Below are 55,260 nucleotides of genomic sequence, written 5' to 3'. Positions count from 1 at the left end.
ATGTGATCTGGTCGGTTTGATATACATACCAACGTACTGTACATACCTAAGATCAACCAAAAACATGCAAACTGCTCACATTTATCTGGCCACTTCTTTTTTTAGCATTTTAATGCTATTGATTCTGCAGCAGTCACAAAGTCTGCAGCCAATCATGGCTAGCCAGTCAGGTCTCATGGCTACAACAAATGAATACACAGTCACATGAAACTCGTATAATTACTAGCAAGCACTATTGAAATAACACTATAGACTAAAATACGTTTTATCGACAGGTATCGCACTGGACAGATGTTAGCACAGTCATGTTTATTAATTATGCTTGAAGAGGCGAAAATTGAATTATTGGGTTAACAAATGTACTCCAGCCGTTTTACCACGTTCTGTTTGGCCTCATACGTGAACATGCGGGTGAGGCTTGATCAAGAGTGTTTCAAGGAGGTGTCATGGCGACATTTAGAAATGCATTTGGTTAAGTGTCAGATGGTCACGTGATTTTCATGGCTGTGCATCGTGTACATGGAACCTGGGTCTGGTGTAAACGGAAAGATAGTCCCTCGAATCATTCTTCACAAAATCCTGTGTCCGCGTGGTTGTACTTGTAGTATTTTACAGAGTTTGCAGATGAGTTAGCAGATGAGTTTAGTGGTGGTGTTTGTGTCAGTGGTGAAGTAGATGATCCCATCAAAAATAATTTATTTCTAAAGCACAAAGAATCCTCTTTCATGTAATATTCTCTGTTACTACAAATACTATTGTCAGCTTGCTATTTTTGACCCAATCCATAATACTGTTGTGTATTGAATGTTTTTGGGTCACCCTGTGCAGAACCCGCCTTTCGGTGACCCGGAGAATTTGGTTCTCCGAAGGATGATGGGGAGAACAACCACACTGCCCGTCTGTGTAACTTCGTGTAGCAAATAAAGCGATCTAAAAAGAGAATAATACGTGTTCCATTTCACGAACCAGGAGGTTACAACGACAATAGGGACGTTTTGCAAATGCTCGAAAGGCCAACGCGAGCGTCTATCCCATCGTTCGAGCACATGCACATGCACATGTATATATAAGCACACGATTACTACACTGTCTGAAACTACATGTACTTGTTACGAATGAAAACTATTTATACTATGTATTTAAATTATCGCACGACCATAATAGTTACATTATTTTCAAAACGATATCGCTGGTAACTCGCTTAATTGAAAGCATTTCCGTCCAATCTGCTTTAAAGCAGGATTTTTTTAAATACCCCTACCTAACCATTTACTTTTGGGAGAATTATGCTTTACCGTAGTCAAAATATAATTTGGACGGGTTTAGCATGGCTGGCGTTTGTAAATACTACGTGTTCCCTTATCTTGACAAATGAGTCGCCCTAATCCGGATAGCAATTTGTTTTCCGTCACCAAGTAGAATATTTATTTTCATAAGAGGGGTTTAACTTATTGTCGGAAAACTTTAGGTATTTGGAAAGGTAATATGAGTGCGTGTATAATATTACTCTGTACCTATTAATGACCCTGACATGATTTGAAGTATATTCGTTCCGGAACTTTAAGGAAAACTAGGATAAGTACTTAATTCGAAGGTTCCTGCGCATGAATTCGGGATAATATTCCGACCTTCCTGAAATTTCGAGCAGGTTTTTTTAACTGCCTGCCACGCGTAATAATTCCAGGAAAGACAACCATATCTGAGTGGAAAGGACGAGCAAGGTGCGATTAGGACCCAGTGGATTAAAAAGTTTACGAGTGGAATTGACTGACTGTTGAGAACTTCATGATACTAAATATTCTTAGTGTCAACCATCGTCTGGATCTAATTCCACTCCGTGGTATGAATAGTACATTTAGAGATGACTAGTATATTGTCATCCCAATGTTTGGAGAACTGAATGGAACTCGAACAATAAGTTTTTGAATGGCAGATATACGGCCTGATGTGCAACCGAGGTTCTCCTTGATCAGTCCCCCCCCCCCCCTACTAACTAAGAGAATATCATACATCACCTGAGAAGGACAAGCAGAGGCATGATGAACATTGACGACATGATGGCGATGAGGGTAGAAAATGTGTCTCCTATGACAACCATAGCAGAGCAGGTAAGATTTTACAGTCGCAGAATATATGGAATAATGAATGCTCCCTATTCCGCCATAGGGTATGTAGTGCACACAGGTAGATTATAATCAAAACGCCATCCCAACTGACAAAACTCATCAAATGATAGACGGTGTCCACTTCAAGACATGCCGAGTGGGTCTACAATCTTTGTAGACCCATTGCTGAATAGCATTCCGCGAAGATGACGTCACTGCAGCTGCTGCCCTCTATTTCCCCATCGCTGAATTACAGGCAATGTCGGACAAACATGCGGTTTCGTAATGGATTCAGGCTTTCTAACTAGGGCAATTAGATTCAATCTGGCACATGTCCGAGTGTTGGAAATACTACATAATTGTTCTGAATATTTCTCTCTGTGACTCTATGGTATCATTCATACTAAAAACAATTCAGGCTCAAAGATAATTGACTTTGAAATAAGCTCAAATGCGTAGAAATAATTGTCGATGTCCGACTGTCACGTGACTAAAACGTCATCAATATCTTATGCAAATGACCTTGTGAGCTATAAATAGTAACTTCGCGGAATGCTATTATTCCCAAAAAGTTTTTATTACTTCAAAACTTCGATGAGTTGCAAAGGCTCAATCCTACCCCAACCCTTACAGTTTTAGTTCGGTGGGTTTTTTACACTTAAGTTATGAGAAGGTTGCATTGACGAGCGATTTTAACGGAGCTAAGATCCAGCGGTCAAAGCAAAGTATCAATGTACACCTATCACTGGTGTGACTTGTCTGTGTTGCATCGTTCTCTCATGGATGTAGTTCTGATATCTATGTCACGTACTATGATTTTGTCGCGTGAAATGACGGACAGTTGTCGTAAATGCATACACACTAAAGCGCAGTGCCAACGAGCGATTTGATTGCAGCTCCCTGCAATTTTACAACCGGTGACGTAATGTAACCTTATCTGGCTATTGTACCTAAATTGCTACTGCCTACATTCACATGCGTTTCCAAACTGGCTCTAAACAAACCAACAAACCGTGAGCAAACCTTTCCAAAAAATTTCACGTTAAGTTTTGGACAGAAAGGCTTGAATAATTGCCGGGGAAAACCATTTACTTTTTCACCTCACTAATGTCTAGTGCACGTCGAAATCCTGATATCCCACAAAGTATCATAATTAGATTTTTGTACAATTTGTAAAAGGTAATTGTAACACTTGTTTAAATAAACTTAACGTGCTGTCAAAAGGTGCCCGCCTCGAAGACATTTGTCAATGACTTATTGACCCCTGTCAATGATCTTACAGTATATCATAAACATCTTTGTCACCAGATGCGATTCCTCTTCAAAAGCCATTTAAAAAGCTTTCAAAGATTAAACCAATAAATCATATAAATTTGTGTGTCCGGCATACAAATACACTGCGCATAAAGCAAAGGATCTTCTCAGCTTTGTTTGACTTTCACTTGGTCCGAAAAGTGAACAGTTACTATTCAAAAGAATGTGAGACGTACTACTGTATTGAAAGAAAATGTTTGGGGTGGACTCTTGGCATATGTGGCACGTTCAAATGTCGAAGCTAATGATTTATTGCAATGATCTGACTGTGGGCCATTAATATTTCGAGTGGTTTCCACTGTCCGTCTAGCAATCCGTACTGGTCGCAAGGTATATGCCATCGGTGATAATCATGGGGGACCAGCGGCCCGAACCTAGCATGCCTAAAGGAATACTGAAGAAACCCAAGTCTCCGAGACAGGCTGAATCCATTTCTGTCGGAGTACTGAAGAAACCGAGGTCAGAGTCACCAGAACAGCCCGTGTCAATTTCTAGGCCATGCACTGGAGAGAAGGTAGGCTTTTGAGCAAACTATTCACTAAAACATCATCATGGTGAACGCAGGATGCATCCAGGACGAAATCTGTCTAAATCGTTTTCATTTTGTTGGTACATTTGGATAGTGTGCGCGTGTCTTGGCGGGGGGGGGGGGGGGGGCATTGATCTGTTTCACTGATAGTGTCCATCTAACAAATTGACTAGCAATTATCAAGCGAATATAAAAAAGGATTTTACGTTTGAAAAAGTGTTTTTAGGTTTTCGCATGTTTTCTCCTTCAAAGGCGACTATCACGCTTTCGAAGTAGGGGCAGCGAAAAGGCCAGCATGTTCCAAGAGGTGGTTGTGGCTTTTAGAAGAAACTCTAACACCGTGCATCACGAATTGTACGTTGATGTTTGTGGTGTCTATCCTGTCTATCCGATCTCATTAACACTATCACTGTATAATATCGATCATGCAATGCATTTGCCCACGAATGAAACACTGTAGACTCATTTTTTAAAAAAGCACAGCGTTGGATAATTGGCCAGCACTGAAAAGGTTAATCAAGTAACTGATGGCATAAGTCATACCATTACAACCACGCTGTCCGCTGTCCGCTGTCCGCTGCCCAGTCGCCTTCTTACGTTATAGTAAATTGGTAGTTCTCATCATTCAATAGCATTCCGCGAAGATGACGTCACTGCAGCTGCTGCCCTCTATTTCCCCATCGCTGCATTACAGGCAATAGCCCGTTCTACACGAGGACAGTTGGAACCGGCTTCGAGCCAGCTCGAGGCGGGTCAGGATAATTTTTACCGTGTAGAACCGTCTCCAAGTGACCTGACCCGAGGCGCGTTAGCACTGCAGTCTCGAGTCACTTGAGGCGGGTTGGAGTCACTTCAAGACGCTTAATCTCTCGTGTAGAACCGATCTGGCCTCGAGTCACTTTGCGCATGGTACTAAAATCGAGTAGTGCGGTATATAGCAGTTCATGAAAACACGCGCCACCATGCGACGGGTTAGTGGTTTAAGTGGCCTGAACTGACCTGGGGCCGGCGATTTGATCCGTCTCCGTGTAGACAGCGCAAAGCCAGTTACAGGTGATCCGGCTTCAAGTGGCTCGAGGTGAGGAGGGCTAAAACCGTCCTCGTGTAAAAGCAATGAATGTCAGACAAACATGCGGTTTCGTAATGGATTCAGGCTTTCTAACTAGGGCAGTTAGATTCAATCTGGCACATGTCCGAGTGTTGGAAATACTACATAATTGTTCTGAATATTTCTCTCTCTGACTCTATGGTATCATTCATGCTAAAAACAATGCAGGGTCAAAGATAATTGACTTTGAAATGAGCTCAATAGCCTAGAAGTAAGTGTCGATGTCCGACTGTCACGTGACTAAAACGTCATCAATATCTTATGCAAATGACCTTGTGAGCTATAAAGAGTAACTTCGCGGAATGCTATTGTAAAACAATGGAAAGTTCGAAAACCATCATGTTACCACTAAGTCATGATGGCTTTAGAACTGTCCGAGGAAATTTTTCATTGAAATTATTTGACGACATTATCTGGATTGAGAACCCACCAATGGATATGTAGATATGAAGACGTGTTCCAAGCCTTGTTCCTGGCTCTTTATGAAGTCGTTTTAAAAGTCCTGGTCGGCTAGTAAAAAGCCGAACAAGGCTTGGAAAACGACTTTGTAAAAGGCCCGCCAGTGCATTATGGTCAATTTGTCTTTTAGAATTTCATATCGACGGATACGTATTGCTCATCATACCACTCTGGCGCCACTTTGAGGAGTTCAAGTCGTTCTCGAGTCGTAGCAAAGTCCGTTTATTTTCCTTCCGAAATTTACATGCATCGTTTACTTTAAGATGAAGAATATTACAGTTTCGGAGTTCACAAGTTTCTGGGTTGTAATCACAGAGAATAGTGCAATATATTGAAAAGAATAGAAATGTTGTCCTAAATCTGCTTGGACTGTGCTTGGTATTCATCTGATCTTGAGAGAAATGTTTCAATTATGGAGCTGCTTATCACGAGCAGATGGTGTCTCCTTGTAATTAGTACAAAGGTTGCAAGCGATAGCGTGGCAAAAGCAATTGTGAATGCAGAAATTACTGAAACCTATTAAACACCCGGGATACACATAAAAACTAATTTAATTGATGAAATCGATACTGGATTAAATTTCTATTGAGTGATATTTACCATTCCATTACCTGTGGACAAAACGTCTTGATTGTCTAGACCTGTTGTGTTCCACGTCACAACGTCGTTATATTGCAGTCGTGGAGAGTGATGAACCCCAGGCTACACCATGAATCCAAGGTAACAGCTTTTCCTTATGCTGATTGGACGAAGAAAAACACACTTTGGCTGACAATTTTAATTGTCATAAGCAAGACAGCGAAAATCTTCGCCGAAGCAATCTTTCATTTATATATCACAAATATCAGTTAGGGAAAATGAACGAAAATGGCATATTGTTCTTTTCAACGTTGATTACGTAACTTGCATGAAAACTACAATGTTTGTTACATGGCTAATTTTGGGGAATTCTAACAATAAAACATCGTTCCCCACAACTCCTCCGTAACCGCTTTGCGCACTCTCCCGGTCTTCGGTCCTAAGTCTCATTTTATACACACCCGCTGAAATTCGCCAATTTAGTCCGTCTGTCACTGTTTGATCATTCACACGCTGATCCAGTGTGTTTAGTGCGCTGCTTGTAACATGAATAGACTAGCCTTCTTGTTATGTTTCGATAAAAAAAACATTTGAAGGATGTCGTGATAGTTTTTTTCGTAATACTGTGAAGTGTACTTGTGTCAAACAGATGCGTAATAAAGATATAGATGAATGGCACAGCGATCACGGGCGCTCAGTGTTGAGCTGTGATCTGCGATCAGGTGACAGCACGACTGATCACGATCACGCACGCAGAGGCGCCATTACGCCACACTTCGAACTACTACTTTCGGGGTCGGATTTGTGAATTTATGCAGGTTTCTCGCATGAATCACTTTTCTCAGGCATGCGAACTTCCTCAGCATCGCTCAGGCAAAGGAAAACCTCTTTTGTTTCGTTTTGTTTTTATTTTTATGAATGGATCGTATTCTGGCAAAATTGGACGAAAAAAAGCTGTTTCACGCTGAATTGATCCCTTGTCCACCATTTTGAAAAACCATAACGTGCAACGATATTGCGCGCATGCGTATCCAACCTTAGATACGTCCCATTATGACCCCTGTTGGTCGTCGATTGTTCCCATTGTTAAAAGAACTGCGGAGGATCAGTTAACCGAGTAAGGTTCCTTGGCAACGATGGTTACCATTGACGACGCTTGGAGAATGCACTTGGCGGAGAGCACTTCATCTTTCAGGAACGATAGCCGAAATGTTAAAGTTGTGTATGTCGGTTTGATTTTATTGAGTTGTGTATACTAATTTGCATAATAATGAGCTCCATTTTTTTCCTTATTAGCTCGCACCTCACTCGGTATTCATGTGATCATAACGCAATTTACAGGGAAGGTGGATAAAATGTATGGTAGCAACTTTCATTTTTGGCAAAATTTTCGTTCACGAGACAATGAGCTCTATTATCCGATGTTATCATAAATGACAAAAAAAATCGTTTCCGGACACCGTCCCCGTAACCGCTGGGGGAGGGCATTGCAACTTTCAGGGGTGATAGATGATATGTTGGGTTGAGCATGCGGCTTAGATTTTTTCCATTGAATTGCGTGACCTATTTGCATAATAATGAGCTCTATTGTTTTTTACCTCGTTAGCTCGGAGCCCATTACTGTTGCTGTCGTCATTCATTTTAAGGGAAGGTGGATCGGATGTTTTGCTACAACTTTCATACCAGGCAATCTTTTAATATTTTGCTTCGTTCATTAGATAATGAGCTCGTTTGTGTACTTTTAGTTCATTATTTATGTATATTATATCGTACGTAACCACTTGGCAGCGAGCACTGCAACTGTCAGGAATGAACTAATTTCATACTAATAAGCTCAAATTTTTACCTCGTTAGCTCGTCGCTCATTTATTATCAATGCTATCGTCATGCCATTTACAGGAAAGATGATTATAGTCCGTTCGTAAAAGTTATGTCCGCATCGTTTGGGACTCTGAAGGGCGAACCACAGGTCGGATTTCTTTGAAGTTCGGTTTTTAATGGTTTTTGCCTCAAAAGCAAACAGGATTTTAGGGGTTCAGCATTTTGAATGCAGAAATAAAAACATTTCTTCAGTTGAAGTCCAATGGTCGTTTTGAGGGTGCCCTGGATAGGCCATTATTTTATTTCAGGACATTTCTCATTCATTCTTGGCAAATGAGTAGACTGACACAAAAAATAACTTGAACATTTCATACAGATTGGTCGAGAAATAAACCGTACAGAGCAGAAAATGTCCGAATTCAATGCACTACGTCAATGTACACTAATGCATTGATATTTTCCTCCGTTCAGGAGATACTGAGCTGTATTGTTTTAGGTAACCAAATATCGTTTCCCGGCAACTGTTCAATAACCGCTAGGTGGAGGGCATGCACTACTACTTTCAGGGATGGTTGTGCATGTGGGGTTTTTTTTAGTTACGTTTCTAGTTAACATGATAAATCAATGCGGGGAAGCCTTCGAATTTACATCGCGAACTCCGGAAGCCTCTAGTTTTAGTTTTGAGTGCATTTTCTGTCGTGAGATTGTTGTTTCTTTCTCAGTTTTGGTTCGAGTTTGTTGTTGAGGATTACCCTTAGATCTATGTTTTCCGCTTTGATATGCTACATCGGTAGTAGTGTTATCCACTCTGCCTCTTACCTTCTTTATGAGAAGCCGCGGAGTGTGATCGTACGTATATTAGGTGAGAACTTGGGTGGAAGGTCTTTGCATGTGAACTCAGTAATTACATTTGATCTGGTTGACTTCGTCTCACTCAGGTTTAAGATTATTTCATATTTTGGATTAATACACTGAATGTAAGGTAGATTTGGCTATAAGCCGGTGTTTAGACTTTTTGTCTAACTTACATGTAGGTCTACTTTGTGATAGAAGAGCGATATCCATAGCACAGCGCAGATGGATGGTAAGTAGAGTTTACCCGCAAACTATAAATCAAACGCTGTAACTTGTTTTATCAAATTATCCATGTCGTCACCCTGCAAAGTTGCATGTAATTGCCCAAATCACATCCACATTCGCAATCCGTCGCAAAGGAGAGGGGGAGCAGCGACCTTGCACTCTTGGAAATAAAACGACTTTGAGCTTTTAAAGAACATTGAAGGTTTTTCGGCCAACACAAAAATGTACCGCAGGGGTTTTTTCAGTGAACTGACCAAAATCATTAAATGAGATTTTTTTTCAGAATCTCAGTCGCATATTTGTGTTCGCCGAAAACCTTTAAAGCTTCTATATAAAAGTGTGATTGCTGCCAAATGCTCCTCCCTCAAATATCTGCCTTAGATATGTATGACAGTAACATACAGCAGTTACAATAAAAAATATCGGACCAACTTATGTATTTCAGTGAAGGGCAAAGATAATGCAAGAAAAACAAGACGGTTTATTTTAAAGACCTTCATGTACTGTTATCATGATAATGATTGCTGCATTCAACAACTCAGCCCAGGTGATTTTCCAGAGTTAATTGTGAGGTTTAAAATCCGGCAGTCTGCATGACCATCATTTGTTAGCCACGCGATTCATGTCAAATATCACGCTATAACCCGATAAATAACATCCAACACCTATTACTTGTCATCTTGTCAACAGACCATCCCATCAAAACAAATTAAAAACCAATAAAACTACAAATACAAACACTGGAGACAGCTGTTAGAAATAGAGCCACCTAATCATAGGAAATAACACGAGGTAAATAGGCTCTAGTTTATGATTGGATTGCTGTTCGTACTTTATTTCGTCCGATCTGTAACCTAGGGAACTCGATTTAGTTTGTGCATGTTTGCTACCATGTTCTATCGCACCTGACATGCCTTGATGAGGAGTCGAAACAAAATGTGCTATGTGTTATGGCTGCCATTCAATGATTTACTGGCGTTATTATCCGTAATGGGAACGTTGTTTCGCCCGGATTATGCGAACTTCTTGGTTTTCGTAAGTAACCGCATGTTTTCAAACCTTTTTCCCTTATTTCACAGCGGGTAAGCTACGGAACTATTCTTTATAACGGTGCCAGTTACACCCCGGCCGTCACATCAACGACAGAAAACACTGAATCGCAAGCAATTCAGTTTGCGGTTCGTGGTCTCGACGAGTGATGCCCTTAGTGTTCCCCTATTTACAGTAGGCGACAACTAGCCAAACAGCTATTCAAGGCGTGACCTATTGTAGGCAGCAAACACTGTCACATAGAAACAGTAACACAGACAGTTATCACACCTAGTCATTTCTATCTAGCCTATTTCTATAAAAATCGACGACCGATTCAGATTGCAGCCTGCAGCTATTGTAAGTGCGCTCCTGCAACAGATATCTGGATTAGGCTGGCGAATTAATGTAAAGCTATTTGAAACAGTACTTGTTGAATATAAAGCACTATATGAACTTTCATGATGGCATACTAGCCTATATACTAGTCATTTCAAGCAATATGCATTTGCTACGGTCCAACAAAGTAATCAAGATAATGCACAGACTGGAGTTGTGAGTGCGGGCAAGGTATTTTTGCGCAAGAAATGCGGCCTGCATGCTGTTGTTTTCTGATGAACGATTTCTGCAGACATTCCTTCACAGTACAGAATACGGTTTGTCCAAGCAAATGCAATAGTAAAGTATTCATAATCATAAAAATAGAGGTTAGGTATCGACTTAGCCTTTATTTTGACAGCTCCATTGGTGGTGAACAAAGGCTTAAGTCTCACCAGCCAGTGCGGTGGACCCCTCCGGGCGTGACGTCAGACGTGCCCCTGCAACAGGACGCATGGCATGTCCTGGATTGACCCCGAGACCAAATTGTTGGCATTACATACAATAGCCTACACATTCTATGGCACATTCGAGGCAACTTATTGGTTTTTCTACCAACAAGGAAGCCACCTTTGACACCACCTAGATCCAACAAACGCGGCTTGGACGTATACATCATCGCGTATGATGCCCAACAGAGGGTGGTGACTTGGTCCCAAACTCACAGAAGATGGCCTCAAAAAATCACCAAAGCATCACCTGTACATGGAAACTAAGATCATGACGTTAACGTAAATAGTATTTGGAATAGGACTGGCCGATTCATTTCCATGAAAACAGCATGCGTCTGATCAACTATTTTTTTGGAGGACAAATCGGACCTATATATATATATAGTACCCACTTGCTGATGAGACCTACACAGAAGATGCTTTTGGGATTTTTCGACAAGGCGAAGCCGACTTGACACACATCAGGCCTATTTAGGACCAATTTAACACCATTTCTAGGACCCGTGTGGTACATGAGGTGGCGACACCTATAGATCGTTGCACTTCATTCGGGATAACGTTTACGAAGACGTTGCGTCACGTCACGTTAGAGTAATGTAAAACCGTCAGAGCTGCAATGCATCGCGACGTGACGACGGCCAACACTAAATGTGCGTTCACACTGAATGCGAATTCAATGCGAATTCAGGAGACCGTTCCCCGGAATACTTGACTTGCCAAACTCAGAAATGCAGCGCCACTCGCGGACAAAGATAGAACAACTCGACATTTTTTCCACCGGTTTTCGCTGCGCATGCGTACCAGCCGTCATCTTTCGCGGCGACGGACGAGAAAAACAACTGTTCTTCACGCAGTGAAAGCAAATTCACACAGGTAAACTGGTTATAACTGTGGTACGTCTGTTTCTTAACACGTAATAGTTATCAGATTGCTTAATTATCTTAAATCATGAGCCTTAAAGAACTTTTTGAACTCTCAAAAACTTACACAAAACAAGTTCAGATTGCCGCCATTATTAGTTTCCGGATGGCTGGTACGCATGCGCAGCGAAAACCGGTGAAAAAAATGTCGAGTTGTTCTGTCTTTGTCCGCGAGTGGCGCTGCATTTCTGAGTTTGGCAAGTCAAGTATTCGGATCGGGTTATTCAGGATCAAAAGCGGTGGGCTCACACTACAGGTAATTCTACGAAAGCACAGAAGGCTCATTCCAAATTCCAAATTCCAAATGCGAAATTCCAAATTCAAAATGCGAAATTCCAAATTCTAAATTTCAAATTCAGTCTTACTCTCATCAGATAGCCAATGTGCATCCCCTCAATGTAAAAAACAAATCTTAATTTAGATGAAATGTAATTTTACACATCTTATCAGTGCTAATTACCTATCTATCTGATGCCTGGGCTGGATAAACACTCATTCCAAATTCGAAATGCGAAATTCCAAATTCCAAATTCCAAATGCGAAATTCCGAATTCCAAATTCGACATAATCATGTGACCTCAGCCTGGTACCGCTGGTTACCGACTGAGGCGCTGTGGTATGGACGGACGGAGGCCAGGTTACACCCAATCTAGCGTGTCTCTGCCCCCCTAAAATCCGTTAATTTCTAACCGTTCTTATAGCTTATATCAAAATCGTATTATATGGAGATGAGTGCAAATTGCTTGTTAATAATTTTCTTATTTAAGTGTACTTATATTTACCAAAGTATTTTTCATAGAATAATTTTAGAGATAATGTTTTTTATGTATCATTATGACCAACTCTCCATTATCAAAGGACGGCGCTAAACAAACGTCAGCTGTTCATCCATTTTGTTATCAGTTCATTTTGATTGGTCTTTGTGAAAAACAATCATTAAATCATTCATGAAGAACTGCGTTATAAAAGCGAAAAAAGCATGTATTATCAGTCTTCCAAGTGGTGTGACGTCATTATCTATTTATAGACGGTCGGTGTAACCGCGCCTCCGTCCGTTCATACCACACCGCCTCAGACGGTGGCCGGCGGTACCAGGTTAATGTCACGTGGTTATGTCGAATTTGGAATTTGGAATTTGGAATTTCGCATTTGGAATTTGGAATTTGGAATGAGCCATCTGGGTTTTCGTATAATTCGCATTGAATTCGGATCAAACGCCGTCATACAGAAGGCGGAATATCATATTCGCCACCACTGGCGCCATATGAACCCTTCAATAAACTACTCACAGAGGTGAAGGTCATTCAGTGGTAAAATAGGCCGAAATATCGATTGAAATGCATGAAATGACAGTTTTCCCTCCACAATGGTCTCGTTAGGGAGTTTTTCCCGAATGTACGCGATGATGACGTGCCCAATTAACAGAACGTAACATCTATTTTAAAATGCGTTTCCAAAGTAATTGCATGAGGCCAACCCATTTGTGTCGTATATCACTGGAAACGCGCGATTCCCCTGATTCTGCAGGATGTTAAATCGGGCATTTTATTTCTTTAGATAACGCATAAGCGTCGCATTTGCTCGTAGCTCTGTTCACCATCCCAAATGGCAATATTGCCAATTGGGCCGGACAATCACGGAAAACCCCAAATATTATACATTTCTTCCTGAATAATTCTTACAGTGACCATTCTCTCGTGAAAGACAGTTGCTTATGCTACACAAATATTTAAAAAAATCGAGGGTCAATCATTGAACTTTTGAGATGTTGAATTTGCTAAATCTGCTAAATCAACACTGGCATACTGTGAGGACCAAGAAATCAATGATTTTTTAGGAACTACGGTTACAGATTGGCTGCGCATGAATACATAAAAAACCTCCCTAATGAGACCTAAGTTATACCTGAAGTAGTCAACTGCACATGCGCGCACAGGTAATCATTCCGGAGATGCTCGTTGATTCGGAACAAGCGCGCCACACGGCAATCTTGATGCGAATCAGCCAATGCGGAACGGTTGTTTCGGATTGAATTCGCAACAAACAAGCGGATTCGTTATTTCAGATTCACTTCGGTTTGAAGCGAATTGAGTGTGACGCCTTGATGCGGAATAAGGCTTTGTTGCGAATTGAATTCGGAATAAAACCCTTGTGTGAACGCACCATATGTAAACGCTGTTCCCAATCAAGTGCATGAATCTATATAGTGGCTACTATCAAATAAAATCCATCGAATGTGCTCTAAACGTCTCCACTGGGTCTCTACAAATCTAAAAATGTATAGGTCGTAGTGGCTATGGACAAAAGGATTGACCTCAGAAGGGTTCCAGAACATGCCTCGCATTGTGAGACATTTGTTTTGCCAGGACGATGCCAGCATTGACGATCAGGTCTCATAAGGGAGTTTCAATGTATTCATAAAAAATGGTTATTTTGGTCCTCAGTGTATGCAGAGTCTTTCAAATATTTGAAAGACTCTGGTGTATACCAGTGTTGATTTAGCAATTGTTTTGGCAAATGCATGTTATTGGGAGTTTCCGAAACCTCAAGCGCCGCTCAATATGCTGATAACAAAAAACTACGCATTTTAATGCTGTTGCCGTCGTATGTGTACATTGAACATGGGATGTGCGTCAGGCCTGTCTTTAAATGCCGTCCAGTGCCAGTTGGTGCGTTTTTCGCTGATTTGTGCAAAATTCAATATATCTCAAAAGCTCAATGGTTGACCCTCGATTTTTTTTAATTTTTGTGTAGCATAAGCATCTTACTTTCACGGGAGAATGGTCACTGTAAGAATTATCCAGGAAGAAATGTATAATTGTTGCGCTTTTCGGTGATTGTCCGGCCCAATTGGCAATATTGCCATTTGGGATAGTGAACAGAGCTAGAGCCAATGCGACGCTTATGTGTTATTTAAAGAAATAAAACGCCGGATTCAACATCCTGCAGAAAGAGGAGAATCAGGCGTTTCCGGTGATATACGACACAAATGAGTTGTCCTCATGCAATCACATTTAAAACGCACTTTAAAATAGATGTCACGTCCTGTTATTACGGGCACTTCATCATCGCGAACATTCGGGAAAAACTCCATAACGAGACCTCTAAGTCCATTCTTGCGTGACGCTACACTCCAAAAATTAAATGGTGAAAACTAACTATTAATAGTTAAATGGTAACTACTTTGGGGCTTAGTATTGCACCGACTGATAAGTGGTTAGTTTAACTATTTCAAAATAGTTAATAAAATAACTACCATAAGTAGTTGATTTTTAACCATTTTATAGTTTCAATTTTAACCATTTTGATAGTGATCCTTACTACTTTATCCATCCACATTAACTATTATGTACTTGTGGCTCCCTTTTTGGCGGATGGGCTAGTTAGGGTCATAATGAGGAAATCCGGGCTGTAACTGCTACTGTTTCTCTCAAGCCGACACCTGTTCGTCTACTTGAGATCGGCAGCAAGGAGGCCCGGATTTCCTCATTATGAGGGGTCCAAAATAACCAGTATTTTGGACAGTGTGAGAACAATAAGTGATAGAACTAATGTCCAAAGAGCCTTTTGAAAGTGCATTTGCTACATATTGCCAGGGTCACAGATCCCATCATTGGGTTGTAGTTCTTACAGGAGATAGCGTCCTACAACTAATTCTCAAAGAGATCAAGACTTATTGTACGGCGTTATCCTCTTTAAGCTAGGGTACACAACCATGTTGTCACTAAAAGAATTACCTTTTAATGAAAAACAAACACTAAACGCATTTAGTCTGATTACATCTACATGTATTTACAACAGAAATTTATCATTAACTATAGTTTTCAACTCATTACATTCAAATTTGTCACTGGCATTTAAAGTAGAAATCTATCAATGACAATTAAGTTAACAATTCATTTCACATTCATTCAATTTGAAAGCAGTAAAACGTTTTCAGGACAATAACCCCTTGATACATTGCCCCCTATACAGTAATCCCAAGATATCCTCACACTATAAATGGCCAGACCTTTGCAAATATCATAGGATCTTCCTCTTTATACTCTAGCAGATTTAGTCTGATTACATCTACATGTATTTACAACAGAAATTTATCACTAACTATAGTTTTCAATTCATACATTCAAATTGAATCTAAAGTAGAAATCAGCAGATTTAGTCTGATTACATCTACATGTATTTGCAACATAAATTTATCATTAACTATAGTTTTCAATTCATGACATTCAAATTGCATCTAAGCAGAAATCTATCAATTAAGTTAACAATTCATTACTCACATTCATTCAATTTGAAAACAGTAAAACTGTTTCAGGAGAATAACCCCTTGATACATTGCCCCTATACAGTAATCCCAAGATACATGTATCCTCACACTATAAATGCCCAGACCTTTGCAAATATCAAAGGATCTTCCTCTTTATACTCTAGCAGATTTAGTCTGATTAACATCTACATGTATTTACAACAGAAATTCAGATAGTCTAAAGCGTTCACCTCAATGATAAGAAATGCCTGAGTTGGAAAGGTTCTGTCACCAAGAGCCAACATTAAGGCTGCACAGTTACACTCATGAGAATGTCACACAATAAGGCAGTCAGTAGGATATTCTATGTCAAGAACATACAAAGCCTAAAACAGGCCTCAATGGCCTTCAGCAGTGTCGGATATTCTAAAGCGTTCACCTCAATGATAAGAAATGCCTGAGTTGGAGAGGTTCTGTCACCAAAAGCCAACATTAAGGCTGCACAGTTACACTCATGAGAATGTCACACAATAAGGCAGTCAGTAGGATATTCTATGTCAAGAACATACAAAGCCTAAAACAGGCCTCAATGGCCATCAGCAGTGTCAGATATTCTAAAGCGTTCACCTCAATGATAAGAAATGCCTGAGTTGGAGAGGTTCTATCACCAAAAGCCAACATTAAGGTTGCACAGTTACACTCATGAGAATGTCACACAGTCAGTAGGATATTCTATGTCAAGAACATACAAAGCCTAAAACAGGCCTCAATGGCTTTCAGCAGTGTCGGATATTCTAAAGTGTTCACCTCAATGATAAGAAATGCCTGAGTTGGAAAGGTTCTTTCACCAAGAGCCAACATTAAGGTTGCACAGTTACAATCATGAGAATGCCAATGTCCTCAATGAATTGTCACACAATAACGCAGTCAGTAGGGTATTCTATGTCAAGAATATACAAAGCCTAAAACAGGCCTCAATGGCTTTCAGCAGTTTAGCAACTTCTAGCTCAAATAGAAATGAAACGTGCCACCTATCAGTGTTTATTGAATTTTGATCTGTGTTACCTCTGTGACCTTGAAAAGTAGGTCAAATCAAAAACCAGGAGGAAATATGAATAAATTTCCAATGGATATTGATTACTAGGAGGGGACTGGTGGGTATTTTTCAAATTTGTAGACCCAGATTTTCAGGCATGAGTGAGCTCGGGAAAGTTGCAAAATTCAAGATAAAACTGGTTTGCGCAAAGTAGCAGCTGGAATTAAAATCGAATTGAAGGTCATGGGAAAGGACAGTGAGCAACCATCTTGTTTTCCACAAAATAACGTGGTTAAATCATCATTAACACTTTGGCTGAATTAACTTTGAAAGGAAGGAACTGTTGTCATGGGTTAAGGATTGGAATTGACATGGTGCTAAAGAGTTAATGCTGTAACCTGGCAGTTTTGTGGAAAACAAGATGGATGCCCTTTGTCACATCCAATGACCTTTGAGTCGATTTTAAGCCCACTTATACTTCCACATTTATCTTGGATTGCACAGTTTGCCCCAGCTCACTCATACGTGAAAACCTGGGTCTATAAATTTGGACTAATATCCACCAATCACCTACCTTCCAACATCCACAGAAAACTTACTCAGCTAGTGTGACACCACGGGTGCTTAGGCAAGGAAAAAGCTCCTCAAACTGGTCACATTCTTACTCAGCGATACATGTCCCTTCTTGGATCTTACATCGAACACAAGCTCTTGAATGAATTGCCACACAATAATGCAGTTAGCAGGATATTCTATGTCAAGAACATATATACGTTTTCAATAATGATAAATTTAATTCTGTATATTTTGTTATGTAATGACCAGGAAAAAGATTTGCAAAGGGTATGAAAACTCACAGAGAATATTCAAATGACAAATATTCCAAATAATTTTGTATTGGAGGACCTGTTTTTCTTTGTTCTATGTTCTAATATTGTGACACAGAACAGTCAAGTCAGAAGTCACTCGAACTTCTCGCAGGGTTGCTCAATGACAATGACTCAAAAACGGTCTGGGAAACCAAAATTGCCACTCTTGTTGTCCACCGTGCAGCTCAGAATTTTGGTGAAATTTAATAAACATGAAGAAAGTGACTTGAGGGGCAACAACATGTAGATCAAAGAGAAAAAGCATGGAACGAACTTACATAACCAGTGCCTCTCGGATCTTTGAGGCATGGACACATCCCTACAATTGCCTTGGCAATCTCAACTTTGTCTTGAGTATCAACACTGAAATTAAAGGGATTGTAAAATTATTTTTAAATTGAAATACACATAGACCTGGAATTGTTGAAGCAATCATATTGTGATTTAGAATCATACTCACTATTTGGTTCCAGACTTTTTGAAAAGGAACTCAACTGAGTATTGCACCAATTTGGTCCGCAGTTTTTTTGGAGCAAAGCCTAGTGTAGTGATCTCCTCATACACCTTCTTACTCTCATAGGATTGAAGGAAATAGGTCTTTAAACCAGCAGAGAACTGGAAGAAAAGAAGTGATATGATAATGATAATAACATGAATAATGGTGAGTTCTTAGCACTTTACACTGCATATTACAGTCTTAAAGCGCTTCACATATTACATGTATTACCAAGCCTAAACCAGAAACCTTTCTGCAAAAATCAAGGATCGGCTACAATCCAGCGATCACAGGAACATCAAATACATGTAGTGCATTATGAGCTAAAAAAGCAAGTGGTCCAGTACTAAAATAAAATTTTGGCAGTGTGGTATTTAATGTGTGATGTAACTTACTTTGAAGATACCACAGTCATTATCCAAGAACTTTCAAAATTAATGGAGGCATGTCCAATCCACGGCACCTCCTTCGCCTGCTAAATTATCATGCAATTCCACCAGTAGACTTTTTACCTAAATAGAAAGTGTTTGTCACATTTCAAACTTACCTTGCTTGATTGTACTGGGACCTGCTCACGTTGTTTGGAGGAAGAGGGCTGGGCATCTAAAAGTGATAGTGATCCAGTTGGTGGTGACGTGTTTTTGATACATGTAATCATACTGGTATCCCACACAGGAAGAACATCACCAACTGTCATCTCAATCTCATTGTTATCAATGGCCGATGAACTGCTGCTATTAATAACGTCTAAATTCTGAAAATAAAAAGAAGATTTTTATTATTATTTGCGAAGCCAGGTGTTCCTTCACTGCATACTTAATAGTGAGTAGATATAAACCTAGTGTAGTCAAAACTTTAATACTAATCCTGGTGTACATGTTGATGCATTGTGTAGAACATGTACTTACAAAATAGAATGAAATGTGCTTTTCAAAATACTTCTTTCTCATCTGCTTCACATATTAAAATTGTATACATACCAGTTTTAGCGGTGTCTAGGAATGATATAATGGTAGTTGTCATCGACATAAGATTTGATAGCATGGAAGGGATGGTAATCGAGGAGATTTCGAACTGATAGGCATTCGACATGTGAAGGGTCTGAACATTCAATTGCATATGCGTGAAAATGGTCATCGAACCACAAGGTTTGCCAACATTGGACACAGACATAGACCAATTCATCACTGACAACAACATAGTCTATCTTTCCATACTGTACATTTCCGTCTTGATCTATCTCTAAGGCTACCATCATCCCTGGTCGATATTTCACACCGTATGAAGTTGCAAATGATGCAGAGAATACATCAGCCTGCAGAGGAACTCCGATTTCCTCAACTATTACCTGTTGGTAGTGAGCGAAGTCAGCCAATGGTGCCAGCGAGCCTTTCCCACATTCAACTGGTTTCAGTTTCAGCAGTTGGTTGTTTAGCAACAGGTCAGACAGTGTCATCTGATGTCGACGGGCCATTGTCTTTGGAATGTTCTTGAAGTTACGCGTGATCTGAGCAATTTGTTTGAAAAATCCATGTTTTCCCTCAAACCTTATGCTAGAAAAGTTGATAAGGGGGCCAAGTGCTCTCATTGCTGATGGATAATGGACCATGTGGTGGTGTTTTGGAAGAAGATGTCGTTCCGGGAACAGTGCAAGAAATTGCTGATGATGTTCATCTATCAATCGGGCAAGGAAGTCGGTTTCATCCAAGCTGACACTTGGTGCAAAAATTACATCCATACAGGCTAGCAGCATCTTGATCAGTAGTAAGTTCTCGTTGTCTGCAGGGACCCGGTCGCCAACGAGGATAGGGAAGTATCTCACCAGGAAATATGACTGAATGGCTTTCTGGCCTGTTGCAGAAAGAGGTCTGTTAAGAGATGCCTCTGTCACAATACACGGTTTATTCGTGAACTCTGTGTGGCCGTAGTCGAAGCTGGTAAGGCGAATGTTAAACTCATCGAGTGTGATCAGTTCCTGGTTGATCAACGCTTGCAGAGTCAATTTTACTTCTATGAGGCACACACCCTCCAACAGGTCATGCATTATATCAAATGCATAGTTGTCGATTACGTGGAACGACTTGAGCCGATTCAGAATGGAATCCCTCTTCACACCAGTCAAGGAAACATCATCAACTTGCAAGTCCTCTTCATACGTTTCTTTAGTCCTGAGCAGGGATACATCTTCTGTTGTAGCAGACTGGGCATCTTCCCTTGCGATGGAACATGTTCTGCAGGGATGGTTTGCAGAAAAACTCTCTACAAAGCCAAGCAAACTATGCAAACCAAGGTTATCGCCAGTTGTCTGGCCAAGTATCACACGTATTCTGGCCTCACCTTCACTGGTAGCGATAGAAATTCCCTCCGACTCAAGTAGTTTGAGGTCGTGCACAATGGGCGATAGAATTGCGTCCATTCCATAATGCTTAATGTGCCTTGAAAGTACAGTGGCCAAAAGGAACTTACTTCCTAAGCAAGACTGAAGTACTGGATGTAAATCCTTCAGGGAATAGTAGAACATCCCAAGTTTATGCGTGCCAGCCTTGGGGGACAGCGGGTTTGTTGTTTCCACTTCATCGAAATACAGCAAAATGTTTATAGAGTCTGGATCCTTCAGAACTGGATGCGTCTTGTAGAACTCCCCATCTTGGAAGTCCTCCATAACACCATCGTCGTGCTCCCTAGTTCGGTACGCACGAATGTCTTCGAGCATGTCATCTTTCAGAACTTCTTTCAAGGTATCAGCGATGGGGACATACTCGAATGTGTCCAATTTCTGCTTCTGATGCACAATGCCAGTCTTTTTATGAGGTTGTGGGTCAAAAGATGTACCTAGCGGAATGCTTACTGGAGGTATGTATGTGCCTGCATTTAAAAAATACTTGACCTGCAGCCAGTTGGTTTCCAATCCAGCAAATGGATGAAAGCAGTCGGTAAAATCCCGGCAGAGGTCCGCCACTTCCTCATTCTTATTTTCATCACCACCGAGATCATGGATAAGTTTCTTGGTACGTTCCAGCAGTGACTCAAGAATTTCAGAGAACATCTCTGTTGTGCACTCAAGAACAGTTTGGAGAGCTGCAGCGGGAACATTAGGCTTTGCTCTCAGTCTACTTATAAATTTTGATGATATGGCAAACAGGTCAAGTTGCTCTAGAATGGTTTCATTTGCATTTGGAACTGTTTCATGTGTCCCCACTTCATCATCTACGTCCATGACATCATCCATGACCATGTCATCACGTGCTTCAACATTTGCATTACCAGTGCAGTCATCTTGGGATCCATTACCTCTGTCCTCATTCACAATGTGCGTCGCAATATGTCTTTTATATGGCCAAACACCACTAAATGTTCTCTGGCATCCATTTTGCGCACACAAAAAATACTTACCAGCATAGGTTAGTGCATGCGACATCCGCAGGTGGATAAATAATGTTTTTAATCCTCCTGTCACATTCTGTGAACAAACGAAACAAGTTAAAGGTAGGTCCATACTTGACGATTACAACACAAAGAATCACTTTTCAAAGCAATTCCACACTTTCCGAGTATGATTTTCTATAATCAAATCAGATCCTTACCCCAAGACTACTATCATGACTATTACATAGTAGTAGATTGCGGTACTTCCTTGCAAACTTCATTCTGGTACCAATTTTTGGAATCAGCTCCTTTATTATTTCATCGTCCAACATACAAAATGCCTCCTCATCAATGCCTTCATCTGAAAATAGATGTAGTCCTAAATGAAATGAAAATCATGCAAAAATGAAGGTTGCTATACTTTAAGCATAATCTGGTGGTATTACGTATACTAAGTACTAGTAATTAATGACAACAGGCCAGCCAGTCAATACTGACATGCTTCCATAGAGTAATTCTTGGTTTGATCAGGATTCAATTCTACAAAAAAAAGAATAAAAACCTAGGTCACCATCACCTCCCACAAAATGGACACAAAAAACGTTGTAGTCCAAAAGCACCACCCCTTCTCAGCGGCCTACATGTAATGGAATGGTTTGCAGTTTTTGGAGTATTTTCAACATCCTGTGCAAATTTTATTGTAGCACTAGCAGCCAATTTAGAATCAATAAAACAAATTTTGGAACAAAAAGATTTATCAACCACAATCATTCAACAACCACTGCTGCGCACTATCGCTAGCCATTAATCTTGGTACATCCTGTTGTGAGACTTTTCAATACTATCAATACTACCAATTATGACCCCTCCCTACTTTCGTCAAAATTATAGAATTAACCCTAACCCTAAGCATTATAGAATTTCCATCTATCTAGGCCTACCACTCTTGTTAATGCAGGCAAGCATTGTGTTGCAAAAGGAAAGGATCATGGGGAGACCCTACTGAGATCCGATATATCAATTCGATAATGTACCAGGTACTGTTGTTATTCACTGTAATCTACAAGAGTACTCAATTTCGACCCGGCCATTTCATGCCAGTTAAAAATACAGAGTTGGTAGATAATCATAAAGACATTTAGTAGAGGACAGGAAGGATCCAAGAAAGCATCCACAGAACGAACTTCTCTTTCCAAATACATAAAATTAAATAAGCTACACTACTGAACACTGACTGGACCTGGTGGTCCTGGATGATCATATGTCTCAGGCAAACTGCACTGCAAAACTTACAACTATCAATAAGACTGCAGACAATTCAGACACTGACCCATCCAGAATGCCAGATCAAAACGTCCAGATTGAATGAACAGTCTCACGACGAGTGACCAGTCAGACCAGTAGGCCTTCTGGTCTCGGCAGTGGATTTCGACTGAATTCAGTGTGGACATTTCAAAGCCTTTAGGCCTATGGTGGCCAGGCTTCACCACTAACAGGGCTATAATGTACATTGCATGTAGGGCCTAGCATGCTAGGCCCTACATACATATGTACATGTAGCCTATACACTGTAGGTGGTGGGTCAGTGCATGCAAATCATGAATGAATGAATCATCATCTGTTCTGAATGAAGCGTCTGTGTCCGAAGCATTTTTCAGCAAGACATTTCACGCAATATGCGTGAATTTGACACTCTGCTATAATGAGACAACAATTTCTGCTCGCAAGTATTTGGAAAAGGAACATTTGGCAGAATGGGGTCGAAATCGATCGCATTTTAGATCAGTATAAAACGTCAACAGTCCCGGCGACTTCCGCCATCGATTTTGAGCTCGATCCGAGTGCACCCTCTCGGAAATACTTCACACTTGCGTCAACTTTTTCGGCGGGAATATTCAAACTAACGAGTATCTCATTAAATGCATGTAATGCGCGAATGCTCTACTAATACTTCGGAACAAATTTTCAATAATGTTCATATAAAATTTAGCACTAAAATCGAATAAAACTGTTTGAAACTGTTCTTAAATCGAGAGTGCGACACTTTGCTTCATGGCGCGCATCGTATTATCACAAGAGCGCTGACGGGCGCGCACTTTCGCGGGCCTTTTTAAGTTGTCTTTTACTTATCACATCGCCTACAAACTTCTTCTTTTTCCAGTTTAGTGCATTCTTCATTAATAGAGTAGCCTACAGGCCTATCGAACTGGTGATAAAAATGTTTTGTGCATGCGTCGTGAGAACTGAAGAAAAAAGAGAACTAGGTTTCGAATGGTGCGCGTTTTCTTTTTTGCCTTAGGCCTTTACAAAATTGTCCAAAAAAATGTATTTTGTGCTGTCGGAAACATGAAAAAAAGAATATCTACAAAAGCTATATCTTACCCTTGAACACTTTAACCAGTTCTCCCATCCCCCATGAGGCCAACGTTTCCTCGACGTCCATTTCAAAGATCAGCGAAAACGAAGTTTGGCTTTTGAAGCGGGTTAAAAATGGCGGCGATCGACGCTGGACGTCTGCTGTCTGGGGGCGCATTCTGATTGGTCGAAGCTTACTACTTCAAGTGGTTAATTCACAAAATCAGTGATTCTGATTGGTCGGCTGATTTTACTACTTGAAATGGTAAAAAAGTATTCATGCTGTTTGGATTTCAAGTAGTTACTCTAACTATGAAAATAGTTATGTTAACTACTTATTGGTAAACGTATCGTTAACAACTTCAAATGGTAAATGATTTACTATTTAATTTTTGGAGTGTACTGGGCCAGCGCTTTGGGATTCCCTGTCGATGACTTATTAGTTGCTTTTACACGAGGACGGTTTTAGCCCTCCTCACCTCGAGCCACTTGAAGCCGGATCACCGGTAACCGGCTTTGCGCTATCTACACGGAGACGGATCAAGTCGCCGACTCAAGTTCAGTTCAGGCCACTTAAACCACTCACCCATCGCTTGGTGGCGCATGTGACTCTTTTTTCGGTGGAGGTTTGAAAGTTGCGTTTTGGTACGTTTTGGTACAACACTCGGCTAACTTCTGCTCCACGAGTAGCCATTGCGAGTAAATAATCAATGTATTAGACACAAAATCGAGATCAATCAAACAAAGCTATAAACTGACACTGACACTCCTGTTATATATATGATTCTGCCGCGTGTTTTCATGAACTGCTATATCATGATATACCGCGCTACTCGATTTTAGTACCGTGCGCAAAGTGACTCGAGGCCAGACTACACGAGAGATTAAGCGTCTTGAAGTGGTTCCAACTCGCCTCAAGTGACTCGAGACTGCAGTGCTAACGCGCCTCGGGTCAGGTCACTTGGAGAAGGTTCCGATTTCGTTCTATAGGGTAAAAATTATCCTGACCCGCCTCGAGCTGGCTCGAAGCCGGTTCCAACTGTCCTCGTGTAGAACGGGCTATTGTCGTTAAGTCAATACGTCATCAAGTGACTCTCGTTGTTGGAGATATGAACGCTTGCGAGGAGCCGTTTTTCGCTCTAGTCAAGTGTGATCACAAAGAATAACCTACGATAATTCAATCGTACCTTGCACTTACATCATTCTATTCTTGCACTCTCCACTGCCACCCAACGTTATCGACGTATCTACGATAATCCTTTCCGACTTATGGCGTTGTTTATGAATATTTAGTTCTTGAACGGTTCCCCGCTTGATATGGCGAGTTTTTTGCGACATTTTGAATGTTTGTTTTGTGTTATGTACTTCTTGCAATTTAATACTGTGTTGAGATGCCGAATTTGGGGGTTGAATACTTAATGGCTCCGTAGTTGACGACGATTATACGGATGACGGTAATTGAGCTGCCCAGTCTGGGCATTTGCCTAATGTGATGCAAGGTAGAGGGTGTGGCGATGCCGTGCTCAGGCGGCACATTGATTGCTTCTTTTACTATACATGTAAAGAGCGTCGTGTGTCCCGATCCGCTGAGAACAATTCCTGTTAAAGCGCCCGTTCTCAGAAATATGTCATTTTGTTGTCCCTAACCAAATAGTAAATGCTACTAAAGTATTAGTATAGGTTGCAGTAATGTCCTCGACAAGAGTTGCAATGTTGAATGAGGAACTACTGCAGTTGCAGTTTAGTATCATGTAGGAAACTACCTGTGATGCAAACTGCAGTCGTTTGACCAACAGACATCGTAAAACAATTTATTAGTAGGGCGCAGTATTGATTTTATCATTTTCATTGATGCCGCGCCCATTGTAAATTAAAACTGATAAGCCGAAGGTCCATGCATTTGTATTAAAGTAGTGCTTAATATCAACCTGAACCATTTTTGACGAACGACCTGAATTTGAATCAACGTTTTTTATATACTACCGTCATGCAGCAACACTTTTACAGGGCGATAACATATTTCTGGCCTTCACCTTGTCATTCTGCTCGATTTGGGATTAACAGCATTGTTTACCGTTTACAGAATGAAGACTTGGAATCTCGTGTATCCGAACCTAGGTCAAGTCTTTCCTACCAAAACGGAAATAGGACGCCTGTTCCACGTCAATCGAAAAGTGCTACACTGAGAAGAACTCCAACACCAAAAACTAAAGCTAAAACTAAAGGTGAGGAAGCAGAGTTTGAACACGTTTCGGGAGAATCCACACCTATCATGCCTGTAGAGACACCACCGGTAACACCGATGAAGTCTCCGAAGACTACGCCACCCGAAGGAAAAAAACGCTTGAGCATAAAGGAAATGCGCGAGCTGCGGGCGGAGGTCATCCGTAGGAGGAGGCTAGCAAAAGGCGAGTTTCCTGACAATGATGATATCAAGCCACGCAGGCCAGGTCAACTGCCGTGGCGGAAGAAGAAAGACACACCAATGACTGACATCACCAATGAAAGTGACCTCGATTCGGATCTGGAGGAGGAACTGAAACTGCTGGGTAAGTACCATCAGTTCTCTGTGGTGTAGAAGCTGCCGATTCAATGTCGATGTTCAAAAGTGAGATGGCTCATAAATTTCAATAACGCACCTATGTAAACGACAATTATCATTCAATGTTCATCACGGTGTTTGGAAGAGGAGTACTTGATGTTCTTCAGGGGTAGGCTATATCGGATGGATAACAAGGTTCCATTTGGAGCGGTTTCCAGTGGAGTGAACCGATGAGACACTTGACTTATGATTCTAAATTCAGAAACATAAACACCGGATTTTACATCCTGTAGAAAGATGAGAATCATGCCTTTTCCGGGATAAAACGAGAATTGATTATTCTTTCCAAAACACCTTAATAACGCAGTTTCAACCGTTTTTTAGCTTTGATATAGTAATAGTAATAATGAGACAAGAAGGGTTTAGCACATGCGGATATATTCAGCAGAGCTTATTACATGTAGTTAAAAAAACATCATTCTTTATGCCACCGGTTTTACTCTTTTTCGATCACAATGTTCATTTTCAATGCCGATGGTGCAACATTTCTAGTAAAACCAGCTAGACTTCATGGGTAAACAAGCAGTTGATTATCGACAATAGACGAGACTCGTTCTTAAAGATAGGCAATACGTACCATTTTGGCTAGAACTTGAAATCTAAAAGCAAGTAAATATCTTTCAAAACAAAGTGCATCTCAATTCCAGGGTGGAAAGTTGTTCTTTATTTCTAGAGAACAGCCTCCCAGGTTTTAAATCGGCATTCACATCATTTTGAATGAGTTCTAATCGATTTTGCATTTCAGGCTCTAGCCAAAATGGTGGTCCCTATTGCCAACACTTAAAGGGTACGCGCAGACTGATTTTAACTAATCTTTTGCAGAATTGGCCGGGAATATACGAAATGCAGGTTACGACCCGACAGGGAAGCAAGCGTATCTTGATGCGTGTGCTAAGTACGAAACGACGCCAATATCTACATTCATCAAGGGAATTGAAAATAAAGAGTTGATTCTTAGGTATCGGGGGATTGGAACTCGTGGGGCTCGCGCCCTTGCCTCGGCTTTAGAAGTGAGTTTTGTGTTTACAATACAGAATTTGTTCCGGATACATGTACCCCGATACCGATTAGCTAAATCAACTGACCCACGTGTGGCGTTACAATTCAGTTATTTTGATAATGATTTCAACAAGTGATTTTTGACCATCATCAAGAAAGTTTTCTAAATGAAATGGCCAGGGCCATTGTGCTCACCTCATGTGGAGGAAAGATGGATAAAGAGCATGGTATTGTGTCATGTAGTGTTAGGTTTGATGTATGTCCAAGCAATTACAATTTCCCCAAAATGGCCAATTTACAGTACATTCGACCTCTGTGACCTTGAAAAGTAGGTCAAATCAAAGAAGACCCGGGTGACACATTGAATGGTTGTTAGAATTAGATGTACCTATGATATAAAATTGATGCCAATCGGGCAAGTCATTACTAGGAATAATGGTATTTTGAAGAATTTAGGATTTGGCCCCCTCCCTGGAGGCCAAACGGCAAATCAGATCGCATCAAACTTCGGTACCTGAGATCACCTGACCAAGGGGTACATGTGTACTTAATTTGTGATCAATAGTCATTGCAGTTAAGAAACGTGCCATAGTTACGGCCTGACGGCGAATTTACGCCATTTGACCTCTGTGACCTTGACAAGAAGGTCAAATTAAGAACCTGTGTGACATATACTGTATGGTGGTTAGATGTACCCATGATATCAAATTGGTGGCAATCGGGCAAGAAGTTAAGGAATAATCACATTTTTAAGGTTTTTGGATTTTGCCCCCTGGTGGTCAAGTGGTGAATCATATTGGACCAAACTTCGGTCCCTGAGATCACCTGAATAAGGGGTAAATGTGTACCAAATTTGGTATCAATAGTCATTGCAGTTTAGAAACGTGCCATCGTTACATCCCAACGGCCAATTTACACCATTTGACCTCTGTGACCTTGAAAAGGAGGTCAAATCAAAAACCCGGAGGATATATGATGCACCTTTGCTAGAAGTACCTACCATATTTTTTAAAAAATTTCCCGACTACTATTAAGGGAGATATTGCATATTTTCACTTTTAACGTTTGGCCCCCTGGTGGCCAAACCATGAAACGAATCGGACCGAAACTTGGTCTCCAAGGTGTCATTACATAAGGGTACATGTGTCCCAAGTTTCAACTCAATAGCTCTAACAGTTACGAAACGTGCCCTGCTAACGGACGACGGACGACGACGGACGACGACGACGACGACGACGACGACGACGACGACGACGACGACGACGACGACGACGGACGACGGACGCCACGGTATGGGATAAGCTCACCTCTGCTAAGAGGTGAGCTAAAAAGCAATAGCGAATCACCCGCGTGCACTACTAAAGCACGTTTATGCCGCCACCAGTAATTGTTTTTCATGGAGCTGCTTGATTATAATGATGACGGCGATTATCATCAAATATTTAGAATTAGTAAAATGTAAAATGCGTGAGCTCAGAATTAAGACAAAACCCTCTTACTTTCTGCTTTGTCTTATGATAAAAGAAACTATCGATAAATAACTGTTCGTCTTATGTCATAGGATGAAAAAAAACATTTTGGGTATTGTTTCTAGTGTATTACTATTGCGCTCTCTGATGGGAGTATTTTCGAATGTACCAAACATCTTTCATCAATAATCAACCAAAGAATTGAGAGAGAAAAATCTATGTGTACTGTCTGGAAGTCATCTGCCCGACAATTCTCGGCAACGTCTAGATTCTCCAACTCCGCAGTATGGCTTTTAGCTGACGATGCCATGACGTCATTATGACATGGTCATTGGAGAGTTATGACCTCCAGCCTCCCCTGTAACTCCCATACCAACCTCCTAGCTTTCTCCGAGTTGATTAGCCATTTCGATTGTTTAGTTCAATACCTGACACTGGCACGCTGGCACTGCCACTGATACTGGCACTGACCCAAGGATGCATCTCAAAAAGGTCTGCAGTCCACTAAAGTTATTATGAAATCAGATTGCTGTCTGTCATCATCTCTACGGTATAGTCACTATTCCTGTCCATGTACTTACTGTATAGTGTAGATCCACTCCGGACGCAGCGGACCGGCCTCGTTCCTCATTGTTGAGGAGACCCATTTTAGGATGACGCAATGGACTGCCCGAGAGTCTAAGTATAGCCTATGCGTAGGCATATAATTGACATGATAGAATATAAGGTAGTATAATAGACTAGGACTCACCGGCATAAGGTGTAGGCTGCAGCCCACTGGCTGTGGTGAGGCTTCTATCTTTTGTTAACAACTTTGAATTGATTTAACTTAATGCTGACCACCAGATTTACTTTTGAGAAATTTATATCCCAGAAAAATGTATTTAGATTTTCTGGCAAACAATATGTCAGTGGTAGTGCCAGCCTGCCAGTGCCAGATACTGAACCAACCCGATTTCGACACTACCTGGATGGCATGCACACCGTAGTGTAATTTTCGCAGTATTGCACTAAAATCTCTGATTTGATCTTCGCAAAAAACTCATTCATATTGCATGGTCAACAAAACGGTATGAAAATTTAGCGTCATCGAACTTGAAGATGACCTGAATTTGTATTTGTCATAAAATATTATTTGACACCCGATAAAACAATGGGTTAAGACGATAATGTTAATTATGTGCAGTGAAACCTCTCTATTAAGGATACTCTCGAGACTGCATGGCAAGGAAGCTCTTTTATAGAGTGGTGTCCTGGTTAGAGATGTCAAATTGCATGGAAGCAACCAACCAGGGTGTTCTTATTATAGAGGTGTCCGCTAAGGGAGGTTTCACTCTATTTTCATCCCGCCCAATTTAATCTTCGCTTGAATCTGTTCAAACTACAGATATGCTTTCTTGGCAGGTGAATCCGAATATGGAACATGTAATACTTAGTGGAAACTTCATCGAAAGCCAAGGTGGATTCTACATATCAGAGGCCTTGCGGGATAATGCATACGTTACCGAATTGGTAAGAAGGAAAGAGCTAAAATAATCTGGGAAAGAAATCGTTCAGAAAATTATGCACATTTTGAAGTTATGAGATGAAACGCATTCAGTTGAACATCTAAGGAATTTGACAATTAAAATTACATCATAGGACATGGTTTTTGGCTATCAACTGCATTACGATGCTAAAATTAAGTGTGTAGGCCCTACCAGCAGAACAACAGCAACCGCTGCGTGTCGCTGACTCTCACAAGGGTAATGCATTGTTGTGTATGAGAGGTCGTGGTGTGACATTCATTTTGTCACGTGATTTTGACGCGTATATTAATGAAACTAAGCGCCGTCTATTTGAATGCCGCTGCTTATATACCCTGGCCTGCTCTATCGTACTGTGTCGTGGATATAAGACGAACGGTTTTATTCCATATTTCAACCATTATATTGCAGGATCTTGCTGAAAATTATCTTGGCGGTGTTGGTGCTTGTGCGATTTGTGATATGTTATGCGACAACAAGGTGTTGGTCGAGTTAGATTTATCAGGTAAGTGTGATGATATGACCACTGGGAACAATGATGACCCACATTCTCTTTATTCAGCGAGCCGCACACAGAAAAATCATGCTCGGGCTTTTTTTGGCACGACTATATTCTGGTATGGACCCTGTTTCTTGCGCCACGAATAACGCTGAGCCCCTGTCTGCGGTTGACTGACAACCTTCAGCTCAGCCGTTTTCGAAAAACTTAATTTGAAAGTCAGTGGGCATGCGCTGATGGTGATGACGGCATTAAACAAATCGCATATTTTTGGCTGTTGTCCACCAATCCTGACACTAGAGGCGCTTTTTTCGTTCCTTACCATCCCTCTAGAACTAGTAACTTGCCACCATCTTGAAAAGCAGTACCGCAGATATAGAAAAGAAAACATCTTTCTTATTATAATGAGGCTACGCATCACCACTAAGCCCGCGAAAATGATTGCTGCACTAGGCTGCGTTTATAGTTCTCCATACAATCCTCTTAAAACCCACCAGTAAGTGTCAGCTTTTATTTATCAAAATCATATTTTCTTAGTTATTGATTAAAAAAAAAAGTTTTATGAGATAAAGTGGCACTAATTCGACCTGAATACGATTTACAGTCCAAACTGGTGAAGCAGTGGATGACGTAGGACTATCAAAACCCTGAATCGCTTAGGATGCATACATTCAAGATGGCGGCAATTGATAAATTCCAGTGTCTGATTTTTTTAAAATATCGGCAATGGGGCGAGTTAGGTTGTCCTCATCGGAGAAGAAAACTCTCCTTCTGAGAAGAGGGACTTAAAGGCATCGTCAGGTCTGGTGTATCGGTCCTGAATGTTAAGAAGGCCGATTTTATACGGCACCTACCACACACTTTTGCCAGAATTATATCAAAGAACAAAAATACAAATTTTCCTTTAAATATGTCAGGATGATGGCACATAATTTTGCTCTCATCATCTGTGTGAAATGATTACTCCATTGCTAAACGGTAACTCGGAAGGCTTGAGAGTCTAGCAGTCATGAATTTACGGTACATGTATCTATGAACAGGCAAGTCATGCAATGTGAGGCGTTATATGTGATTGGCTCCATCGTGATATCGGTATAACATGGACGGTGAATACGACTGTGCCACGAGGCGAAAGCGTCCGCACACAGCAGAATAACGCAGTACCAAAAATATATAAGGCTCACTTATTTATTTGTGACAGTACCTAATCGGGGCTTCATATCAAACTTGTAGTCAGCCGTTTACGAAGAGTTCATTTGAAGGCCTGTGCGCATGCGTGGGTGTTTGATGACGGCATTAGACATAGCACACGATAATTTTTCGTGGATGTGCCACCTTTAAATAGGGCTGTGTCAAATAAGGCTGAACGTTATTCGTCTGTGTGCACCTCTCTTTACAGTCATAACGGTCGACTTTTAGTTCTAGGTACAACCTACGAAAGCCCAGAGGGCTCATTTCGAGATTTGAGATTCGAAATTCAAAACTTGACTTCGAAATTCAAAACTTGACTTCGAAATTCAAAACCCGACTTCGAAATTCAAAACTCGACTGTGTTTTTATACTTTATATAATACATTGTAGCTGCCAGCTTTCACGCACATGTCTATTTAATGCATGGTCAATGTCACACGCAAAGTCAAAGTCATTCGGAAAATCCCTCTTCATAGTTTTCTTTAGTAACAAAAATTCAGATGATGTGCTTCAGTTTTCATTGCCGAAGAAAATATTTGTTCGATATCATCGGACATTTCTCATATGTTGAGACATCATAATAACCAATTGTTGCCTTAACAGAAAGCCTGCCTTGAGGCTGATACGAGGTGTTTACAATTTGACACCATTTTGATCCGACTTGAAGTCTCCGGGAAATGAAAAGTCTTGCAGAATATGCAGAACCAGAAGGGAATAGAGGAGTTTGTGGTCTATATAGCAGTTTTAATGGTTAATTTTTGCAGTTTTTTAAGACGCCATCGCACGAACTCAGCTACCCGTGTCACTTCAAGAAATCAAAGATGGCGTCCAAGATGCCGCCAAATCATATTAGTCATTGTTAGAGGCCGCTATATCTATATAACATAACTTTATGAAAGGGCGTTATTTGAATTCAATGTAGGTGGATGCCTTTTGAATAAGAATATACATTCTGATATGCACTATGTGAATGATGTTGAACGCGGTATCATGTATCGGAACTTGGCCATAAAAACGAATTTTACATTATTTGACTGCGATACATCTGAAGTACCTCACACTGGCATTATAGACTAAATTCCTACACTCTTCTTTAAATCGTCCAACAGTACTTTGGTCTAACCTTTTCCCATTAATATCCGCACAGGAAATAGTCTGGAAGACTCCGATGCTGCGGTGTTCCAACACATGCTTATGGTAAGTCGTTTTTTTCACTCGAAAACAACTCACAGTATACAACAAACTACTAACATTTCAGTTGGCATGCCCTGGTCTGATCAATGATTTTGGAGGATTTTTTGATTCGTTGAAAATACCAAATAACAGTGGTTTGGATAAGAAGAGAACAACTCAAAAATTTGGTAGTCAAAGTCTTTTAACTTTGTTCTGAAAATATACAAGTTGTACACATCATAAGTACATGAAACACTGTTGAAGAAAATCTCTACTACAAAGACATCAGGAAGCGTAATCTGGACAGAAGACATAGTCACAACCAAGAAGACAGAAGACGACTTGCCATTTCACACACAAAGCGGTGCTGCCACCTGCTTACTCTCTGATAAACTAAATCAGACAAATTAATATTGAAACTGCGACAAGTTCTTCACAACCATTAAAATGTGACCAAAATATTATGCTTGTATATTCCAACTGGAGACAATTTTCCATTTGACTAGCAGATGCTGCCACCTGGACCAAGACAACAACACCAGTAAGATGAGACAAATTACATCTCATCAAAATAATGAAATAAACACACTTCTCCACTTGCTCAGTAGAAAGCATCAATTATGCCCAATGTACACAACCTGAAGTGATCTTTGAAAGCATAAATTCCCAGAATTACAGGGAATATTTGAAATAAATTTCCACGAGGCGCGCACTCTGCTCACTCCACCACACAAACCCTGTACAATAGCGTAGACAGTATATTGACGGGCTGACAGCTTTTGAGGTGAATTTGAATCTAGACTTTGAAGTGGTAGATCTGGCAATATAAAACACAGGGACTACGAACAGGGGTTCTATACATATTTTGTTCTCACCTGAGGGGTTTTAACTCCCAGTTTTTATAAGTAGATTGCCAAAAAAGGCCTTTGATCGACAGAAAGTGAACCTGCGAGGATTCCACTTCCTTCCAAATTTACTATGCGCGCGCAACCGATTGTGACATCGGAGGGACCGTCTTAAGAAGCAGACTAGAGGGACCATCTCATAAACACTGCTATTCAAAACAACCAGTCTGCGTGTAATTTTGAATGTTTTGAACATTGCGGAGATATTGCTATGACTGGCGCACGCTGAGCGTGCCGAATCATTCGGGATGAAACATTCGCTGGTGTTCCATTTTGCCGAAGGTTGCTGAATCATTCGACTACTTTGTGCTCGGAAATAGTCCGGACAACTGCTCGGCTATTCGAAAGTTGCCGATATCTTGCTGGCGGGTTGGTTTTTGCCGGAGAATACGTAATCGATCTGCTAAAACATGTAACATGTAACGTGATATGACGCACTTTCGTTCGGTTTCATTTACTGCTTCACTATTAATACTCAATATCGGAACACGATATAAAGTATCCAAAATGTTGTCACGATGTGTATCACAATATCTCAAATAGATATAAATGCAAACTAGGCATATAGGTCTTCTTTATGCAGCGGGTTGAATGCTTTGATCACACCTACTGTGGACAGAGTGCGATTCGAATAAGCTTTCCGCCCACGGCACATGAAATAACACCAACGAATTAATTCAACTTGGCTATTTCTAGGAAAACCGTCACTTGAAGAAATTACGGTTAGCTCACAACCACTTCGAGGACGTAGCTGGGCGATGTTTTGGAGATGCCTTGGTAGAGAATTGTACGTTAGAGTCATTAGATCTAAGTTGGAATCATCTCCGGCTGAATGGTGCTAAACGTCTGTGTCATGGAATACAGGTACGTGGCAGGTTCGCAGTCGGTACACTGAGAAAGATTTGGTTAACCGCCATCCTCTTAACAATGCTTTTTGGCGCATAAGAAAATTTATAAATATAGTTTTGCAGGCGAAGGCTATTAGTCGGCGGCAGAGACGTAAATGTACACATGGGTTTAGGCCAATTTGAGAAAATTTGGAAAGGGGTCTCACACCATGCCGGCTTACCAGGAATTTTCGTCTCAATATTATCTAATTGATCCCAATATGTGATATGATTAACGAAAACTTATTCTTGCATTGGGCGATCCCAACACAACGCAAATAGTTCATATTACAGTCGCATGGTTTTGCACCAGCGTATAAAGCCTATTATAATCAAGTCCAGGTTTTTTCCTCGCCGAGGAGGATCTCTCCCAGAAGCCAATACTAAAGTGGTTCAAAGAATTCTTCCACTCACCTAAACTTGGTGGCTGAATGCAATAGTTTCAACATATCTGTGATTATTGGGTACAGATTTCAAAGTGTTCAACAGGCTACTGTTAGTGCAGAGTGAGTGGATAGCCTATCTAGGTCCGGTATAGAGATTGCGTGTTCCGGCAGGTACTGATTTTTACGGTCATTGATGGCAAATTCAAATATCGTTTTGCAGGAAAATATTGGCCTGAAGCGTTTGGATGTGTCTATGAATGGGTTTGGTATTGAGGGGGCACAGGCAATGGCCGCAGCAATAAAGATTAACCGTTCACTTCTGAGGTTGAACATGAGTAGGAATAGGATTCCAGAGACGGGGGGAACCATATTGGGTGAAAGCCTCAAGGTCAATGAAACACTAAAGGTCTTCAAGGTAAGTTTGCACGAAATAGTAAATAATACCCTACATGTATGGATTTATATTAGCTTGAGCTATAAAATGACCCTATTTATTCGAATTAAGTTGGGCCTTATTACGCATCAGTTTCGAATTTACGACTGGTTCGTCAATCAGAAACCCCGTAATGTCACTCGTTAGATCTAACGTACGATGCTTCAAGTATATAGGGTCAAAGTATTGATTTGTCGAATTGGGTCTTGTTCAAAAGCGTGCTCTCAAAGGTCACACTCTGCAGCATGAGCCATCTTTGAAACTGTCAACAGTATTTTACCAGTCGTCGAGTGCTAGAGTAGGGAGTTCCGTATTCTCGAAGCAAATGCCCGAATCACCCATCCACAAATCTGTTTGGTGCACCAATAACGGGTATCCCGATTTCGAACTGGGTGTCATACGGACATACTGTAGGAAAGTCGTGGAAAAACAATGCCAGTAGCAGGAAAAATGTCGATTAGGAACCAACAACATACCAGAAGATTGACCAGTAAATAGTTGCTCACCACTGAATCATGGCCTCTGGCATCTTTTCAGTGTGCACGGAACCCTATTCTGCCTGATGGTGCTATGAATATCTTATTAGGAATTGACAAAAATGCTGGAAGTGCTATGGAATTCCTGGACCTCTCGGTAAGTTTTACTGTACAGATGATTAGTTAGGCATTGACAGAAAGTGCTTTGAAGTTACGGACTTCTAGGTAGGTAATGGTGCTATGATGTATTATTTGGAAGATACTGGAAGTGATTGAGTTCCTTCTGGTGCCATGAAAATCTGCCTATTAAGTGTCAGTCCATGATACCACCATGCAGAGGGTGGCAAGGTGGGGGTCAACCGTTTTTAACGAGATTAGGTATGCAAGATCCTTCCACTAAGACATCATTACACAGCAATTGATGACTCTCAAAAATCACTAGCAACCGAGTTAGGGGCAGGCCTAGTTAGGGGGCTTGTTTTAGCTTTTTTCCCCCTATTTTTTGTGTATTTTTGGGTCAATGTTGGGCACTCCTGCAGAGACTAAAAAAAATAGCTGGATTTTCCCCCTTTGTATGATGGAAGTATTTGATGAGATCTTCCATTCTGCAACAGGTCATTGAGTAACACTTCATACTTTGGTCGTGCTAGGCCTAGTAATTATGCATACCTAGGGGCAGTGCTTAGGAAGAGCTCTCTATCGACGCTCATATCTCCAACACTGCAGGTCTTTGAATGCTGTGGCTTGCACATGATAAAGGTAATGATACCTACTTTCAAAATCAGAAATAAAATGTCCGACCGCTTTTACTGTTTTCCCAGGATAAACCAAGGAAAAAGTGCTATTTTCCACCAAAATGACACTCATTGGCTAGTGCTGCCACCTTGTGTACACTTGATGAATTATAAAATAAATGCATAATGAACACATAATTTATGCTTGGTGCTGGCCATGAGGATTAGTTGTTACTGTCAACCACCATGATCACACCCCCCCCCCATGCCTAGGCCTACTAACCTATTTTAAGTAGGCCTACCGGTAAATAACTCCACTTGCATTTTTCCCCCCAAAAAAGAACAAGCTCATCACTACAAATTTGCCCTTGATGAAAGCCCTTTGGGGAATTGGGCCCCATAGGTCCTGAAATGCTGATTTGAATTTCAAATAACATTTCGGCCTTGGCCTACCTGATGGCAACGTAATTGAATAAGCTACATGTAGGCCTTCTTACAGTCCGAAAACCTAAAGAAAACCCCCCTGTTGGTGAGGATGCTAATGTTGACCCATTCATTAGCCTGTGTCATGTTGCCAGAGCATGTTGTAAGGGTTGGACCCCCCCCCCCCATGGCTAAGGCACCTGAAGGGCATGTGGTATGACCTACTAATACATCTTTATCAACCCATGCAGGGATCATCCTGTTCCTAAGAACCTTGCAGAAGTGCTCATTTCACATACTAGTAACACCTTCCATTGCTAAGGAGCCAATTGACCAAAGGTGCAGTTCCTACTGTAATTACTGTTTGATGAGGACAACCCTGCAGTTGGCTGCACCGTCAGAGTACTGCTATTGGAAGTTTTTAGCTCCTTGGTTGGCGGTGAAATGTTCTCCTGGAGTTGCTCTAGCATTGGCTAAATTGTACATATACATGTACTGGAATGGAGAAGTTTTTCATGAACTGAGTTACGGTACTGTCCAGTCCCTTAGGAGAGATCACAACTTTCCACATGCTACACTTGTACCTGTCTGCAGAGGACAGTGCTGCCACCTAAGAAGCAGGGACACTTTTTTTTTACAAATGGGTGATTTATTTACAAGCTAATATAATGATACATAGCAAAAAGGCTATTTTGCAGACAATAGCCAAACCACTACTAACCACTACTAGGGAGGGACCAATACTAGTAACACCTCATTTACGGTACTACATGTCAGGCCCAAGTGCAGGATAGTATCAGGAGAGAGTCGCACTTTCCAGTAGCAGGCTTGGTTGTTCAAAACTGACATTAGCGCTACTAAGTATACTGACATTAAAAATCTATCTTGGCATTTACAATTGTTTACTGAAAGCCAAAGTTCAAATTTATCCCAATATATCGCTATAAAATCATTTTTTAACCAAGCCTCGCATTTTACCTGATGAACCATCCGCTAGATATACTAGAACATCAAATCTGGATGTTCTTCATATTGCAGGTTATGTTAGTCAAGGGAGACAAAAACACAGCATGTAACAGTTTTAGGAAATTCACCATGTATTTTCTTTAGAAAAAGAGAGATGTATTGTAGAATGCGAACAATGCATTTGCAATCAATGGCGTGGAAAATCTCAGGTCAAGCCTGATGAATGTACATCCAATAAAGTCGTACCCTTTCATTCTAAATCAAGAATTCTTGATGTGTAGCTGACAACTTTCACTGGGCTAATTCTGCCCAGTCATGACTCAAAGACCAACATTTCAGAAAATCTGTCTCCACCCTCTTATCATTTCTCTCTCCCAGCTCAAGAGTGCTTGACCAGCAGTCCTTATGATACTGTTGCAACAACATTACCCATCAAATTTGCCCTTCTGTCCCGTCTGCTGGTTTTTCTAAGGCGTCGGCTGGTTGAACAGAGGAAGAGGCAACAGCGGACTGAAAAAAGATATTGATGGAGAATCAGGTTTGGCTTAGAATCCCTCATTGCCAAGGAGATGGGAGCCAGAATGGCATCAAGGTTTTCAGCTTAGTCCCTCCTCTCTCATCAGTGACCTTCTTACATGTAAGTCAGTTGCTGCAGGCAGAATTAACCAATATTCACTTTGGCTTGCCCCGAATCTTCTCCCCTTTTTTTTCATTCAACTCACCTCTGTATCCATGGGTGCTGGTTCTACTTCTGGTTCTACATTTGCCACAGATACTCGATGTTTAGCCTCACATCCTTTACACAGAGCTGAAAAGGCACCAGATTATGGGGGTAATGATAATATGATGTGCAATATAATAGTGTGAGGACATGATGATGATGATAGACTTGTTTTGATAATGCGACCGGCCATGCTGATTTTGTACGGCAGTGAAGCATCACCTCCAGTGGCACTGGCAGGGAATCATAACTGGGACTTCCTGATCATCAAGCCAAGGCTCCAATCAACTTTCTAGGAAGAACACAAGTGAAGTGGTAAATCGTTATCACTCAAGTTGGTTTTGCACCAAAGTTAGGTTTAGTCAGAGTGGGTATCATTACAGGCCTACTGCTTCTTTTCCACTTTAGTGATTTTGAGACTGATCCCTTACCTGAGCCAACTGGGACAAAAACTCCCCACTTGATGTAGGCCTATTCCCGAGACATCACTCGATGAACTGAACCACCATCTTTTCTGGGCTTCCGACTTGTTTTAAAGGGTTGATGAAGTGGGTGCTGGCATCTCCTTTGCTGATTCCATGATAAACTCAACTTGTATCGGTGGTTCGGGCATATTGTGGTGTCCAGAACTGGAGAACTCATATCAAACACGCCAGCACGAAGTGCTATATGAGCTCCCATTCACTTTTGACTTGACTGGCTTTCCTGGAGGACATCCAACGCATCAAATGGGAGTGCACATCCTTCTTACATTGTTTCAAGGGGATCACACTCTTGTCATTGGGGTATGAAGCGTCAGTACCACACTCGATATCCTTGGATATGACAGCAAATCCACATTTCAACTGTGATTTTTCAGGTTCCATTTTCAATAGACTATCACACAATGTACACGTGCATGTACACAATGCATTGTAACTGTAACTGTTGTTGTTGTTGTCGTTGCTGTTGTTCGTTTCCGCCTAGACCGCTAAGCCTCCACAGGGGTAATAAAGGCCTCTAGGTTGTTTGAGGGAGTGTGTGGGAGGGGCAAGGGAGAGGGGGGTTCACTAACATCTAAAAATGTAATTTTATTTGGAAAGCACGTGTATTTCGTCAGTTATCTGAGGGAATGGGCAAAAAATGGGCACCAGTGAGAAGGTTTTAGTTTTAGTTTTATTTATTTATTATAGTGACAAGTATACAGTCATAATATATGTACAGATATCTAGAAATTAACTTAAGTACACCCAGCCCTCCTGGGCTTATTTGTCACTTCGAACTAAAAAATACATAATAGTTTTTAAGTGTCCAAAACAAATAGAAAAAGTACACAATATGACGGTGAAAAATAAATAAATAATAATAATTAATTACCACCTTTGTTTAAACAAGAGTAAAAGAAACAGCACCCACCCCAAAATATATCTCTCAGGCAGGGAAAGTACGGACCGACCTTCTGTTTATTTAAACAAAATATCAGTCCGCACCCTCCACGCCCGAGAAACAAATTTTGAGGTTTGTGTTTGCCTATTGGTGCAACAGAAAATTAACTTGGCCTTCTCGGACATTGCTACAAATTCACGATGTGAAATACTAATAGAATTGAAAAAAGTAGCCCTCAATTCGTTAAATCGAGGGCAGGAACATAAAAAGTGCTGCTCATCTTCACATGTGTTTAAATTACAAAGTTTACAAATTCGAAGTGCAGGTGGCGTGCCACTGAAACGACCCGTTTCTATTTCCAGGGGGAGTACCCCACACCGAAATTGTGCAAATAAAGAACGCTGGTATCGCGTTAAAAATGAAAATACATAAGGTTCCGTTTGAAATAAGTGCTTGAACTTTACGTAAGTCCTCAACTTGGGTTTTATTCCTAATGATTGCTCCCAAGTCTCGGAGTGCAACAGAAGGGCGCGACTCGACCCCCTCACCGGAAAACCGTGAGGGCGGCCGGATTTTTTTCTTTTGCAAATTAAAAAACAGCATTCTGACTTCCTTACCTGGAAGTGGCATCACCTAAAAAACTGCAGTGTTGGAGCTAAAGGAGAGTTAAAATTGCCTTTTTACTGAAATTTGAGATTGCATTGTTTTTGGGACGTACTGTACCTGTCATTAAAATGTACCTGGGGCAAAACAAAAGGCATGAAAAGGTAGCTCAGATCATGTACTTTCAATTTCAATAGGCGGTGTTTAGTGATAATTCTGTTTGATGCACGAAAATTGACAAAAGACTTAGCCTATTTTGAGGGATAATGCATGTTTTTTTAAAAGGAAAATGAGTAGGAAATGGTTAACAGCCGTACCCCAAAACTGTGGGGTTATTTTCGAAACCAATCCACCAGCCTTCATAGTACCCTAGGACAGGTCTGTGGTAGAAATTACAACTAGATCTGTTGACCCCCCCCCCACCTTGCCACCATTTGCATGATCCTGCATGGTGGTATCATGGACTGACACTCAACTTGAATACTCAGTGAATGCTTTTGAATGGGAAACGAAACATATGTTGTCAATGAATGTCGCGATGATATGAAGCCCTCCAGGCGAGTCCGGTTATATATGGTCTGTTATAAAGTTTGGCGGGAATATGGTTCGGTCGATCCCCCTCCGACTTCCTGAACTTCTCCGTTAGTTGGTAATACGTACGTCAAGATCATTGCCAGTTTGATCATCAGTGCAGGCTCACGAGTTGATCGTGATATCATCTCGGTCCTTGCCCTTGACGAGGGTTAATTAATAAACATCAAAGAATTGGCCTTAGTGATAGGGATGAATTTCCATCACAACTGCAAGGACCATGTTGATCTTATATTGAATAAATATAAATTGGGTGTCATTTTCACAGCAAACAAAAATATAATTTGTGGAATAAGTGTAAGGTCGAAGAGCTGCTATGGGGAGGGCATTATATCTATCACAAGAGCAGATTTACGGGGGTTGGCAAGTTGGAGATTTGCCAATTGATATGATATGGGCACTGATATGAGAACTGAACCCCTAAATGTTACGACAATTTCCTTATCGAGTTTGACAGGAATAGCATTTTCTGTTGAATACTAAAAGATTCAGATCATCCAAATGTAATATTGCCTTAAATGCAAACTATAAGATTCCAGAAAAACTTTACCATGAGACCGCTAAAACAAAGAAAAAGACGCTAGGAAATATACGAGCTCCGTAATGTCGTGTTTGTTGATGTTGAGGTCATATCTTGATATCTGACTGAACTTCTTTTACTTATTTGGCATTGTGGTAAGAGCGTCTGCCACATGCTAAAGATGATATTGATTGACTCGTTTAACCACTGGTCATGTTCACAGGTCTCACACATTAGGGAGTTTTGTTTTTATTCATGCGCAGCCCCCCCCCCCCCCTCACCGTAGTTCCTAAAATCATTGATTTCTCGGTCCTTACAGTATGTCAGTGTTGATTCAGCAGTTGTTTTGGCAAAGACATGTTTTTTTTTGGTTTCTGAAACCTAGAGCGCTACTCAATAGGTGGCTAACAAGAAACTACGCATTTATACTGTTGTTGCCGACGTATGTGTACACTGAACTTGGGATGTGCGTCGGCCCCGTGTTGACATGCCGTCCAGTGCCAGTTGGTACGTTTTTCGCTGATTTGTGCAAAATTCAACATATCTCAAAAGTTCAATGGTTGACCCTCGTTTTTTTTTGTTGATTTTTGTGTAGCGTAAGCAACTGTCTTTCATGGGAGAATGGTCTCTGTAAGAATTATTCAGGAAGAGTGGTTTTTCGTGATTGTCCGGCCCAATTGGCAATATTGCCATTTGGGATGGTGAACAGAGCTAGGAGCAAATGCGACGCTTATGATTTATTTAAAGAAATAAAATGCCCGATTTAGCATCCTGCAGAATCAGGGGAATCAGGCGTTTCAAGTGATATACGACACAAACGGGTTGTCCTCATGCATTCACTTTGGAAACGCATTTTAAAATAGATGTTACGTCCTGTTAATGGGGCACGTCATCATCACGTACATTTGGGGAAAACTCCCTAACGAGACCATTTGCATTGAACATTTTGAAAACCAGGATATACTGTTGATTGTAATTGGGCTATTATCGTTTAGGTATAATTATTATCCATTATCAAAATAGCCATCTCGGTGAACACAGTTTAAAGCAGTTTGATACCGAGGAGCATTGTTACTTCTTCGATGAGAGGAAACTTGTTTTCTTTTTTTCAGGACGATTTTGTTCGAAAGGACTTCGTGGAATTAAAGGATAAACTGGAGAAAGACCGAGTGATGAGGATACTGCACGGCACGATCATCAGTGACTTGAACTTTGAACCAGAACAAAACCTGGTTATGGAGCTCAAGACAGGAATCATGGACGACCCCATGACTAAAGTTAGGAATTATTGTGACAAGGCTGGTCTGCGTTTGATCGACCTGTTCAAACAGTTTGATAAGGACCAGAGTATGTCATTGACGAGGGAGGAGATCAGAAAGGGCATCAAGGTAAACTCTCATACACCCCCTTAACAACCTGCGGTAGATTTTTCATTTATTCGAACGCTCGGTACCAATGGTTTTCATGGGCTGAAACAGGCATGTGTGTAATTATCTGCTGTTTCCAGTTCGGTCTCAGGGTTTTGATGTATGACAAATCGCTCATGTCAAAGTAGCGGTCTCGACGACCTTGCGGATGGTTCATTCGTCGATATATCGGCTCTTAAACCATCGACATCGTTTCTTTGTGTTATGCAGAAAAGCATGCACAATGCATGTCAAATTAAAAGTTGGTCTACACTAGCAAACTTCTCCAAACATTTCCTTGCAAACATCCTCAAACACAGAGTTTGATTCTGTTTGGTTGGTCGTCCACATTATGGAATAATGCTTACATTGCCAGGCAAATGATTGAAACGTCGGTCCAGCCAGTGAATCACCTGTTCATCAACAGTTCTTCTTTGTTTGGCTTCTTTTGCCAAACTTTAGCTGACGTGCTATGTCCAACATTTCGAAACAAGTTTGCTGCTGTTTAGGAAACGTCAACATTTTCAAACCAGTGCGAACACGACTCGTTTTTGCTGGTTTTTGCCAACAAAACTTAGACCAGGCATACGTATAAGATTCACTCGCGCGCGTCTCTTATAAATGGGAAAAGCCTGCCAATTATGGAAATCAAATGTTGACTATGTAAAGACATTGTTTAATAAGTCTCCCCTCCATACATTGTTTACTACATGTTGTATTTTTGGCTTGAAAGTGGAAAATAACGAACTGTTGTTCAACCCAGCAGGGTGACTTAATTAGACATTTACTCCCGATCAGCTTTGGACTATGTGTGAACTTAAAACTGTACAGGTCATTGGCGCAATGCTTAATTTAGAACGTCACTACGTAACTCTGTCATCAGCCATCCTTAGGAATTCAGGTTTTAATGTCTTTTACCGGCCTTGTACACAAACCCCTGATGACATAAGCCCACACTTGGTGAAGTGTCAGGGCATAACGGAGTGTGGCCAATCAGAGCTTCTTCGAGACCGCACATAGGCTCGATGTACAGCGGATCAGGTTAATGATTTTAAACCTACACTTACAACCTCTTCTAGCAGATGGCGTTGGTCGCAACCTGCGACGAAGATGCTGGTAGGGATTGCTAAAGCTTGAATTTCCTAAATGTATCGACTTTATTCTGATTTCAGGTGAAAAAGATAAAGATGTCAAAAAAAGAAATTGATGCTCTTCTTGATCAACTCGACACAGACGGAGATGGTGAGATCGATTACGCGTAAGCAATCCACTTCTAGATTTACTAACCTATCCAGCGATCACTTCGAAGCATGCATCTTCCACATTTTTTGTCAGGGAATCGCTAATTCGACGCTTTGAATTTTTCCAGGGTCAGGACTCGACTCTTATGCTCACTGGACTTCAACTACATATAGCATTTACTCGTTCGGGGGGGGGGCATTGTTCACAATTGCCGCTGCATCAACCGAATGCATCGCCATACTTTTCGTTGGATCAGTAGTAAGATAATTTAACGAAATGTCAATACAACACAATTTACCGTCTCCTGGTATTTTGCCAATATTCTATTGCTTGTAGCGACATTGAGTTGCATTGCGAATGAACCCTTGGCGAAAAAGGGTAAAGGTTCGCTTTGTTCTGCGATTTTTTTTTACATAGGAAGACTATTACCTGTCACATCGAGTTGTCTCCTGATTATTCCATGACCAACATTGTTGCTTGGAGTAGACATTATTAAGCATTAAATAACACCAATCAAATTTAAAGTGATCTTGGAATGATGGATGGTACTTTTGGAATAGGAGGTTTAGTATTATAGGCCTAGGGCCTACTGTTAATCATCTTCGCCAGAAGGCGAATGTCTTTGAATCTAACATTTGAGATACACCAGTCCAGATCCGTCATCAAAACTCACCGCATTTCGGAAGTGCATTTTAATGTTTTTCAGCTTCAGAACCAGACACGAAATTTGTTGTAATAACATAAAAATGCTATTATTAACTGCGCTCTTTCACTAAACATACTTTCATTGCATGCAGTTCATCTGCGTTCCGATACTGTCAGTCTCGAACTGACGATTCGTAGTTTTGTGACTCAGTGTAAAAAAGCTGTCATGATGGGGCGGGGCTAGTGCGTGACAAAGAGCAGAAAATTTAAGACGGTATATGACCCAATGTGTCAAGGCATATATCGTCTCCAGCGCTATATAAAGAATAATCTTTTTTGAATGACTCAAGCCAAATTCTTGCCTATTCTTCGTATAAGTATATATAAGTTTCGTACAATTTCAGAGAATTAATAATAGGCGAAAAGGTTTATCGTCAAGCAGTTATTGCGGCAAAGGTTTGTTACGTAATGAGGATTGCATGGTCTAATTTAGGCATGAAACCCTTTGAAAATATCGTTTTACTCCTCATAATCCCAACCGATCATGACACAACTGCACTTTTTCTGACCTTTTTATCGTTGTTTGATTTACCCGTTCGGCAGGTCACAGGCAGGTTTAGCAATCAGTAAGAATAAGGACGTACGAGGTACGACGGTTATTGGTAACATCTAGTTCTGTGCTAATTCATTTCGTACGCAAAAATCACAAATTAGCTTCTAAATCATACGAGGAAGAGGAAAATTTTGAAGAAAAAATGTCCTCAATAAAGAACATTTACATACTTCGTACCTCGTCGTTCTTACATGTCTTATGGCTTTCAGTGTGGCTTAATTGCGAGACCTGCTTATTGTCGTCGGACATGCGCGAGGCCCCTTTCCCAACTCTTAAAACATCTCTTTAGTTAACACCATAACGGTTCATTAATATCATTTCCCATGGAAATAAATCATACAGGTTCTTGACATTGAAATGCACATTTTCTGCCAACATTTCTTGCACAATATAACTGCCCTCAGGCCCACTCCCTAGAAGTGTGATTCTTGATGTAAGTATTGCACATGCGTGATCAACCAAAAACACATGACAGTTTTATTGCTACATAAATGACCATCTCGTGGATAGCATTAAATTTACCTCCACGAATGATACGTAACGAACGCTCTTGTGTACTCTGTATTTTCATATTCATAGTCTACATATGTTTAGATGATATGATGATATGTCTAGACGAAATTAGGGATGCAAAAAATAAAATCCGGAAAATACGTTCTTGCCCTTTGTAATGCAGTGTCTAACTCAAGTATTGGCCAGGTGTCCGGCGTTACGCGGATCTTGCCAGAAGTAACGAAGTTGAAATATGCCTGGGCATTTCATTCGGGGTTTCCTTATGATGAACAAACTTTACCTTACGTTTATACAGTTACTCTTGGACGTATAAAACGTATCATTTTAAGACCTAAAGAACTTAACAAATTACGAGCCCGGTGTTGCTTTCGGCCCTTTCCCTCATTATCTAGCTCTGTTCAATTGCAGCGAATGATTTTAGGGCGCTGTAGAACATAGGGAAAAAATACCCAAAAACACAGCCTGTGCTCCATGGTTCGTTTGAATTTGACTCTAACAATATTGGTCAGTCATGCTCCGGTCTTAGTTCTCATGATCCACACACTGTGCAGTGCCGTTCCGAAATTCTCCGTCAGGCCCATCGCATGATATGGTTCATAATAAGCTGATATCCATCACAATCGCCAAAAATGGTGTAGTGTTATCTGTTACATGGGATGTTCACAATATTTGAATTTGACACTTACGCTACATGATTTTCAAATTAAAATTTTGACTTTGCATACTAATCATTAAAATGGTAAAGTTTGATTTTTCTTAACTCTGTGTCTGCACCATGACATGAACATTTCACATGTATGTTTCTGAATGAACATGAACTAGCAAAGTAAGGCAATATTCAGGAATCAGCTGGAACGTTACCGAGCATCCCCCACCTCTCTGAGTCATGGTGTATCACCAATCTGGGCAAATCCTGCCACGGACTGTAAACTGATCCTCGTATCAACTTGCAGCTTCCTTCACTCTGGCGAGGCTATTCCAGGATCAGGTTTTCAAACAGATGTCGCAACTCAGGCTTCAGTGTTTGAGCTGTTATTGTTGAAACGTTATGCTACGATCTCCCTTACGCGCAACTCTATCAGCTCAAAGATGCAATCAGATGTGCACCCTAAGCACACCTCATTGGGTGTCCTGGCATGGCCACGCAAATGTGAGGAAGCTACCTGTTAAATATGTACGGTCCACACGAAGGCCTTGAAGGTCAGTTTGAACCTGTATTTTCTCGGAGAGGTGGTTGTGGCCATGACTGGGTGATTTGAGATAGGATGGTTGCAGCTGGTTCCCGACTTCTCGATCTCGTGCGCGGGTGACTTCTAGTACTAATTGATTTTTTCTCGCGATTTTTGGGGTTAATCATTGATGAATGTTGTTGGTACATTAAAAATCATTTTAGAGCATGAAATAAAGCGCACATTTAGTAAGGCCGTTTTTTCGTCGATGATTTCACAAAGTGACCAGTCTGCAATTTTTCTGAAACAGCGCCATCTGAGTTGTACTAGCCATGTCTATACTTACATACCAATTATCATGGTGATATTCAAAGCCAACGTCAATTCTATAATTGATTCATGCATTTCGTGCCATTATACTCTTTCATATGTAATGCACAGAGTCATTCAAACTATACGGAATCTCTGCGTGGAGTTTTCTCAAAATGAAAAAAAACCCTGATTAGTCACTTCGTGAAATCATCGACGCTTTGATTAACGACACTAACATCTGTTTTAGTAGCGTCTAGAACCCCCTTACAACGCCACGGCCGACGGGAGTGGCATGGTATATCTTCCGTCTCGGCGCAAAAATAGGTGTTATTCCGCTCCGAAGAGTCAAAAAGAGGAACGAGTTAAGTTTTGTTAAGTCCACACCCACTCCAAAATTAAATTCCCAATCCAAGCGGGGAGGGGTTGCAGTGACTTTTAATCGTTCAACAATTTGCAGATTTCAACTCTCCTCTTGACGCTTATTTTCCAGCGAGCTGGTGTTCGGTGATAAGATGCATCGGGGCGTGAAGAGACGAGTAAAAGCAATGAATATCGAGAGAACGAGGCGAATGTCCATTTTGGCGGAAATGGCAGACCCCACCATCAAGGTGGTCAACAAACAAGTTTCGATGTCCGAACTGGTCGATGAAGTATTGTGGATTGAAGACAATCGGGCGGAGTGGCATAAGAAAGTTGTTGGCATAAAAGAAGAACGGATAAAGGAATCTTCGAGTGAGGACGAGGACGACGATAAGGGAAGGATTAAGGGTGTGCTCGGTGGAACTGCTTAATCGAAATAAAATAGTTATGTGCTTGACAAAGATTGGAGGGATATATTTGCAAGAGTCAGGTGGGCCAGATTAAGATACACGAGGTCGCCAAAAGGTGTTTCTACTACATGGGGTTTCTTTGGCACAGTCAATGATTGTATGTGGCGTATCTTTGTGGTAAACTGTGCAAATTAGTCGCCATGAGACTACCACCTGTCTATATATAGTGCCCCTACAATAACCAAACATTTTATGATACTTGGTATAACTAGCAATAGTGTACTCTGACTGCCCACATATCTAAGTTTGTCTGTCAAAAAGAGCAGGAATGTCACTCGTCCAATGAAAACTCCAATTTTACTCTAAATTCTACTCTTCGGCCAAGTTGTTCAAAATGAGGTAGTCACTGTTGCCATGGGTCAAGGGCGATTAATGTGACGATCCGTTTGACGGATAAGCAGGCAATGGTAAAGCATTTGTTTTGGGATAATATGGGGGTGCTGATATGAAAAATTAACTTATCCTATAATATTCAAAAATTAAGGGTGAGTCAGAGTAATTAACATGCCAAGTATTTAGGCCACTACTATACGATTCCTTGCACCCTTCAGAGAGGATTAGAAGGGCCAATGAACCAGCCTAATGGGTACCACAGGTGGAGAAAAACATTTCATTTTACAGTACATGTACTTTCAAAGCCCTCCACACTCTCAACTACAATCTGGGGGTAACGACTTTGACCAAATTTCGGCCATTTATTAAGGATGTCAACAACTCTTATGAAAGTGAAGGCCAAGTTAGTGACTTAACTTGTTTTGAACAACCGCGGGCTCTGGTTTTATTTAAACATGATTGTTCTCTTATCCTTGATGACACGCTTTGCACGGTCTGTTGATCATAAGAATTAAACAATGTTGTATAATACGGATGCACCGGACATGTCGGAGGCATGGCCGCGTAATGCCGGTGCCTGCGCAGCGGCAGCGCTGCTGAAGATCACAACCGCGCGAATTCAATTACGCGACACTCGTCAATAATCTTCTTTTTTTTATATGTTGGTCCAAAAATTCGATTACAGATGAGAATAGAGAACAGGTCACTGAGAAGGATATGGATGTCAGGATCGTAAATATTGGTAATGGATGGTGATGATGCTTACATGTACATTTAAGTTGTAACATGCTAGGAAAACTGTTTTTTGGTATAAGACATACATGTACTGTTGATAATTCCTTCATGATTAACAGATTCAATGGATAATACCTATGCAATTGTTTCTGTTTCCTAACAGTGCTATAATATATTCGAGTTATGCACTAATTATAAGTGCAAATAACGTTGCTTTGGGTCAATGTGGCCGAGGGCAACTATTTGGGTATAGCCCATATACTTGTAGTTGATGGAACGCGAGTGGTAAAACGCCAAATGAAATAAGAAAGCTGTCGTGCATGTACGTCTCAATAGTCCAAGCCATTAACTGCCCTCGCCATTTATAAATGACTTTTCGACTACAGTGTTATGCACCTTGTTCTGTGTTGATAAAGAAACACAATCGCTTTTATTGAATTACCGTACACGGAGATTGAATCAAAACAAAGCACCTTCACATCAATATGCAATATGAGATATTCCGATATGAGAATATCAGTATGACACTATGAAAGGTGTTTCGTTAACAAGATGCAGCTTGTTTGTCTAATTGGCAGCGATTCCATGCGTGCCCAGGACAAACTGATATGGATCAGGTGATTAGTATTTGTCTGTTTAGGACAATGCCATGCTCATCTAGGCGAACAATTAGCGCCTCGAATTCGTTAGACGTTAATGATCATACCCTTCAGGAGATGGTAAAATGAGGAATCGACTTCTTATGTTTGTATATTTGAATAAAGAATACGTCTTAGAAAAATTAGTCAATGGTTGCTTCTGTGCATTGTTGAGTCTGCTTCTCTTTTATAACAGAGCTGCTTCATCATGATGAATGATAGACACCAGTCCTTACAAACTCTGCTTATTTTTTCATGAAATGAATAAATGTAAGGAATAGCTTTCGATAATGACAATAATTGTTTAGAAAGCTGGTTCTTTTTCTCCCTAAGAGCAAGCGAGCACGATAACGAGGCGGACGACTCGGCAGCCGCAATGAGATGCCTAATCAGTTCCTTCTTCGGCTAACAGATGGCGCCCGAGTTGATTAATCTGGAGCAATGTCAGTTTGGTAGCCGATCACGAAAAGGCTGGGACAAACATGGCTTGCATACACACTTAGAAATAAGGGTTTTTGAGATTTTGAAAATGAAAAAACGCTATTGATCGAAAGGACGACTGGACAGCATGATACTCAAGAGCAAGACACAGGGCCTGTTGATAAAGTAAATCCATTTGTCAGGCTTGTTGATTATTTGTAATGTTCTACAAAGATTTCTATAAATAACGAATCCAAAGCATCATTTTTTAGATTGTAAATCGAACTAATTCGTTAATCAGACCACAGTTTTATTTTTTTGCTGAACAATGCTTTTGTATCCTCAGTTCTGTTCGATAAAATAGAACCAAATGTTGCTCGAAACATGCAAGAATACTATATCTCAGCAGTATTTAATAAGTTAGCGGGTGTATTACTTTCTCGACCGATGTAAAGATAACGGGAGATATCTCTGTCTAATTTCTTTTTAAATCAGAGCGTCTCTCTACAGTATACGTTTCACGGCGTGTAATACCCGATGGCTAGCCATAGAATATCTGTCGTGCAATGGCAACATTTATAAGGTCATACGGTCAAGTCAGTGTCTTCGTCTTGAAAATCTGATCATCATCTAATATGGCTGTTACCGGTAATCAGATCTGTACCTTAGAAACGACGCCACAGAAATAATGAGGCAAAGAATTTTCCTTATGTCAAAAATGACAAATATTGGTTACATCGGGGGCCAGGGAAGGCACCTTTCTGTGTAATTAAAGCCGCGAATCGATGAAGGTGTGGATTGTGCTAGTCTAATCAATCCCTACTCATAGCCAAGCTTTCAGACATCGATAGCGTTTACAAGGCGCACCAGATAGAAAGAAATATCAGTTTTCTCTCGCGTTACTCTTTGTGCGTAATTACTGAGGCGAAGATGTACCAATTTGTAAAGAAGCTCGGATAATGATGAGGGATCAGGATATTGATGGCTACAGGATGATGATGCGATGACGACGGGCTATTAAACAATCTGTAACTGATTCTCCTGGTTGAGAGAACCGTCATGAAAGGCCCACAAGTCAAAGAGGCAAGAGATCGGGCTATGTTATCGCAATCAGGAGTCAGTTGGAACCAGCACTTTGTTTTGGAGTGGCCTAAATAGATATCAGATGAGTGAATAAAAGGGCCAGCTTTTAGAAGTTACATTTCTCACAATCTATAGCAGCCGGGAGTTACAATATATTATGCTATCTAACATAGACCCGGTATAGAGTTATATTCATCGGCTTTTAAAATTCCACTCATTTGGCATTGTTGAAAATAATTATGATTTTAATGATAAATCGGCATGTATTTTTCAGAATTCGGCTGAATACAAAGTGCGCTTTGGGTATACTTATATACAAATATGCACAACTATAAAGAACAATGCATGATGAATTCATTTAGCTCCAATAATGAAAGTCCACATTTCCATATAGCATTACATGACAACTCTTGGAAGTAAAGACAACGAAAGAGCATTCAGGTCCAGTTGCTCCATCAGCGTTACAAACCCCAGCGTTAGCTTGGCCCGGTTGTAATAGAAAGCCAGTTAGCTCCATGTTGACATGTGGTTTCATGTTCTTCAACTTACACAAAACAACATGCCAGCATGATGTTATGAGCTAAAATACGCATTCCCAAAACCATGATGATGATGAGATGATAGTTGGTTGATGATGACGATGATGACGATGATGAAGATGATAACTGTCTGTAAAATATACGTGAACTGTATTTCGAAAGCTTATTGCAATTTACGGACGCCATTAGCTTCATTTGTCAGATAAAAGCCTCTCGGTATTGTTCATGCATATATTTTATCATGGTTTTGATCGAATGCGTACAGTTTTCTTTGTTGCATCGGTAATGAGTTGACGCTTCTAGATTTCATCAGTGAAAATTAATAGATATCCTGGAATGGTCTTCTTCCATCTTCTCTTCTTCCATTTGCTGGGACGCATTCATCATTGGCTATTATGCCCAGGGCCTTCGGCCAAGATGGGGAAGTCCACGCAAGCTACTCATGTTTCTCACTTGGTGGGATCTTTAACCTGCCCTAGCATATGCACCACTACAAGGAACCTCGGTTTTAAGTCTCATTCGAAGGACTGTGAAGGACCAGGAGTTTTAGTTCCTCAGATCCACACCGGCTCATCCAGAATACAAATCCCGGGTCCTGGTAGCTCACAGTGTTTTACCACTAAGCTATGAGGCACCTCAAATGGTTTGCAGGGCATCGGTGATACTGGGTCAGATCCATGCTAAAATTCACCCAACAATGCTGGCCCTGCGGATCAAGCCAACCTGGCCAGTTCAATCATCGGTTACGAGATGGCGCACTTAACGCGTACGCGGAGACCGGTCATCATAATCAAGCTGTCGGCTGCCAAGTTATAGTCATTATATATACATGTATATCGGCAAGAAAAAAACATACAGAAAAGCTGTTTCATTTCGAACTTTATTTGAAAAGTAAAGTGCAAAACTTTGAGAAGTTTGGCGTTTAATCAGTTCATTAGAATCGAGTAGGCACCAAGCATCATATATACCTATTTAAAGATGCACACTAGAACATGTAGGTATGTTCTGTTGCTGGAACAACATTGCGTCGTATACAGTGCGTCCCATTCAGGCACTGCAGTTTTGTTGTATCTCTAGCATCGCTTATTCGATTTAGACGAAACAAATATAAACGATCGTCGACTTTGGTGTTCAAATGTTGTGCAAATATGCATCGGGTGATTTTTTTTAATATTCCAACGACTGCATGCTAGAACTCCTCTGTGTTTTATATGCATCCGAACGAACTGTTCATCTCACCACAGCAACTGGTTGGATGCATCACGGACCCGTACCCGTGTACACATTGTATGTGCGAGTTTAATCAGATAAATACAAAGGAGTAAAGAAAATTTAAGAAGATTACAAAAAAGGGTATGATAAAGCTGTGAAATACATTCTTTATAACGATATTATTTCGGTGATCTTGAATTGATATATTTGGGTGACGGCAAATAACAGGTTAATCATAAAAAATACTGTGCGTTTCTCTAAGAATTTAAGTAAAATCTTTGAAGTCTCTGAGGTGAAGTAGATCTGAAATTATATTCTGGCATGGGCTTAGTCCGTTGCTGCATAGACCATTGGTTAACTGCATCACAGACTCTGTAAGCAGTCACTCAAGGGCGTAGCTAGGAGGGGGGAGGAGACGGCAAATTTCACAAGTTGTTATTTTGCCCCCCCCCCGCAAGACCAAAGAGCTTGCGATGCGTCTGATAAGTCAGTGGCTTCAGCATAGATAAGGACGAGAGTATTAAATACGTTGGCTGCGTCACGGACTGTCCGTGGATGCAAAGACCATTGAAATTACATGTACTTATTTACAAATGTACATGTACAAGGCAGATAACTAAAACGGAGCGCAATCATTGCACATTTAAAAAAGTGCATGCGTAATTGCTCTTTAAAGATCAGTGAACATTCTTCGCTTTCTGGCGAAGGGTCAGTGACATCCTACAATTAACTATGTGATTATCCATGCGTCTATATATGAAACTGAACAGTTAAATTACCGAGCCAACAACATTTCAACAGTTCATTTTCGAATGTTCATTTTGCTCCTGGAGGTTACTCCGAGAGTTAACTGCATGCCAGCAGAACTCCGAGTGAATTCTCGAGAGCGTTAGCTCCACCCCGAGTGGGCGGGACCTATGCCCGGGAGGCTGGACTATAAATGAATACGCCCACAA

The 55,260-nt window shown here is 40.8% G+C and overlaps 2 protein-coding genes across 2 annotated transcripts; one reads left to right on the top strand and one right to left on the bottom strand.

The window, feature by feature from the left end:
• Window positions 1-3,633: 3,633 nt before the first annotated feature.
• On the top strand, window positions 3,634-51,192 carry LOC135485722 (leucine-rich repeat-containing protein 74A-like). The gene is made up of 12 exons (XM_064768116.1): window positions 3,634-3,933; window positions 26,229-26,694; window positions 27,570-27,757; window positions 30,620-30,727; window positions 31,153-31,246; window positions 33,579-33,628; window positions 35,206-35,373; window positions 36,003-36,197; window positions 36,753-36,848; window positions 43,727-44,002; window positions 45,193-45,278; window positions 49,005-51,192. The coding sequence occupies exons 1-12, from the start codon at window positions 3,754-3,756 to the stop codon at window positions 49,303-49,305; spliced, it is 2,208 nt and encodes a 735-aa protein (XP_064624186.1). The 5' UTR covers window positions 3,634-3,753; the 3' UTR covers window positions 49,306-51,192.
• On the bottom strand, window positions 19,201-23,099 carry LOC135485721 (uncharacterized). Its single transcript, XM_064768115.1, has 3 exons — window positions 23,084-23,099; window positions 22,009-22,151; window positions 19,201-21,884 (listed from the first exon to the last, which is right to left on the bottom strand). Exons 2-3 carry the CDS (start codon window positions 22,120-22,122, stop codon window positions 19,410-19,412), a joined length of 2,589 nt encoding a protein of 862 aa, XP_064624185.1. The 5' UTR covers window positions 22,123-22,151; window positions 23,084-23,099; the 3' UTR covers window positions 19,201-19,409.
• Window positions 51,193-55,260: the final 4,068 nt, after the last annotated feature.

This window comes from Lineus longissimus, chromosome 3 (genome assembly GCF_910592395.1).
Source record: "Lineus longissimus chromosome 3, tnLinLong1.2, whole genome shotgun sequence".
Classification (NCBI taxonomy): domain Eukaryota; kingdom Metazoa; phylum Nemertea; class Pilidiophora; order Heteronemertea; family Lineidae; genus Lineus; species Lineus longissimus.
The sequence above is the reverse complement of the archived record's forward strand: the minus strand, read 5'-3'. Positions and strand labels throughout refer to the sequence as shown.

What these genes read in the sequence shown, in the direction of transcription:
- LOC135485722 (XM_064768116.1), top strand. Translation starts at nt 3,754, where the DNA reads ATGCCATCGGTGATAATCATGGGGGACCAGCGGCCCGAACCTAGCATG. An exon ending in CCCTTGCCTCGGCTTTAGAA is followed by an intron (nt 27,758 to 30,619) that starts GTGAGTTTTGTG and finishes CTTTCTTGGCAG; the next exon opens with GTGAATCCGAATATGGAACA. An exon ending in TGGAATTCCTGGACCTCTCG is followed by an intron (nt 36,849 to 43,726) that starts GTAAGTTTTACT and finishes TCTTTTTTTCAG; the next exon opens with GACGATTTTGTTCGAAAGGA.
- LOC135485721 (XM_064768115.1), bottom strand. Translation starts at nt 22,122, where the DNA reads ATGTTGGACGATGAAATAATAAAGGAGCTGATTCCAAAAATTGGTACC. An exon ending in GTCATGATAGTAGTCTTGGG is followed by an intron (nt 21,885 to 22,008) that starts GTAAGGATCTGA and finishes GTTTGTTCACAG; the next exon opens with AATGTGACAGGAGGATTAAA.